We start from the raw sequence: 72,089 nt of genomic DNA on the forward strand, positions 1-72,089 counted from the left end.
ACGGTAGCTAAGGAATTTCAGACATAGAGAAATTGGGATGGATTGATTAGATCTCCTCCTTTGCATATAAGGGAGCAATAATCATGAAATATACACCCACTAAATAAGCTTAATAAGTGTGAAATACATGGAGATATACCCAACTCACTGGTGCCTGCCAAACATTAAGGAATGGAATTAAAGCTTTTTATTTATTAGGATAGAAAATATTAAAAAGTTTCTGCCATAGTTAAGGCTTCCTTAAGAAGAAGCATTCCGGGGCACCTGGGTGGCTCAGTGGGTTAAGCTGCTGCCTTTGGCTCGGGTCATGATCTCAGGGTCCTGGGATTGAGTCCTGCATTGGGCTCTCCGCTCAGCGGGGAGCCTGCTTCCCTCTCTCTCTCTCTGCCTACTTGTGATCTTTCTCTGTCAAATAAATAAATAAAATCTTTAAAAAAAAAAAAAAGCAGCATTTCATTGCCTATTAATTTAAATGTGAAGTTATAACATTTTTTTTTTTTACCATAAGAAAAGGCAGTGAAGGTGGTATAGATGATGGGGATTAAGGAGTTTTTGAGCACAGGATGATGTATGGAAGAGTTGAATCACGAATATTGTACACTTGAAACTAATACAACACTGTTAACTAAGTGGAATTAAAAATGGAAAAAAGTAAGTAAAAAATATTATCAGATAGTCTGCAAGGTGTATTTTTTGTTCTATTGTTAATATACTCAATATTTGGTTCATAAAAATATTTAAAGACTTATTAATAAAAATAATTTTTTAATTCAGAGAGAATTATCTGTACTGTATTTTGAAGTAAAAAATTTAATGCTATTTTTATCCACATTCAAAACTGTATCTTCTTAGATTGATATCATTGTTTGTGACAAGTTTATAGTTAAGCAATGAAAATGTAGATAAATTTTTAAAGAAGGAACATATATACTCCTTAGTTTAGTTTTTTTTTCAAATATTTTATTTGTTTGAGAAAGAGAGAGTGTGAGAGAGAGAGAGCATGAACAGAGGAAGGGAAGAGGGAGAGGGAGAAGCAGACTTCCCACTGAGCGGGAACCTGACTCTGAGGGTTCCATCCCAGGGCCCTGGGATCACTACCCAAACTCAAGGCAGATAGATGCTTAACAGACTAAGCCGCCAAGGACCTCCTCCTTAGTTTTAAAGTTTTGAAAAATGAGATGTGGCTAATGATTAATCATGTAAAAATGCCAAAGATAATTATTCAGAAACAGCATTATAGGAAATTAAGTCAGAATTGATTGAATAAACAAAATAGTAATTCAGTGCCGTTAAGTTTGCAGGAGAACTGGAGACATCCTCCTAGTATTAGTGTGCACATGTCACATTTGCATATCAGGCTTCTAATACCTAAGCAGTTAGATGAACTGAAGATTCCTAAAGCCAATTTTTACTTAGATTCTGCAAAATCCAATTTCCTATTTATTTTTTTTTTTCCAATTTATTTATTTTTAGAAAAACAGTATTCATTATTTTTTCACCACACCCAGTGCTCCATGCAATCCGTGCCCTTTATAATACCCACCACCTGGTACCTATTTATTTTTAAATGGAAATACAGGAAATACATTTGTAAATCACAATGTTGTATTATTTACAATGTAAATTTAAAATCTCCATCAAAAGTCAAAATTAAATGTAAAAATCTTAATGTTAATGAATGTATAGTATTTTAATCTACAGTTGATATTTTTCCTATAACAAATTATACTTTGAGATGATCAAATTCATATTACTTATATTCATATTATATATTCACATGAATATGTTCATATTCATATTATTACTGCTCTAATAAGTTAAGAAACACATTACTATACCTGAGTCAAATATTCCAGTCCAGGTGGACAGTTGGTTATTGTCCCTGGTGCTTGCATACATTGCATCATGGGTAGAAGATTACAAAAAGCCATAACCAAGATTATATAAATACTCAAGCGTGTGGCAGATTGAAGAGATCTCTCTGTATCTATAAAATCTAACACGAAAGAAACAACCTGATTAGAGACAGGACTTCAATTTCAGGTTTATTTTTCTTTATTTTATTGTTTTCAACTAAAATATTAAGAATTTTATTTATAGAGACTGCCTCTCAACTAAAACCAAAGAGGAACCTCAGGAATAAAGAAGCCCCAGCTAATTCCAGTATCATAAACTGTGTTATACACTGTGTTAAACACAGTGGCCCTTGATCTATTGAAATATTCTTGTCTTTAGGTTCAGAATCTTTTGACAATGACTAGATGGACTCTTTCCCTCCAGTGTTGAGACCAATGTTATGGTAGACAAAACATTTTGCTCTGGATAGAGATCAGATAAAAATTTTTATACTGAGGTTTGGGGAAATACGTATCTCTAGTGCCATGATTCTAACAAAGTTAGAACAAATATATATGAAGTCCAAATTTTCTTTTAAGCCCTGATTAAAATCTCATTATTCTCTATATTTTCCTCAGGTTGTGTCAGAATTAAACTTATGAAATAAATGCACAAATCCATGCTTCCAACTCAAAGTTTAGGAGGATAATTCCAAGCGCTTATAAATATATTTAAGGTATTACAGAATTTATTACATTGTTTTGAGGCAAATATTGTAAGATTTACTCTCATTTAGGTACATTAAAATAAAAAAAAGAAACAAGCGATAGCAATATAAATGCAAGAGATAAGCATTAATTATGGTAAGAGAAAGATGTGTTTTGGAAAAATACTTACCACAGAATGCAAGAGTGAGTTTTAAATAGATTGCATTCCAAATAATCAGAAGTGAGAGCTGAGATAAAGAAAAATGAAAAAAGGATGGCAGCAAAAGAGAGGAAAATGCAAACTGAAGAGATTTTTTTTTCTTTTTAGTTTTGCTATTTATTTAAATTTTTGTGATTAAATTTTTAAGGAACTGCAAAATATTTTCCAAAGTGGCCAGTACATTTTACATTACCTCTGGCAATGTATGAGCATTCTAATTTCTCAACATTCTTGCCAACACTTGCTATTGCCTGTTTTTTAATTATAGATACCCTAGTGGGTGTAAAGACATATCTCATTGTGGTTTTGATTTATATTTCCCTAATGGCTAATTCTGAATAATAATTTTTCATGTGTTATTGACCACTTGTATATATTATTTAGAGAACACTGTCTTCAAATCCTTTGCCCATTTTTATCTATGTTATTTGTTTTTTTGATGGTGAATTATGAGAGATTTTATACATTTTAGATTAAGTCCTATTTTAAGACTTGCAGATATTTTTCTCCTATTGTGTGGGTTGTCTTTCCATTTTCTTGATGATGTTCACTAAAACACAAAAGTTTAAAATTTTTGATATAGTCCAATTATCTATTTTTGTTATTTTTGTTTGTGCTGTGTCATATCTAAGAAACTATTCCTTAGTCCAAAGTCACAATGATTTTATTCCTCTGATTTTCCTAATGGTGTTAGTGTTTTAGTTCTTAAATTTAGATCTTTGATTCCTTTCGAGTTAATTTTAGAATATACTGTGAGTTAAGGTCCAACTTTACTCTTGTGTATATGGATATACAGTTGTTCCGCAACCATTTGTTGAAGAGATTGTTTGTTTTTTTCATTGACTTATTTTGGTACCCTTGTTGGAAATCAATTGTGCTTAAATGTAAGGGTATATTTCTGGACTTTCATTCTATTCCATTGATGTATATGTCTTTCTTTCCTAAGTACCGCAGTGTTTTTACTTTGTAGAAGTTTTAAAAGGGAGAAGAGTGAGCCCTCCAACTTTATTTTTTTTTCAAGATCGTTTTGGATTATTTTTGTCCCTTGACTTCCCATATAAATTTTGGAGTCACTTCATCAGTTTCTACAAAAAAGCTGCTTGTGATTCTGATAGAGATTAATTGAATCTGTAAATTACATCACATTAGGAAATATTGCCATCTTAACAGTATTGAGACTTCTAATTCACAAAGATCTATGAAATTTCATTTATTTAGATTTCCTTTAATTTCTTTCAACAATATTTGCTGATTTTCAGAATTTTATGCATCTTGTAAAATTTATTCCTAAGTATTTTATTCTTTTTGACACTGTAATAAAATAATTTTTTTCTTATTATTTTGGAACAGTTCACTGCAAGTTTATAGAAATATAATTGATTTCATTTCATTTATTGTAAATATTGCAACCCTACTGAACTCATTTTTAAAAATTCTGATGTTTTAGTGGAGCCCTTAGGGTTTTCTATATAAGACTATGCCATCTCCAAATAGAAAAAAATTATTTTCCTTTTCCAATTTAGATGATTTTATCTAATTTTCTTGCTTAATTGATGTGGCAAGAGCTTTTAATACAATGTTGAGTATATTTCATTTTATTGTGCTTTGTAAATCTCACATTTTTTACAAATTGAATGTTTGTGGCAACCTTCCAACCAGCAAGTCTATCAATATCATTTTTCTAAGAACATTTGCTCACTTCATGTCTCTGTCACTTTTTGGTAATTCTCACAATATTTCAAACTTTTAAAAATTATTATTACATTTATTATGGTGAAATGTGATTGGTGATCTTTAATGTGACTATTGTAATTGTTTTAGGGTGCTACAAACATTCATTGAGTAATGCTTTTTTGTGTTCTGATTGCTCCACCAACAAACCATTCCCCCCTTTGTCTCCCTCTCTCCTGGTCTCCCTATTCTCTGATCCATAACAATATTGAAATTAGGACAATTAATAACCCTACACTGACCTCTAAGTATTCAAGTGAAAGGAAATTGTTGCATGTCTCTCACTTCAAATCAAAAGCCAGGAATGATTAAGTTTAGTGAAGAAGGCATGTTGAAAACTAGGATAGGCCAGAAGGTAGTCCTCTTGCACCAAATAGCCAAGTTGTGAATGCAAAAGAAAAGTTCTTGAAGGAAATTAAAAGTGCTATTCCAGTGAAAACATGAATAAAAAAATCAAAACAGCCTTATTTCTGAAATGGAGAAAGTTTTAGTGGTCTAGATTGAAGATCAAACTAGATACAAACATTCCCTAAAGCCAGAGCCTAATCCAGAGCAAGGTTCTAACTCTCCTTCATTCTAGGAAGGTTGAAAGAGGTAAGGAAGCTGCAGAAGGAAAACTTATAGCTACAAATATTGGTTTATGAGGTTTAAGGAAAGAAGCTGTCTCCATAATTTAAAGTGATAGTAAGTGCTGATATAGACGCTGCAGCAAATTATCCAGAAGATCTAGCTAAGATAATTAATGAAGGTGACTGCACCAAACAAGAGGTTTTCAATGTAGATGAAACAACCTTCTATTAGAAGAGACACCATCCAGAACTGATAGCTAGAGAGGAGAACAAATGCCTGGCTTCAAAGCTTCAAAAGATAGGATGATTCTCTTGTTAGGGGCTAATGCAGCTGGTGACTTGAAGCTAGTGCTCATAAAGCATTCTGAAAATCTTAGGGACCTTAAGAATTATGTTAAATCTACTCTGTGCTCTATAAATAGGACAGTCAAGCCTGGATGACAGAATATCTGTTTACAACATAGTTTACTGAATATTTTAAGCCAACTGTGGAGATCTATAGCTCAGAAATATAGATTCCTTTCAAAATATTACTGCCTATTGACAAGGCACCTGGTCACCCAAGAGCTCTGATAAAGGCGTACAATAAGATTAATGTCATTTTCATGCTTGCTAACATAACAATCGTCCTGCAGCCCATGGATCAAAGGGGATAATTTTGACTTTCAAGCCTTATTATTTAAGAACTAAACATTTTGTAGAGTTATAGCTGTTGTAGGTAGTGATACCTCTGATGGCTGTGAGAAAAGTAAACTGAAGACCTTCTGAGAAGGAAACACCATTTTAGATGCCATTAAGAACATTTGGGATTCATGGGAAGAAGTCAAAATATAAGCATAAACAAGAGTTTGGGAGAAGTTGGTTCCATCCCTGATGAATGACTTTGAAGGGGTTCACAACTTCAGTGGAGGAAGTAATTGTGATGTGAAAATAACACAAGAAGAGAATTAGAAGTGGACCCTGAAGATGGGACTGAGTTGCTGCAACCTCATGATAAAACTTTAACAGATGAGGAGGTGCCTCTTATGGATGAACAAAGAAAGTGATTTCTTGAAATGGGATCTTCTTGTGGTGAAGATGCTATGAAGATTGTTGAAATGAATATAAAGGATTTAGAATATTACATAAACTTAGTTGATATAGCAACAATAGGGTTTGAATAGATTGAGTCTAATTTTGAAAGTTCTATTATGGATAAAGAGCTGTAAATAGCATCACATACCATAGAGAAATTCACCTTTCATGAAAGAAAGAGTTGGTTGATGCAGCAAACTATTGTCTTAAGAAATCGCCATATCCAGCCATCCCAACCTTCAGCAAGCACCACTCCAATTACTCAGCAGTTGTTAACATTGAGGCAAGACCATCCACCAGCAAAAAGATCATGACTCACTAGAAAGTTTAGAAAATTAGAATTTTTTAGCAATAAGTATTTTTAAATTTAGATATGTACTTTTTTTTAGATCCAATGCTACTATACACTTAATAGACTATAGTATAGTGTAAAGAAAACTTTTATATGTACTGAGAAACCAAAAAACTTATTTGCCTTACTTTATTGTGACATTAGCTTTATTGTGGTCTTCTGAAACTAAACCTGCAATATCTCTAAGGTATGGCGACTATACAGACTCTCCTTTCAACCATTGAGTATTCTTGGCTCCCTTATCAAAAATTAGTTGATCTTATCTGGATTTATTTCTGGGCTCACAATTATTTGTCTATGTGTCATTTTAATGCCAGTACCAAACTCTTTTTTTGAGGTATAATTGGCAAATTAAAATGTAAGCTATTTAAAGTATACAATGTGATTATATATATATATATATATATATATATATATACACACACACACACACACATACATACATATATATATACACAAATACATACATAAAGGATTCCCCCCTTTGAGTTAGTTAACACATCCATCAGCCATATATTTGTTTTTTTTAAATAAGAACGCTTAAGTTCTATTCTTTTATCAAATTAAAATTATATAATGCTATCAACTATAGTCACACATTATACTTTAGATTCTCAGAAATTATTCATCTTATAACAGAAAGTTGATACCTTTTTACCAAACTCTCTATTTTTCCTACTCCAGGGGCCCTGACAATCACTATTTTGCTACCCTCTATGAGTTCTTTTTTTTTTTTTTTAAGATTTCACACACAAGAATACGATGCAATATTTGTATTTCTTTGTCTGGCTTATTTCACTTAGCATAACACCCTCTATGTTTAGGTGTGTTGTCACAAATGTAAGGATTTTCTTCATATTTAAGGCTGAACAGTCTTTTGTATATATATACACCATATTTTCTCGACCCATTCATTCATTGACATATAATTATATTGCTTCTAAACCTTGGCTGTTATGTATAATGCTGGAATTAATGTGGGAGTCTTCAAGATCATGGTTTCATTTCCTTTGCATATATACCCAAAAGGAAGATTGTTGGATCATATGGTAGTCCTATTTTTAATTTTTTGAGGAACTTCCATATTGTGTTTTATACTGCTTGTACAGATTTACCTTCCCACCAAGAGCACACAAAAGTTCTTTTCTCCACATCCTCATCAGCTCTTGTTATCTTTTATTTCATAATACCTATTCTAATAGGTGCGAGGTGGTATCTCATTTTGGTTTTGATTTGTGTTTCCCTGATGATTAGTAATGTTGACCACATTTTCATGTATTTGTTGGCCATTTGTATTTTTTTGGAAAGAAAAATATCTAGTCAATTCCTCTGGCCTTCTTAAAATGGGATTTTCTTTCCTGCTATGGAGTTGTATGAGTTTGTTACATATTTTCATTGTTACCCTTTATCAAATGTGTCATTTTCAAATATTTTCTAGTTTCTATCATTCAGTGGGTTGCTTTTCATTTTGTTGATGGTTTCCTGTGCTGAGCAGAAGCTTTTTAGTTTCACGTAGTCCCACTTGTTGATTTTTTCTTTTATTGCTTTTGCTTTTGTTGTCAAAGCCAAAAAATCATTTCTAAGACCAATGTCAAGAAGTTTAACTCTTTGTTTTCTTTTAGGATTTTATATTTTCAGGTTTTACATTCAAGTCTTTCATCTATTTTGAGTTGATTCTGTGAATGGTGTAGGGTAATGATCCAGTTTCATTTCTTTGCATGTGGCTACCAGTTTTTCCTGGCACCATTTATTGAAAAACTATCATTTCTCATTATACATTCTTGACTTATTTGTTGAAAATTAATTGACCAAATATGCATATATGGATTTATTTCCAAGCTCTCTATTCTGTTCCATCTATGTGTCTGTTTTTATTCCAATACCATACTGTTTTGTTTAGTATGGTTTTATATATAGTTTGAAATCAGGATGCCTCCATTTTTGTTTTTCTCTCTTAGGATTGCTTTGGCTATTGGGGGTCTTTTGTGGTTCAGTTTGGATTTTAGGATTTTGAAAAATTTGTTTCTGAAATATGGTAAATGTTGCATTGAATATGTAGATGCTTTTTGGCATTATGGACATTTAACAATATTAATTCATCTGACCCAAGAACGTGGGATATTTCAATTTATTTTGTCTTCCATATCTTTCATTAATGTCTACATTGTTCAGTGTAAAAGTTTTTCACCCTCTCAGTTAAATTTATTCCTAAGTATTTTATTGTTCTTGATGCCATTGTAAATGAGATTGCTCTCTTCTCTTTCCGATAATTCCTTGTTAGTCTATAGAAACAGAACTGATTTCCGTATGTTGATTTTATATTCTGCAACTTTGCTGAATTTGTTGATTAGTTCTAACAGTTTTTTATGGGAGTCTAAAAAGTTTTCAATATTTAAGATTATGCCATCTACAGAGACAGTTTTACTTGTTTTTTTTTCCAGTATCAATGCCTTTTATTTCTTTTTCTTGCCTAACTACTGTAGTTATTAGTTCAAATATTATGTTGAATAGGGCTGATGAAACTGGACTCCCTTGTCCTATTCCTGCTCTTAGAGGAAAAACTTTTAACTGTTCACTGTTGAGTATGTTAGCCGTGGGCTTGTCATATATGGATTTTAAAATGTTGAAATAGGGGCACCTGGGTGGCTCAGTGGGTTAAGCTGCTGCCTTCGGCTCAGGTCATGATCTCAGGGTCCTGGTATCGAGTCCCGCATTGGGCTCCCTGCTCAGCAGGGAGCCTGCTTCCCTCTCTCTCCCTCTGCCTGCCTCTCTGCCTACTTGTGATCTCTCTCTGTCAAATAAATAAATAAAATCTTTTAAAAATAAATAAATAAATAAATAGAATGTTGAAATACATTCCTTCTATACCCAATTAATTGAGAGTTTTTATCATGAAAGTACATCAGATTTTGTCAGATGCTTTTTCTACATCTGTTGACATGATCATATGGTTTTTCATTTTTATTTTACTAATGTGGTATATCACATTTATTGATTTGCACATGTTGAAACCCCCTTGCATCTCTGGGATGAATTCCATTTGATTATTTTAATATGTTGTTTCATTTGGTTTGCTGTATCTTGTTGAAGATTTTTGAATCTATATTCATCTGGGATATTGACCCATGATTTTCTTCTTTTTTGTAGTGTCCTTGGCCCGGTTTTGGCATCAGGATAATGTTGGCCCTATAAAATGATTTTGGGAGTGTTTCCTGCTTTTCAAATTTTTGGAAGTTTGAGGAGGATTGCCATTAAGTTTTTAAATGTTTGGCAGAATTTACCAGTGAAACCATCTGATTCTGAGATTTCTTTTTTGGAATTTGTCTGATTACTGATTCAATCTCTTTACTAGAAATTGGCTAATTCAAATTTTCTATTTCATCATGATTCAGTCTCAATAGGTGGCATGTTTCTAGGAATTATTCCATTTTAGGTTCTCTGATAGCATATCATAGTTCCTGGTAGTCTATTTTGAGTCTCTGTATTTATGTGGTATCAATTATAATGTTTCCTTCATTTCTGATTTGATGTATTTGTCTTCATTCTTTTTTTTTTTTCTTCTTAGTCTAGCTAAAGTTTTGTTGATTTGTTTATCCTTTCAAAAAATCAGCCCATTTTGTTGATATTTTCTATTGTTTTTCTGGTTTCTATTTCCCTTATTTCTTTCTAATTTTTGTTATTTCTTTTTTTCTTCTAACTTTGGGCTTGGTTTGTTCTTTTTTTTTTATTAATTCCTTTATGTGTACAGTGAGGATGTTTATTTGAGGTTTTTCTTTTTTTCTAATGTAGCTGTTTATTGCTATAAACTTCCTCATAGGACGCTTTTGCTGCATCTCATGAATTTTAGTATGCTATATTTACAATTTCACTTATTTTAAGATTTTTTTAACTCTCTTATTATTTTGACCTTTGGTTATAAAGGAGTGTTTTGTTTAATTTTCATGTATTTGTAAAACTTCTAGTTTTCCTCTTAACTGATTTCTATTTTCATTCTATTGTCATCAGAAAAGATATTTGGTATAGTCTCAGTCTTCCTAAATTTGCTAAGAATTGTTTGTACCTGACATATAATCCATCTTGGAGGATGTTCCATGTGTATTTGCCAAGAATGTGTATTCTGCTGCTGTTGGATGGAATTTTTTGTGTATGTTTGTGAGATACATTTGATTATATTTTTTATTTATTTATTTATTTATTTATTAACAACCTAGATTTGAATTTTGGTTTTGGCTTTTACTAGGTGCACAACTTCTTTTTTTAGATTAAATTTTATTTTTTTAGTGTTCCAAGATTCATTTTTTATGCACCACACCCAGTGCTCCATGCAATACATGCATGCCATCTTATTTTTTCTATTTTATACTTCTCCTCTTGCTATTTCCTTTATGAACTGATGATGTTCTGTAGTGCCATGCTTTGATTCCCTTTCTTTATCTTTTGTATTTCTACTGTAGGTTTTTGCTTTGTTGTTACCAAGAGGCTTACATAAAATATCTTATAGCTATACCAGTCCTTTTAGAACAGTTAACAACTTAACTTCAACTGCATACAAAAACTCCACACTTTCATTTCTCTCCCTGACATTTTATGTTTTTATATTGTGTATTCATTAGCAAATTATAGGTATTTTTCATCCTATTGTCTTGACTTTTATACTTGAGTTATGTGATCAACACACTATTACAGTATGAGAATATTGTGAATTTGATTTTGTAGTTATCTTTTCCATTATGTTTTATATTTTCATAAGTTTTCATATTACTAATTAGTGTCCTTTCATTTCAGTTTGAAGAACTCCTTTCAACATTTCTTGTAAGGCAGGTGTTCTGATGATGAACTCCCTTAGTTTGTATTTTTTGAGAAAGTCTTTATTTCTCCTTCCTTTTTGAAGGATGACTTTTCCAGATAAAATATTCCAGGTTGGCAGGTTTTCCCCCCCTGCATTTTGAATAGATCATCCCATTCTCTCCTAGCTTGCAAAATATCTGCTGAAAAAACTGCTGATGGACTTATGAGGGATTCCTTTGTATGTGAGGGTTTTTTCTCTCTCTCTCTTTTTTTTTATAATTATCTTTAAAAATTTTAGACAGTTTTATTGTGGTGTGTCTTGGTGAAAATATTTGGATTTGAAATTTTGGTGGAACCTATGAGCTTTATGAAGCTTATGTCCAACTCTATCCTTCGATTTGGAAAGTTTTTGACCATTCTTACATTAAGTAAACAGTGTGCACTCTTCTTCCTTTCTTATACTTCTGTCAGCCCAGTTAGGGATTCTGGGACTTTCTCAGACCTTTCCTATGGATGTGCTTGCTTCACATTCCTTGTTCCTTCTTTGTGGTAAACCTTAAGATTATATGCTTCTCTTGATGCTAGAGGCTATATACTGATAGCTTCCTATTTGCTTTCCCTAGGTCAGTGCTGAATGCTCAAGTTTGTGTGATTTCTTTTGTAGTTCCACATAGTTGGGCCTGTTTTCTTTGTGCTCACTAGCTAACTGGAAAAGTTTGCTTTGGCCACTTTTGGGAGTATGCACAGGGAGATGTTCATGAGGAGGGAATGTGTGTGTGTGAGGCAGACAGAGTGTTGTGGGTGCCTATGGGCCAGTTAGGATCTTCCAGGGAGGCATCCCCAGTGGCTTGTGGACGGGTTATAATTGGAGATTATGACAGAGTTGGTAGGATCCATGTCCTTTAATGCCCTTGCATAGCCCTAGATGCAGTTGTCCAAGCTGCCTCCTCATTGTTCTACTCAGTATTCAGGATAGAGAAAGAAGTGGGTCTCTTTTGCACATATGGGGAAGCTGGGCACCCATCTATTCAACTATCTCCTATGCAGAAACCATGAACCAAAATGGTCTTTCTTGGCAGTGAGCTCTGCTGCCTTGGAGGAAGTGTGATGTGGGTAAGGTGAAGCTATTTCTCTTACCCTCTTCAGTGTGTATAATCTCAGAGATTTGTCCTAAACCCAGAAACCCAGGTATCCTCTCCAAAAGGCAGCCAGCTTTTCACATATAACAAAAGAGCAGTAATAAAGCCTCTGCAAATTTTTAGATCCTTTTGCCTAAAGATGATAGTTTCCTAATGTAAGTTTTAAAATCTCCATTAGATAGGCCACAAAGAGGGCCATAGGCCTAAAAAAGGGCAGAAGTAGTTTATGGTGACTGAGAGTTGGAGCACATCATTCTCTGGAAGCTTCATGTGACATGGCTACCTGGTAGGTAAATTAGAAGAGGCTTAATCCTCTATCTGGCCCACATCCACAGCCTCTCAAAGTTGTGAGGAAGAGATAAGATGCCCAAGCAGCCATGGCAAGGAAACATTCCATTTAGAACTTTGAAGTTAATTCATTCTATGAATACTTCCATGGGTATTTGGATATAAAATTAATGATCCTCTGGCAGTCCTGGTCCCTACACTTCCAATATTGGTTTACTTTTTTGCACCTTGTGCAAGGGAATGTTCTTGAGAAGTCCCCCTTTATAAGACTTCATCCAAATTTATACATTGAGAACTTCCCCATTTTCTGAACCAGGAAGGTGCAAATGAGCAATCCCAAGGACTGTACCCTGTTGGCCCTAGTAAACTTGCATCATTTAAATAAGTGATTAAAAGAAACATAGAGATATTATGTCTAACTTAAATTCTAGTATTTCCAGAATTTTGAAAGAGACGTGTTATCACTTCACAAACCTCTTTATTCAAAGTTACCTCTTAATTTCCTTTTCTTTTAGTCATTGAAAACAATAAGCTATGTTTCCTACTCATACAAAATTGTAAGATATATAAAAACCTCAAAAATAAGAATTGTTTAAGGGTTATATTCATACCATGAACTGTATCTTAACTATCTTAAAAACATTAGAGTCTCAATTTTCTTACCTTATATATACTTTCATGTTTCATCTAGTTATTTAAATTTCCAGTTGTGCATATACTCTCAAATACTCCTTTTTGAACACTAAAGGAAATTCAAGTATTTCTCTTTTGGTATGTAGAAATCAATCTGAATTAAAATTATGAGTACACAATTTAAGATAGAACTTTAAGAAAACAAAAATTGGAAAACAAAACTATAGAGTGTGTAAGTTGTTTAGTAAATAAGTACACACACATTTGTAATTATTATTGGAATTATATATCAAAACCTAAATTAGGATGTCACAAATATACACAGTAGTCTAGGAGAGGACTTCTTTCCTCAGTGCAGAAAACACCAGCTATATCCAGTGCTAGGAATGGATAAAATTATTCTTAAAAAAAAATGTCTATCAGAACATTTTTGGCAATATCTGAAAGTCATTTAAAAAAATGCTTGCAGTGTAACATCATTTGAGTTGAGAATTGATGGTGCTTTAACAATAAACATAATAGTAATGGTAGTAAACAATGTTTATCTAATCCTAATAAAACCTTAAACCTTAAAATAAAAACCAATGTTTATCTAATCCTAATAAAACCTTAAACCTTAAAATAAAAACCAATGTTTATCTAATCCTAGTAAAAACCTTAAAAATCTTAATAATTAAATTATTAACTTAAGTATAGAAATACATCAAAGCATAGAGTGGTTCCATTAATATTTTCATCCAGAATCACACAGCTAGAAAATTTAGGAGCTGAAATCAAATCCTGATCATATTTTGATTTGATAAGGAAAATGCTGTAGTTTTACCTATTTCTTACCTGCTCATTTGGTTGAATTTATCTACCAGTTACTCTTAATTCCTTAAGGCTACATGAAGTCAATTACTTAAAAGACTTTTATGAATAGAGTATGTCAACTGATCCTCTAAATATCAACTCCCATAAAACTTTGAAGAGGCACGGAGGTGAACCTGGCACAATTTCTCCAATTGAAAATTTGATCAGTTCCACCCTTCACAGATGGAGACTTGTGACATATCCAATAACACAGAAGAGTGCTAGAAACCATGCATGAAAAAAAAGGAGAGAGAGAGAGAGAGAGATACAGACTACTTCTTACAATGGGTTTTACAGATCTTTGTTACTTTAAGACTGAGCATTGAGTCTTGAGTGGTGTCACCTGAGCTGGGAGCAGTCTCTGATCTTTTGACAAAATTCCAGAAGACTTTGTTCCATAATTTGACCACTAGAGAAGACCTGTGTCATTTTTTGTCTTTAGACTCTATATACATTAACAAAGAATGATAAGACTCAACTCTTTCTCTTAAGTATGTGGTGGTTGTAGTAATGTACATCAACTTTTCAGCAAGATAAGAAAATGTAATAAAATCACTTATCAGTTTAAATCTGTTCCTGTTGGGGCGCCTGGGTGGCTCAGTGGGTTAAGCTGCTGCCTTCGGCTCAGGTCATGATCCCAGGATCCTGGGGTCGAGTCCCGCATCGGGCTCTCTGCTGAGCGGAGAGCCTGCTTTCCTCTCTCTCTCTCTCTCTGGCTGCCTCTCTGCCTACTTGTGATCTCTCTCTGTCAAATAAATAAATAAAATCTTTAAAAAAAAAAAAATCTGTTCCTGTTGCTGGAAACATCCAGTTTTTCCTACTTCAAATCTATATGCCTCCTACATTCAAGAAAAACTTCATAAATATGCCAAGTAAGGTGAAACTAGAGTCAATACCCTCCATATGAGTACCTATGGCCACTCTTAAAAAGAGTGGCAGAGCAAGGTTTTTCAGCGTTATCCTGAGAACACGGGCACAAACTTAAATAAACAAGACTCATTTACAAAATACAAGCTAACTCTGGTTTCGATTGGCATTCTTCTTCCTTAAATTATTACTATGATGCAACTAATACTTATTAAAAATTCAACATCACATAACCTAAAACACTTCATAATTATATTTTTTTCAAAAGGAATACCACTTTTCGAGAAATAATCCCAGAACATCTCATACATGTGAAAACATGTCAAATTACATATGAAAACAAGAAAAAGTGTTTTTTATTTGTTGATTTTTTTTTAATTGGAGATGTACCAAGAAAGGGGAAAATGGGCATAAAGGAGGACATTTAGGGTACTTACTTGTTCTAAATGAGCAGTGAAGACCTATAAGATAAGGACAAGTTGATTAGTTAGTCATTTTGAGAAACTAAAAATCTCGTGTCAATAAAATATTTAAACCATTTTTAAAAAGATTTTAATTTATTTATTTGGCAGAGAGAGTCAAATAAAGAAAGCAGGGGGAGTGGCAGGCAGAGCAAAAGGGAGAAGCAGGCTCCCTACTCAGCAGGGAGCCCAGTGCTCCATCCCAGGACCCTGGGATCATGACCTGAGCCAAAGGCAGACGCTTAACTAACTGAGCCACCCAGGCACCCCAATTTTGATTCATATTAAATGTTAAATATGTGTAGTAAAATGGAAGATAATCAATGAAAGAACACCTTTGTTTCAGGTGCCTTGAAATAATATATTTAAAACACATTCTAATAATGGCAACTTAACAATGGTAGAAGTGTTAAATAAATGTTGGACATTCCAAATATGCATACTTGCACAATCCCTTAATAAGTCTGTCTGACCTTTGGGGCTTGAACTCATGACCCTGAGATCAAGAACTGAGTTGACTGAGACACCTGGGTGCCCCATTTCTCACTTTTAATCATGAGAAAATGCTGATGTTTATAATAAATTGTTGAGATACCTATATTTTATTTATGGATTATTTGCTTCTGAAAAGTAATGCGTAGGTGTGACAACCCTATTGGTAAGTCAGTACAAATAGAGACCTTTGGACCTAATCAGGCCAGCCTGCAGGTGAGGATTTGGCCAGCAATGTAGTTTGCTTGTTTGTTTTTAATTTGAGAAATACTGGGCTGAACTGCACTGCCAATTCCCGACTCCCCTACATTACCTTATTCCCTGATGTCTTATACCTGCAGCCCCATGAATTTATCTTACTTGCCCAGAACTAGCAGGCAATTAAATAACAAGAGGTTCAGTTGACTAGTTAATATGAGTCCTAAAACAAAGCTCTCAAAGTCATAAGCTCATGGACACCTGGGTGCCTCAGTTGGTTGAGCATCTGCTTTCGGCTGGGGTCTTGATCCTGGAGTCCTGGGATGTAGCCCCGTATCGGATTTCCTGCCCAGGAGGAGAGTCTGCTTCTTCCCTTCCCTCTGCCCCTAACTCCTGCTCATTCTCTCTCTCTCAAAAAAATAAATAAAATCTTAAAAAAAAGAAAAAAGAAAAAATCACAAGCTCAGTTGATGGAGTGTTTACCCTTTATTCCTCATCTGGCATGAAGGCTTCTTTGTCCACATGAAGAGTTCCTCTGCGGCAATTTCATTCTATTCACCCTAGATGCCTGAGTGTGGTCTGGCATGCGTAACAATGAACAAGAAAACAAATGGGAATCAGCAGAAGCTGTTTGAACAGTCAGGTCCCCAGGGTATATATTTTCTATTTTGAGTTACAGATTGAAAATGAGTCAATGAACACAACTGATGCAAATCACATTTTTGTTCTTTTGTTTTTGGTGATGGATGAGTCAGTATTTATTAACTAATATTTGTCTTCATCTTTAGTTTCTTTTTTCTGCTTTACTGAGACATAGTTGATAACATTGTGAAGTTAAACATGTGCAATGTGATCACTATGTGTGTGTGTGTGTGTGTGTGTGTGTGTGTGTGATTAGAACAATATGGTTAGTCAACACATCCATCATCTCACAGTTACCATTTTGTCTGTGTGCATGTTTGTGATAACATTTAAGATCTACTCTCAGCAAATTTCAAGTATACAGTGCAGAATTGTTAATTAGAGTCACCGTGATGTACACTGGATCTTCCCCCCATTCTTTTTTAAAGTATTTATACTAATTGAGGCTCCCTGTTCTCCACCCACCAAATCCACAGGTGGCTGAAACTCCTGGTAATTACGGAAAGACAAGGGCAGCAATCTAAATCGAGTCACAGCCTGCTGTGATTGCTCTTATCACAGTCATCAGGAAATACACATTTTTTTTTCCTGGCCTGGGTTTCCCCTTTTGGTAGAACAGACTAGACCGTATGTCCCCATTTATTGGAACAGGCCCAGTCATGCCCTACACAATTTGTTAACCACACTGATTCTGACCTGAGGCAGCAGGGGAAACAAGAGGCTTGAGATCTTTAGAAACCCATGAGCCTGCAAGTCAAGTCACTTTGCATACTTCAAATACTTTCTTTGTCTCTCCCTTAATTTCTGAAACAATTTCCTTCTAAGACGTTCCCCTAGGAGGACACCAATAAGTCCACATGTGGTCTTAGTGCACACAGATTTCCCCTCTTATAATGCCACTGTTAAATAATGTGGTGAGTGCCCCATTGCCAGGGTCAGAGAGAGTGAAGCTTATGTAGATTTAGCATGACTGAGACCTTACCCCAGCATGGCCCGATTCTCACTACAGTCTTAACACTTCTGCAGACATTCTTGGTTCTGTCTCCTTTCTTTTCTTATTCTGCCTAACTCTCTGGCTAATGACTACCCATTTTCAAGTATAATAAACTTAATATTAACTTAGTTTAATTAATTTAATAATCTAACAGTAATTAAATAGATAGCTGTCCCTGCTTTTACACAATAGCAGACTGTATAATCCGTATAGTACCATTTGCATTAATAATACTCTAAAAACTTTACTTATTTTAAAAAAATTACTTATTTAGGTTCTACTTACATGAGGTGTGAATATAAAATAAAAACTATTCTCTAAGTCATAAAAAGCCATCATACGTTAGGTCTATACACCATATACTTCAGCCTCAAAACTTCTACTTTCCATCATTTTTAAATAAAAAGCTGCAATATCCAATGATTTAAAAATATGCACTGTGCATCCTAAAATATTTTACATAAAATTGATAATGTTGGTGTAGGTAACTTTTTAAATGACAAAATTTGACAAACTTCTAGTTTATTTTGACTACCATATTTCTTTCTTACCATGATTAACTTGCTTCCAAAATAAAACCAAGAAAAAACCAAGATAAATAATAGATACCTGGTAAACTACTGGAGACTAATTCATTTTAACAAGACATTACATATCCTGCTGTGGCATGTTCTTCCCCATTGCCTGCTCTATGGCCTATGGTTAAAAGGTGGATATTCAAAGGGGCCAAATCAAAACAATATTCAAGAGAAAATATGCTGTAAAGGAAATTTAAAGGGAATTACTGATATAAAAATAATGAGCATTTTTTCCACATATATATGGATCAGAAGAGGTGGACAAGAAACTGATAAAAAAAAAAAAAAAAACCTATGAAAATTGATTCCAGTAAAGGTAAGTACCAGAAACAAGGGAAGAGATAACAATTTATTGATATTGGAGTGCTTATTTATGTAAAATAAAATTAGGTATCTCTCACACTATACAAAAAATAAAGTTTCAAGTGGATTAGTGACCTATGAAATATAAATCTGCCAAACAAAAATAAACACCTCAAAAATGCAAACCATGAAAAACAATAGATAAATATCGCTATTTAAATTTTTGCACAGGGGTGCCTGGGTGGCTCAGATGGTTAAGCGAATTCCTTCAGCTCAGGTCATGATCTCAGGGTTCTGGGATCAAGCCCTGCTGTCAGCTTTCTGCTCAGTGGGGAGTCTGCTTCTCCCTCTTCCCTGCTCCTCCATCCTCACTTGCTCCGTCTCTCAGGTAAGTAAATAAAATCCTTAAAAAAAAAATTCCTGCACACCCAAAAAAGGACATCACAAATACTGTGAAAGAAATACCACAATCTGGGAGAAAATATTTGCAATGCATAGAACTTACAAAAGATTGGTAATCTGAAAAAGTACTGCAAATCAATAGGAAAAAAGATAAGCAAACCAATAGAAAAAAAAAAAAAGATCCAAGTGTGTAAAAAAATAATTCCTATTACAGGAAATGTGAACATCCAACAAACAAATAAAAATGTGTTCAACCTCACTAGAAATCTCAGAAATGCAAATTAAAACAATGAGATTTCTTTTAAACATATCAGTTGACAAAAACTGACAATATCAAGACGTGGTAGGTATATAAAGCAATAGCAATATTCATACACTACTGTTGAAACAATAAATTAGTATAACTGATTTGGAGAGCAATGTTACAATATCTCATGATAACGAAGGTGCTCATACTTTTAGAACTACAATTCCAATAGCTCCAGAGAACCTCTTCCATATGCATATAAGGAAATATGCATAGAAATATTCTGTTAAGATTGATGATAGAGAATGTTAATGTATTAGAATTCTCTAGAAAAAGAGAATGAGGGAGAGAGATGGCAGAAGGAGAAGGGGAGGGAGGGGAGGAGAGATTTTAAGGAAACTGTCTCACATGATTGTAGACACTGGCAAGTCCAAAATCTGTACGGTAGGCCAACAGAGTGGACACCCAGGGAAAAAATGATGCTGCAGTTTGAGTTTGAAAGGAGTATTTGGCAGAATTCTCTTTTCTTTGAGGGTGGTCAATCATTTTTATTTAAGGTCTTCAACTGATAAGATGTGGCCCACCAACGTTATGGAGGGTAATTGGCTTTAGTCAAAGTCTACTTTAAATGTTAATCTCATCTAAAAAATGATTCTTCACAGAATCATAATTTTTGACCAAATATCTGGGTACCTCAGCCTACCCAAGTTAACATAATATTAACTGTCAGCCCATCCAGGGTAGGATAGGTAAACTCATGGTATTAAAGTCATAAAACAGAATACTATATATTACCATAAAATTGTGCAAACTAGAGATACACATATCAACATGGGCAAGGTATGAAAGAAAAAACAGTGAATGAAAAATTTCAGTTGCTGAAGGTATATATAATATGATGCCATTTATATTGTTTTTAAGCAAATGAAAAGTAATACTCTATGTTATCTATGGATATTTATATGGAAATATGTATGTATAAATATATATATGTATAAATATAAATAAATATATATATATATACATATAATAAATATCCATGCACACAATGGGAAGAATAATGGCCTCACAAAAATATCCATATTCTAAACCCATGTTATGTTACATAGCAAGGGAGAGTTAAGTTGCAGATAGAATTAAAGTTAGTTATCAAGTAAAGTTGAAATAGGGAGTTTATCCCTGATTATCCAGGATGACCCAATGTTATCCCCAGGGTCCTTTAAATGTGGGAGAGAATGCAGAATTGGAGTCAGAGATAGAAATGTTACAATGGAAGCATTTGATAGTTTTCACAATGGAAAGAAGCTATAAGTCAAGGAATATAGGTGGCCTGTAAGATGGAAAAGGCAAGAAAAAGGATTGTACTCTAGTACAATTGTACTCTAGTGCCTCCAGGAAGAATGAAACTCTTTCAATATCTTGATTTTAATTTGGTATATATTTTTTCCAATTTATTTATTTTCAGAAAAACAGTATTCATTATTTTTTCACCACACCCAGTGCTCCATGCAAGCCGTTCCCTCTATAATACCCACCACCTGGTACCCCAACTTCCCACCCCCCCCGCCACTTCAAACCCCTCAGATTGTTTTTCAGAGTCCATAGTCTCTCATGGTTCACCACCCCTTCCAATTTACCCAAAAGCACATACCCTCCCCAATGTCCATAACCCTACCCCCCTTCTCCCAACCCCCCTCCCCCCAGCAACCCACAGTTTGTTTCGTGAGATTAAGAGTCACTTATGGTTTGTCTTCCTCCCTATCCCGTCTTGTTTCATGGATTCTTCTCCTACCCACTTAAGCCCTCATGTTGCATCACCACTTCCTCATATCAGGGAGATCATATGACAGTTGTCTTTCTCCGCTTGACTTATTTCGCTAAGCATGATACGCTCTAGTTCCATCCATGTTGTCGCAAATGGCAAGATTTCGTTTCTTTTGATGGCTGCATAGTATTCCATTGTGTATATATACCATCTGCTTAGGGTACCATAAGAAAATACCACAGATTAGAAGGCTTAAACACAGAAATTAATTTTCTCACAGTCTGCAAATTTGGAAGTTCGAGATCCAGATACCAGCATGACTGGTTTCAAGAGAGCTCCCTTTCTGATTTTTAGATGCCCCTTTTGTATATCCTCGCAAGGTCTTTCCTTGGTTTATGTGCATGAATAGAGGACCCTAATCTTATTAGATCAGGGCCATATCCTTTATGCTCATTTAAACTTAATTAGTTCCTTAGAATGATTAAGTTAACATTGGTGTTAGGGCTTCAACATATGAATTTTGTGGAAACATAAACATTTAATTAATGAGACCTAGTAAGACTTATTTCAGACTTTTGACCTCCAGAACTATAAGATAGTAAATTTGTATTGTTTAAAGCCACTAAGTTTGTTGTAGCAGCAATGATAGACTGATACAAACTTTGGGATCTAGAAATGGGGTAGTACAGCAACAATTCCTAAAAATGTAGAAGTTTTGGGATTTGGAAATGGGTAGAAGCTGGAAGAATTTTGAGGAGCATGATAGAAAAAGCCAAGATTGCCTTAAGTAGACTGTTCACAGAAATATGGATAAAAGTGACTCTGCTGTCAGTACTCAGAAGGAAGTGAAGAACATGGTAGAGAAAAGATGTACTATTTAGAGAACTTATACCTCATCGTGAACAGATTGATGGTAGAAATATGGAATATTTCTATTCAATCTACCCTTTGAATTTATCTGACTTCCTGGAGAATTTCTAAAATCCCTTTTACTTTATCATGTTATCCTTCTACTTTGTGCAATCTACTATTCCAGTGTTTCTACCATATTTTTAAAATGTGGTGTCAAATTTTTCAACATTATTAAAATTTTGTCTCAACAGAACGTTCCTTTTTCTCTACTGTCTTTTCCAGAATTAAATATGCAGCATTCCTTCAAGTCTCATTGAAATTATAAACTGTGTACAAATGTCAAGACACTTGCTGCAAGTCCTGGTGATTTTCTTATTTAAATTTCTAACTTTTCATGTGTGATGATTTTTACTTTATTAAATTTTCATGATAATATATTTTTCTAGTATTTGAACTTAAATGGGTTCTTCAGAAGAGTGTGTGGGTTTCTGTTCAACTCCTCCTTGCATGTCCTTGAAGAAGGAAAAAGTTGTTTAGATCAGTTGTAGTTTTACTTTGCTTAATCAGAGATCCTGAATCCTATGCAAAGAACAGGGAGAAAGAATGGGAGAGCAGAGAAAATCAAAGTAAGATGTAGTTGTCACAGGAATAAGGCCAGCACCTCTAGCCTCATTTGGGGTTGGTTGTGATACCTGACATCTAACTTGGGTAGCCTTCCCTTTCTCCACCAGGCATAAGTAAAGCCACCAGAAAACAGCCATGCAAGTTCCTTCACTTTACCTGGCATGCTGTCTATACCAACTGCAAAGTTAACACCAGTGTTTTGGTTACACCTCATTATTGGAATCTGGCATGGGGGGGCTGCTTGGGCTAATTAAAGGTAGTCACTCTCCCTGTAGCTCCCTTGCCATCCCAGTGTTCTCAACATTAGGAGCTAGTGGTGGTGTTGGAATTCTGCTAAAGATGAATAGGAGTCTTTCCCCCAAGTCCTTGTTTCCTAAAAACACTTTTCCTTTGTATGAGTTAAATTGTAGGTTAGACGTCTCCTCTCACTTGATCCAGTCTTTCCCACAAAATAGAGTACATTCCTTTAAGTTTCTGATAGGTAGATATGTTAGTGTCTCAGCAGGGCCGCTCCCCTGCTGAGCTTGCTCTCCAGCTGCTCCCCTGCCACCTCCCAAGCTCCTTTCCATGCTGCAACCACCAAGGTTGGTCTGTTCCCTCCATAGAGGTCATGAGGACCAAGTGTGGCCTCAGCAAGCTCTGCCCAGACAACTTCTTTGCTTATAAAATCAGCAGTGGAGCCACTAATGTCGTGGGTCCCACCATGTGCTTCGAAAACCTTGTGATCATGAGTCCTGTGAAAAACAACGTGGGCAGAGGCCTGAACTTTGCCCTGGTGAATGGAACCACAGGAGTGGTGCTGACACAGAAATGTTTCGACATGTACTCTGGAGATGTTACGCTCCTGGTAAAGTTCCTTAAAGAAATCCCAGAGGGCACACTGGTGCTAGTGACCTCCTATGATGACCCAGGAACCAAAATGAATGATGAGACCAGAAAGCTCCTCACCAACTTGGGCCATTCCTATGCAAAGCAGCTGGGATTCAGAGATAGCTGGGTCTTCTTAGGGGCCAAAGACCTCAGGGATAAAAGCCCTTTTGAGCAGTTCTTAAAGAACAACCCAGACACAAACAAATAGGAGGGCTGGCCAGAGCTGCTGGAGCTGGAGGGCTGTGTTCCCCAGAAGGTATCTTAGGGCAGCAGCAGGACTGAAGAAGCCCCCTCGCTGTCCTAGAGTCAGCGCCAGCTGCGGCTGCAAGAAGGAAACCAGGTGGCCTGTGGAAAGTTCCCTCTGCGGGGAGAGGGTCTGTGCTCTCTGCACACTTCCCCTTTTCGGAAGCAGCCCAGCCCAGGTGGCCTGCCATCAGGGGTCCTTTCGGAGCCTCTGCAGGAAGAAGCAATGGTGGCCGGCGGTCACTCCCAAGGAAGGACAGACTGCCGCACCTGCGGCCCACGATTAAATTTTATTTTTGCTGATTTTGAAAAAAAAATGGATTTTAATAAAGATCATCTATGCTTTTGCTCCTTTTAAAGGAGATCTGAAAGCAAAAAGGTGGTAAATGTGTAATGTTCAGAATACCACCTAAATTGACTATTCACAGTTTATTTAAAAATAAAAATAAAATATGCAAATATATCAATAATTTTTAAATCAGTTATTTGATTGTTGGTGTAAATAATCCAACAGACCATTACTGAAGTTTCTACTCAGATGAATATATATGTTCTATTTAACATCTGGGTGATCTCATAACTGTTATGCTCTATGAATGATAAAATAAATACAGGAGTTAACCATTCCTTCCATGTGTAAATAATTACTTCAAAAATGATAACATGTTTCAGTTTTATAGAGCCTTTGAATGTGTTCTTCTTTACCACATACCTTTTTCCTTGGAAATCATTAAAACATCAATAATTTATTGTCTTGTTAATATGAAAATCTTTTTATAGTAGTAGATTAACTTATAAAAGAAATTACATATACTGTAATTTGCTGAACAAAAACAAATACACATTTTATGTTCCTCGGTAATGTGAATATTAAGTATTATTTTAACATAGTTGTAAAGGAAATTGAAATTATATCGATTTTTAACTTATGTGATTATATGGTATTTGCAAAGTAACATTAGTTTTTACACATGAGAAGTAAACTGGAACTATATTTAATAAAATGTAACTTTTATATTAAATTACTTTAATAAGGCTTTAGTTAATTTTCTATAAAAATTGAAAATAAAAGAAATTACAGTTCAAAATAATTTACCATGGGAAGTTTCATGATTAAATGTAAAAATTCACATGTCCTTTCTCCAAAATACACAAAGAAAAAGAACATGTATGAAATAAAAGAAAATGCATAAAAACACTTATAAGTAAGTGATATAGAAAATAAACCCATAATTCCAAAAGTCATATATAACAGGAACTTCAGGTATCACAGTATAATTCATGTATGCCATTAGTTATTTCAAGAAAGAAAAAAAAAACAGCTTTTCTTTTACATAGTCCCAATCAATTCACAGACTTCAAACTTTCTGAGGAGATTTTCATTAATTCACATTACCATGCTCCTTTTTATTCGTTGTTTCCACTCCTTTCAAAAAACATGAAATCCTAGATAAGAACAAAAATATGGAAATGAGTTTTCAGCAACAAAGCAGAGATCAGCATCTGGGGAAAGTTGATAGCTTTCCAATACAGTAGCAAGTACATCCTGTAATTCTGTTCATTTACTGGTTGCCTGCATGAATTTAATTTATTCTCTGGTAATGTTTCTAAATTTCACTTTTTCTCATGCCACTCAAAATATTTCTCATTTTGATTTTTCTTTCTTAACTTTTGGTACTCCTTCTCTAGTAATACACCTTTTCTTAAGACTGGAATTCAAAGTATAACATTCAGATTTTTTCAGGAGAATGACAGCCATCTTAGAGGTAGCATGCATCTTAGATTTTTTTTGGCCCAGTTTTATGATTTCTCTTGCAAACTTGTCCACTGTGTTCCCCAACTTGTCTCACTATATCAGTGTCTCTTCCCTATGACTTTTATCAAATCCTATGGATTTTCTGTCACATCTATCATTTTCATTATCTGTTCACAAAGAAATAATTTAATCCTTATCATCATTCACTTGCAACTGCAGTATGATAATTTTACCTCTCCTCAATCCATTTCTTACATAGTCACCAGGATTTATCTTTCTGAGATTTGGATTTATAACTATTTTATTTATACCTGGTTTAAAACCAACCAATTAACTAAATAATTTTCAGTATCTTCCCCACATATAAAAGAAGTTGTCCAACCTTTAAAAGTCCTTTAGAAGAGGCCCAATGTACACCATAGTCATTTCCTAATAACCCCACCACAACTCCTAACCCTGTTTTTCATCTATCCAAACACCTCAGACTGTCCTTTCTTCCTTTTACACCCCATACCTTTGGTTATGGTGTGTGTATGTCTGGTCAAACAATTTCCTAAGGTTAATTTTACTTTTCCCATGAAATAAACAGTGAAAACAGTTTTTAAACTGAACTGTGGTTATATTAAAACTTTATGTAGAAAATATTGGCCCTATCCCAAATTAGATAGAATAGCAAAGTAAAATCTCAATATCCACTCACCAAGCTTTAATAATTATTAACCTGACCAATCTTGGTTCATTAATCACTCTATCCCCTAGATCTCTCTGTCCTCAACTTCATTATTTAAAAGCAAATCTGTGATATCATACCATTTTATACTGAAACACTTCAGTGTATGCCCCTAGAAATTTGTACTCTTTTGTTTTTATATAAGCCTAATATCACTAGCATGTTTTTAAAAAATAATAATCTAGTAATATCATCAAATAGCCAGTTAGTGTTCAAATTTCTCTGAATTCCTTCTAAATGTCTTTTTATATTCATTTGTTCAAATCAGTATCTAAATATGGTCTACAAACTGCAGAAGTTGAGGTCTCTTAAGTTTCTCTCTCTATATATTATTTTTTATCTTTTTATTTTATGGACTCTTATTTGTTGAAGGAACTGGATACTTTTTCTGTATATTCTCTCACTTTTTAGTTTTTTGGGATTGCATCCCCATGTCAGTGTTTAAGATGTTCATCTAGTGGCTCCAAACCCTGCTTGTTTATTGGAGTCACCTGATAGTTCTAAACAGCTTGCAGGCTTGGTCCCACCTCCAGAGATTTTGACCACTATCTGCAGGCAGTCTTGACACAGGGAGTTTGAAAGCCATCCAGGTATTTCTATTGAGCATCTTGGCTTGAAAACTATTGCTCTGTCCCAGGAGCCCTTGATTTTGGCTGCAGAGTCACCTGGAGAGCTATACAAACTTCTAATTCTGAGCCTTTAATTTAGTTAAATTGGGGTACAGCCTGATACTTGGGGTTTTTTAAAGTTCCCTAGCTGATTAAATGTGAAGACAAGTTCAGAATCACTGCACTATCCCACGTAATTCCTCTCAAATGGCAGTTCTACTTAATGGCTCAATGGGATGTTTACTCTTACTGCAGTTTGCACTCCTGTATAAGATGATTTAATTTAATAATGAAAGCTGGGCAAAATCTTGTTTGACTGAGTCTATTCCATGCAAGTCCAAATTCAAACTCCTTTTCACAGCATTGCCTTCAATTTTTAAATAAAAACCCCAAAGACCAGGGCCCCTCCTTTACACATGAGGTCCTTCTGTTACCATATAAAATTTCATAGACTCTCCAGAGAAACTAGTTACCTACGAACCCAGAATACCAGAAGATAATGAAATTTCAGGGCTAGAATTAAATGGGCCCCTTGGAATAATACCTATAAATTTCACAAGGTCATTTAAAAATGTACAGTTTACTCAGTCATTTCAGAATGACTAAAGAAATGAATAGATTTCTCTAGAATGACTAGAGAAACCATCTAAACCCAAGTTTAGCAGAACAGACTTACAATAAGGAAACATGCACCGAGCATCACAGCTTTCATTTTCACATCAAGGTCTAAAGGGAACTGGATACCAAAGTTATCAGCATCTGTAAATGCCTCTCTCACGAGACCAGTCCACTGCTTGGAAATCTTGCCAACCACATTTTCTTCATCAAGAGATTTAATCTAAAGTGAAAAAAAAAAATACAACCTTAAAGAATTCTAGAAAACTGGTAACAAACTAAAAGTTGAAATAAAATGAGATACTCTATCAAAATTATGTGTAATACTTAGCTATGAACATTATATCACTATTAAATGCATATAGATTCTTGTATCTACTTTCAGATGCATGAAAAAAGAAACCTGTTTCTTTGCTACAGAAAACTTACATGAAAGTAGTTTTGCTTAAATATTTAACATTTTCTGTTCTATGTTAAAATAATAATAAATAAGTTGATCTAAAACAAAATTTAAGCAGAAAAAGGTAAAAATATAAAATGTTTCTTTGGTGAAATTTCTAGAAGACCATCAGGTAGATACTAAATGAGTCCTCCATGCTGTAAGAGAAGCACAGAGAGTTTATATAAGCTGAGTGTTTAAATGTGACGGGAGGGTTGGGGCACCTGGGTGGCTCAGTGGGTTAAAGCCCCTGCCTTCGGCTCAGGTCATGATCCCAGGGTTCTGGGATTGAGCCCCATCGGCCTCTCTGCTCAGCAGGGAGCCATCTTCCCCCCCTCTCTCTGCCTGCCTCTGCCTACTTGTCATCTCTGTCTGTCAAATAAATAAATAAAAATCTTTAAAAAAAAGTGATGGGAGGGTTCATTACCACCATTTGTAGAAAAATATGAAATGCAAAGAGCCTGGAAAAGAAGACTGGCAGTTTTGAGTAAAGGAAAATAACCAATAAGTAACTTGATGGGATGCTGCAGGTCAAGGGATGGGTAAGACTGAACAGTGGGGTGGATAGACAGTGAACAACAAAAAGAAGAAGGGTGGATGATAAAAAGGGCTCCAAAGTAAAATTTTTCTAATTTTACAATTCTGCCTGAGGGAAACCCAGGGCCATTATAAAGAGTTGAACATTTTGTGGCTGGACAAATGCACTCACCAAGTAGGTATGTGGGGGGATGAATGTAACCCACACTTACCATGGTATTTGCATGTAGAGTTATGTCAAACCAGGAAAAGAAGTCCTTTTCAAATGTGCACACAGTACCACAGGTGCTAGCAACACCCACTGAAGCCCTATCTCAGGTTGAGAACAGCAAAATAAATATGGGGAAACTAGGTGCCGGGTGGCTCAGTTAAGTGTCTGCCTTTGGCTCAGGCCATGATCCCAGGGGTCCTCAGATGGGAGTCCAGCATCAGGCTCCCTGCTCAGCGGGGAGTCTGCTTCTCCCTCTCCGTCTGTTGCTCCCCCTGCTTGTGCTGTCTCTCTCAGTCAAATAAATAAAATCTTTTTAAAAATGTGGGGAAGCAAAAAATAGCTGACTCATTTTATTTTGGCTTGGGTTGATGGGTTCTTTACAAATCTGAAATAAACTTCTAATATGACTGTGATAGCACAGATTATTGTTCAGCAAATACTCATGCACTACCCTCCCCCACCAATTGTAAGTAAGCCCAGAATATGTCCCTGTACACTGACAGAGTTGCCCATATGACTTACTTGACTAATGGAATGTTAGTAGATGCGACATGAGTAAAGGCCTTAAACATGGTTAAGTTGTTTGCCCTGGCTCTTGCTCTCCAGTGATCAGCTACTAGAAACACAGGATCCAGGTAGCTGCATTTGCTACAGCTCCAGAATGAATATACCTGGAGTGCACCTGAGGGCAATTTACATTCCAAATCAGAGCCATCTAGCTGAGCCTGGGTATACTCCTGGAGACACAACTGACCTGCATATTCATTAGCATGAGAATAAATACCTGTAGTTTTAAGCTACTGAGTTTTAGGGGTTATTTGTTATGCAACATTATTGTGGCTAAACAGACTAAAACAAATTCCTCTTGTTTGTTTTTAAAGATTTATTTATTTATTCGAAAGAGAGAGCATGAGCAGGATGGGTGGAGGGAGAGAGAATCTCAAGCAGACTCCACACTGAGCAGGGAGCCTGACATGGGGCTGGATCCCAGGACCCTGAGATCATGCCCTGAGCTGAAACCAAGAGTCAGATACTTAACCGACTGCACCACCCAGGTGCCTCTGCATACCTGTGTTTTATACATAAATAGCTGTCATTAGCATTTGAAGCTAGTAATAAAACCTTACATTTATTTTTAAATTTAGTCATTAATAATTTCATAATTAATTTCATTATTAAAATATACAAAAGATAATTTATAAGCCACCATAATCCTACCACTAGATTTAACCAATATTGGCTTTTCTCCTTTTAATTCCAATAGGAAGAAATTTAAAAATTTACTAAAATTTATGTAAGTAGAACATGTAACTTTTTATGAAAAGGCTCAGAAATGTGGATAATGATTTATAACTGAAAAATAAATAGGATTAGATAATTTTTAGCTAAATTCTAGGTATTTAAAAATGGAAAATCTATAAATAAAATGATTGTTAACTTCTAGAAATAATAAACTAATATTATATACCTATACATATATACTGAGAATTGATAGTGGTATTGTGAAAAAAATCTATAGGCTCATCTTATAATATAAATATAAATGCAAAAAATTCAAATAGAACATTAGCACATAGAACCTAGGTTAAGTGTCAAAAGAATGCTGAAAATGCATTTTATTTATTTGCTAATTAAGCATTTATACAACATTTAGCATATGCATAACATATAAATGCTTTATAAGTATTAGGTGATTTTTTTCCCCTCACAATATCTTTACAAAATATGTACTATTTTTAATTAATTATTTTTATTGACATATAATGTATTATTTGCCCCAGGGGTACAGGTCTGTGAAACATCAGGCTTACACACTTCACAGCACTCACCATAGCACATCCCCTCCCCGCTGTCCATCACCCAGCCACCCTATCCCTTTCCCCCACTTCCCAGCAACCCTCAGTCTGTTTCATAAGATTAAGATTCTCTTATGGTTTGTCTCCCTCCTGATCCCATCTTGTTTCATTTTTTCCTTCCCTACTCCCCAAATCCCCAATACTGCCTCTCAAATTCCTCATATCAGAGAGATCATATAATTGTCTTTCTCTGATTGACTTCAAAATATGTACTATTATTAACCACAGTTTTCATATAGAAAAACTGAGGCAAGAAGAGTTTAAATAATTTGTCTAAGTTCACACAGATAAGAAGTTGTGGGAAGGATTTCAAACCCAGGCCCTCTGTTCCGGAGTCTATTCTCATGACCATTGTGATACCCTGCTTTTAGACAGTTAGGTGTCAATTCTTAATAAAAATCTACAACAAGGGTCAGCAAACAATGATCAGTGGGCCAAATCTAGCCTACCCGCTTTTTTTTAAAAAAGTCATATTAGGACACAGTTATATGCTGTATTTATATATTGTCTGTAACTATCTTCATGCTACAATGACAGACTTGAAGAGTTGCATACAATGACCATATGGCCCATAAAGTCTAAAATGTTTTCTATCTCATCTTAATTTTTTTTTTTTTTGCTAATTCCTGCTCTCGGTAAAACAAGACTAGAAAAACAACATGAAAAATAACACCCAATGTCTTTCTAAATTGTGAAACATTGCTGCTATTTCAATTGAAGTCATCAACTTGATAGGTATTCTCACAATTGGCATTACTATTCAGTTTTGCTGCTAGAATAGACTAGAAAAGAAAATGAGCTAATTGGTAAATAAACATGAGAAGAGTTAAAATGATTTCACTTTGCTCTGTAATTTTTAAATAGAAAAATTAAGTATAAATAAGCAAAAATGTTTCTTCAGTTAAATACTTAGTCCAGGCAGAAGACTGGATAGAAGGTAAACAAATAGCCTTTTTCAATAAGAATAAGTACCTAATATATCTCTATTCCTTCTTAATAGTGAAAATGCCTCTAAATTACTTAGGAAATTTTTAACAAAAAAAGAAGTTCTATATAAAGAAACCCATATGATCTTATGAAGAATATAAAATTAGATATGAATGAATAAAAAGACATAACACTTCTGGGATGAGACAGGTTTAGCCTCATAAAAATGTTAATTTTTAAAAATGGTATACAGATTTAATACAATACTACTAGGATTCTAACTTCTGAAAAATTGCCTAGATATTCACAGGAAAGGAAAAATCTGATAACAGCAAAAAACACAATAAAGAAGAATAATAAGTGGCTCTTTGGCTATGACTTAATATAGAATACATAATTAAGTTGCTATAATTGAATCATAAGGCACTGTTGTAAGAACAGATAATTAGATCAATGAAATGAAAATCTAAAATAGATCCCATCATTTATAGGAATTTATTTATTTGACAGAGATCTCAAGTAGGGAGGCAGGCAGGCAGAGAGAGAGAGGAGGAAGCAGGCTCCCTGCTGAGCAGAGAGCCTGATGCAGGGCTCGATCCCAGGACATTGGGATCATGACCTGAGCCAAAGACAGAGGCTTTAACACACTGAGCCACCCAGGCGCCCCATTTATGGGAATTTAATGTATAGTATTTCAATTCATTAAGGAATGAATATTTCACTTAATAAATTGTGATGACACAGCTGTTCTAGCCATCTGAAGGAAAAAGATGTTTGATCCTATCTTCTATAAGTAAAATTCCTGGTAAGTTAAAGATTTAAATATAAAAAAGATTAAAAAATGAGTAAATAAAATATAAAGTTGGGGGTAACTTCATAATCAAGACAGGAGAATGGCAAGATATTAAATATGTGTGCCTATATATGATATATATATGTGTGTGTGTATACACACACACACACACACACACATACACATACATAAATATGTAAGTGTCACAAAGGGTAGATTTGTGTAAACTATTTGCAGATCAGAGGACAGGGTTGATATCTTCAACATACAAATTATATTTACATACAAATTACATTTATAAATTGACAAGATAAAAGTAAACAATCTAATAAAAATACAGACAATGGATATGAATATGCAATTCAAAGACCACAAACAAAAGTAGCCAGTAAACTTAGGGTAAATTGTTCATAATTCCTATCAGTCAGGGAATTACATATTAGAGATAACCTTCCCCCTCCCACTTGCTGATTTTAGATTTCCTTTTTAGATTGAAGTTTGCAGTTCAAGTTGTATCTGGGTGTCATTCCTTCTTCTTACTCAGAACTCCGTGTACTTTTTGAGTCTGAGAAACCATGGCATCAAGTCTGCATGATTTTTATTCATTTATCCCTTTGAATATTATCTTGGCACATTATCTGTTTCTGTGACTCCTCTTTGGCACATGCAAGAGTAGTTTATTTTGTTTTCACATTCCTTTAAATTTTTTTGGTCCTTTCAAATTTATCTTTTTCTATTCTCCCATTTACTTTCCTCATATAGATCATCCAGTTCATTGTTTCCCTCTTTACCTGTATCTAATTTTCAGCTCATCCCAATGTGGGATTTCAGCTCCACCCTCCCAATGAGATTTCATCAATGAGTGTTCCTTATTTCTGGAATTTCTATTTGGTTTGTTTTCAGATCCTCCTGCCCTTTTTAAAAATAATAGTCTCATTTTCTCCTTATGACCTTTTTTGTTTCTTCTTTAGCCTCTTTAATGTTTATTTACATATTTCTTATATAATTGATTGCAGACTATTCTATTATATGCAGTTTGTTGGTGGTGAATTCATTCTTAGAACATTATGTAATTTTTTATCTTTTCATGTGAATATCAGCTTTTTCTATAGGAACAGAGAGTGTTTTGGTGATCAGTCTTTGGCAATCTCCTTCTAGTGTGCTTTTGCATTCAGTTATGTCATCCGTATCACCACTCAGGATCAATTTCTATGTTGTGATGTTCCTCATCCATAAGAGTGGTATGAATTCACTTCAGATACATAGAGGGGCCTATAATGTATTAGCAGTTTCATGGTTTTTTTTTCCCGCCTACCAAAAGTCTTGGAAGGAAACAAATTCCCTTATTGCCTCCATGAGATAAAAAGTGTGCTTGTCTTTCTTCTACTCACACTTCAGAGAATCTCATGGCTTCAACTACCATCTATATGCTGAAAACATCCCAAACTTTTTTCCTACACACCAAAAATCCAACATAACTGAAATACAAATTATGAGGTTCTCACAAATTAACTGTTTCTTCTCCAAGATTGTTAACCTGGCTAATGGCATCATTATCCATTCAACAGCTGCTTTTTTTTTTTCTTCTTTTTTGAGAGAGAGAGAGAGAGAGAGGGATTGAAAGATTGGGGGTGGGCAGGTGGTGGCAAAGGGAGATGGAGAGAGAGAATCTTAAGCAGGCTCCATCCCCAGGCTCCATCTGTTAGTCTCACAACCCTGAGATCATGACCTGAGGCCAAATCAAGAGTTGGATGCTTAGCCAACTAAGCCACCCAGGTGCCCTCAGTGAGCTTCTTAAACATCAGATATTAGAACAACATGAATCAGAATCATCTCCAAATTTTCTTTCATGCTCAGCTGACATCAAAGCCATGAATCAGTTCCATTTGGTATACTTAAGAAATGTCTCTGAATTAGTTCTCCCTTTAGAATGGCTCCTGCTCCTGCTGTGTTCAGGCCATTATCTCTTCTCTACTCTGTTTCCATACTATTAATACTAAGATGAAGTCCACATTCTACTGTGGCTCCTTACTGATAATTCCTGCCTTCAAACTTTTCATTATACCTAGCCTACAGAAAATGATTCAAAGGACTACATTCTCAATTCTCTCAAAGATGTTACCTAGTTAGAACCATTCTAGATGCACAGGAGACTAGTTAATTCATTACATATAATAGATGCTTTAAGGCATCCACTGAGAAGGGTTGCTGGGAGATTTCTAAATTCCTTAGCATTAAATATAAAAGTTCCACAATCCAATTTCACTTGTTGCACCAGTATTTTCACTTATTTTCTATAAATAAAGTCTATGTCAGCAAAAATTCTATTAATATTCCCTGAAAGAACAATTACTTCTCAGTCCTCTGGCTCTTTCATAGGAATGATAACCCCTACATAGAGAACTATTATTATACAAAAACTATAAGGTCTTTACACATGCTTAGCATATATCCCCTCAATTCCTCCCTTACACTATGTATATGCCTTTGTAAGAGTCTTTATAAAGTCTCTATTATATTACGTGTTTTCTTAGAAGTGCCTGTCTCTCTCATTTGACTCTGAAGTCACTGAGGGGAAGAAGTCATTTTTATACAACCAGGGTCTAACAAAGGACTTGAAAATCATATGATTAGAGAAGCCAGGAAGATAATATAAAGAATGGAGCTGGAGAGTGGAAAACTGTAGGAAGTCAGGGGACAGTGTCAGACTGCATACACCTTATAAGGCAGCCTTGCTCAGTTTTATATTTTTGCCCCTTTTTGTAGAAATGTTGGCCCAGCTTAACATATTTTATGATTTTCCCAAGAGAATCATGAGATTAATATTAAGTTATAAAATCTCCCTATTTTTAAATATTTGCAATAAATAATTTGGGCTACAAGACTAGGCCATCTATGGAAAAGTTGTTGTAATGAAACTTCTTTGTGTTGTAAATATACAGATAAATTATGGTTTACAGTGATCAAATTTTTTAAAAAAAACATTTTATTTATTTATTTGACAGACAGAGATCACATATAGGCAGAGAGGCAGGCAGAGAGAGAGAGGGGGAAGCAGGCTCCCCACCAAGCAGAAAGCCCAATGTGGGGCTCAATCCCAGGATCCGGGATCATGACCTGAGCCAAAGGCAGAGGCTTTAACCCACTGAGCCACCCAGGCACCCCTACAGTGATCAATTTAACACAAGGATAAAGAGAGGCATAACTGGGAAGTATATGTTCCACTATCTTTCTTAAAACTCTCTTTGCATTAGTGAGCTTTTTGTAGGAACTCAAAGATGTCAGAACTTCTGAAGAGGATCTAGAGCACTGGCAGCCTGTATTTCAGATTAGGGAAGGGTTCATAGGCTTTGGCAATCAGACTTAGATGATGAGGTTCACATTTTATTTTAAATGGATAATATACGGAGCATCCATATAGACACCACCATGTTCAAATGTTGGATGTTTTGCTTATATCTATTTGTTTATTTGACTACAAAGCTCTGCTTCTTTTTTTCCATTTAGTATAATCAACACTGATGCCTGATCACAGTATTAACCACCTTTCTGACCAAAGTTAAATATATAAGCACACTGTCTTCTTCTTGAAATATCAGGACACACACATCTATTTTATTTGTAATATCCTCCCAAATTATATTACCCTTTATGAGGAAATCAAGACATGTAAACATTATCACATCTCTTACCTCAAAATCAACATCTGCACAACAGCTGCATACAACACATGGACCAGTAATTTTTAGTACATCCTCTCTCCTCTCATTTTGAATTGTAAACCTGGGCAGGCACGGATGCCAGTTCTGAATAACATAACCTATAGGTACACCGGGAGGAGCATAGATTGCTATCTACAAAAGCAAAAGAATATATATAAATCATAATAATTATAATGTCTAGTAATCACTCATTTACTGAATACTTTTAAAGTGTAAGACACTGTTTTAAGCACCACTTAATTTTTAACACATCCCTACAAGGTTGGTACTATTATCCATATTATAGAGAAAGTAACTGAGGCACAGAGAGGTGAATTAACTTGTATCAGATTCCCAACCTCAAAGAAGAAAAATGAGGTAAAAACTTGGGCAGGTTGCATGCATCGTTTCCACTCTTAAGCTTTGCTCCACTCGCCTTTGTACATTTTTTATTCTCCATATTTATAAAAATGTCTAAATTGTTAAGGAACTCTTTTCTTAAACTTTTTAAAAAACAGTGTTTAGATGTAGGAACACAGCTCAGAACAGTGAGGTAATTTCTAAATATAAGTAGCAGTGGTGCCAAAATGGAAAGAAAATGAAGCCTGGAACCTTGGCTCTGCTACTTAGCTAGGTGACCTTGAAAGTGCCTTAGTGTGGTCTTTTTTACAATAGTGCATTATATGTTAATATACGCTTTATATTATAGAGCACATTCTATGAAACTCTTAGTTTTTCCTCAGATATTCCTTGATGAATATTACTATATATAACCTAAATGATATGGAAAATAAATAATTCAGCATGAACAACTTCAGTTATCTTTTAAAAATATGTACATATTAGATTTCAAATATTCATGTGTTTGTAACTGTGTCTGTCATGCTCGCACAGCTCCCTCTCTGGAATGACTGAGTGGCCCCAACAGGGCTGGTTTCAGGCCAATGGAAATATATGCAAAAATCAACTTCCCTATAAACTCTCTGTGCCCCAGCATCTCCTCTAAGATCCACATTCTGTATTAGTGGGCTGCCAAGTAAATAAAATGGACACCTGGTCTTTATGGAGTTAAAGGTATTCATAACTACTGTATACCCCTTATGAGGTCTCAAATACATTCACAATTTTTATAGATATATAAAAAAAACAGGCATTGAAATTTTTCAGAGCAGTCCCTTCTGTGAGGTTGGCCCACACTGTGAGATGAACACATATAAGATATTCTAGGATATTCTCTATGGTATCACTGTTCTGGCTTTGGCCAGGCTCTTCATGTTCATTGTAGGTAATGGATTTGACCAAGGTGCCCTACCTTCTCAGCAATCCATGAAGATCAAGAAACCCTGTCTCTGAGATTTCTGATCTCAACCCCATGAGACACACTACTCATGGCCATGGGGCTAATGTTCATTGTTTTTCACTGCCTTTCTTGGACAATTTACTCTCAAGTATACACTAAGAGCTTATGGACCAATTTTCCTTTAAATCTCATTTGATTACATAATCCAATGAAAGGGTAAAAAATCTTGCTGAACTACTTTACAAATGACCCTGGTAATTGCTCACTGACCTCCTGAAGGCAGCAAGGGAAACAACAGCTGTCACACTTTAGTGGTCTCTCCAGAGTTATAACTTCTCGGCCCATATTATCAAGAATTCTCATGGTAAATGGCCTAGAAGCCCCACAGCAATTTCGGGTACAGAAATCCGTATCCTCTGCTGCAAAGTAAATCCTCTGTCCAAAGCTGTTCTTAATTTCATATTTGTTATTAGTTTCAAAACCTGTTAAGACTACAAACATAAAAGGGAAATCATTATGACCATTATGCTAAAAGAATATTGAAACTATCCTAAGATACTATAATGTGCAGTTATGCCATTTTTAGACGATACTTCAAGTAACACAGGGAGAAGAAAAGAAAAGGTGTTTAAAGATGATCTAGATGGAGGATAAATGGGAAAGGGAAAGAAGAAGGAAAAGGTTTTAAGGCATAGAGAAATTAAGAGTCCCTATGTGAGACATGGAAAAGAAAACAAGTCATATATCTTTCTAATTCTGTAGACTCATGTCAGAAAGTCAGACTGCTGCTGAGGGGTGGTACGAAGCTGTAGATGGTCTTAGTTGTGCTAGGTGTATGCAGAAAATATCCACTTGCTTGGTATAATTTCCATATATTCAGTTATGTAGGAGAATGTAGGATGGTTGCTATGTTTATACTCTATGAAATATTCTATCAAATAAATTTTTTTATATATAATATTCATGGTTTATGTTTTTGCACTGTGTGAGGGAAGGTAATGAGAAGGCTTATTCTTAATGCATACACATAGAAAGGGAAGGTGAAAATGGAAGATGAATTAGAACATTGCATTAGACCCAGAGCACCCTTGTTTAACTCAGCAGTAGTTGTTCAGAAATGGGAGATGGGTACTAGACAATGGGAAGAGGTCCTTAGCAACCAAGGCTGCAACTCATAGGCTATCTAGACCATTGGCATCCTAAGTAAGCTCTGTACTCTAGAGGGGGCTATCTCTTCACAGGGAGGCAGAGGTATGCTAAATGCTGATGCCCATGTGATAGCTTAACAATGGGGTTCCCATACTAAACCACACATTGCAAATGTCTCCTTGCTTAGAGCCAGAAAGGAACAATTAATGGTCCCACTAGTCTATAGTCCTTGTTAATGTGTGTCATGGGATGTCAGAGTCACCAAAATAATGAATGATTAAAAGATAAATATGGGACAAAAAACACTCCCTAATGTCTATCTGACTTTTAGTCAGGTAGAGATGTTCTTCATAAATTCTATCACCATGACCTCCCTGTATACCTTTGCTCTGGCTCAAACAGGCTTTGGGCTCTTTCTTTAAAAGAACCACCCTTAACCTCAACATCTGACAGTCACATGTTTTGTGAGAAAAAAATTAAACTGATTCATAACATGGACTCTATTATCTAAGTGTTTCATTAAGTAGTTTAGTTTCAAAATTCTTCAGCTGGTTTATCTGTAAAATGAGGTCAATGGTTTTACACAATCTCTAAGTTACCTTCTAGTTACTAAAAAAAATAAGAATAAAACAAAATAACTATGATTACCATAGCGCTGTTCTAAGAAAGTAGGCCTCCAGGCCTGCTGACCAGCATCCTCCAACACTGCATTAGCCCTGTACCCAAGGTGACAATCCATAGCCCACAGAACAAAGGTTTTACAGGGCTCATATGAACTCCAAAACATACTCATCCAAATTGAAGAAGTTTACTTGCTTTTTAAATGTACTAAGGTAACTGAACTAGTGCATTTGGTTCTGTGTCAATATCAAGATCATCATAGGCTGGGAAGAAAACAGCTGGTCATTTCTAGAGAGAAGTGGGATAAAAGTAAGTTTTGATCAGTTTCCTTCTAAGTCAGGGTCTGTAGCATGAGGACAGATGCTCAGAGTAATAGTATTTTACTAGAAATGAGCTACTGATAATTACCATAATTTCATTATCATGGCGACATTTATAAATAACCAGATTTAACTTTTCCACATCAATGAAAGTGTTACATTTGTGGTTGCTGATATGCCCTTATCTGTATAAATATCTCATTCTAGAAATATCAATACAATGAATACATACCTTCCAGAAGCTCAACTTGCTGATGAACCAGTATCTGATCTATCTATTACAGCAAAAACAAACAATTAAGCTATAAGTATATTGCCATGCTTTTTATACCAACCAAATTAATGTTAGTGCTTTTATATTTTAAGGAATGTATATAATCAATTATCAGTATTTATCCGTATTTAGTAATAGAATATCTAACTTCTAAACTTTCATAATTAAAAAAGTATAAAATTAAAGTTAATATTATCTTTAACTGAAAAACAATCTACTGAATGTGTTCACTATTAATGTGGGCAAATTTGGGTCAAATAAAATCGACTCACACTAGAATTCCTCTAACAATTTCTTTAAAAAATTTCCTTCTTGAAAAGACTTAGGAAATATTAAGACTCTATTTGAAAAGCTTATTTCTGGATCTAAAAAAATTTTTTTTCTAAGTGTGCTTGATACCATCTTTTGGAGCAGGTAATAACTTCCTCTATATATTCTGTAAGGCCTTGATTTTAAAAAGAATCTGTTCAAGGTATTTGTCAGAGAATGTATGAACTACTAAAAGTTCTTACAATACATGCTGCCCGAGTGCACTGTGGGAAATTAGTACATAGAGTACAAGAGAGCCAATTCATTTGCTGAAAACTGGTTGGTTACCACAGGAATATATTTATTTGTTTATTGATCAGACACATAAAATTTCATATTCCTGCTCTACCTACCAGATTTCCAACACTGGGCAAATACTAACCCTCACATTGCTAGGATATGGTATCATGCAGTACACTAAAATCCAGGATTTTTTTTTTTTTTTTTACTGGTGACCTTAATAAAATTGGTTCTTCCAAAGAACAAAGCATCATAAAATACAGTTTTATTACTTATAATAAAAAGTATATCATGTTGTACACAAAATATTAATCCTTTGTTGTTGGTTTCACTTATTGACACTCAACACCAAATTTAGTTTAATGTTTATTTTCACCTTCCAGAAAGTTACTTGGTGCTGAGATTAAAGATACTGAGAGCCAGCACCAAGGTTCCAGAAGTAAGAAGCCATTCCCACTTCCTTAGTGTTTTGGCTCCGAGTCAATTATATAATTTCTCTGGACCTCAGTTTCCTCTTCTGTAAAATGATGATAATTATAGCACCTATATTTCATAAAGCTTCTAAAAGGATTAAGTAAGTCAATACATGTGTTATACTTAAAAACAAAGTCTGGAAATAGTGCTTAATAAAGGTTTGTTATTGGCCATTACCACAGATTATAGTTAAAAATCAAAGAAAACACAATTTCTTAAGACATTTGCACTTTGCTTTAAAAGCAAACTTCACTTGGAAGAAGTATTGTAACTTGTTAGTATAAAATGTTTTATCATTTCAGACTTCTGTGAATTAGTCATTTCTTAATTTCATTAAGTAAACTATAGGTACAGTTTTATTTTTTATGAGTGTTTCATTTATTTGAAATTACCTGACTTAAATATTCCAATCCAGGTGGACAATCTATTGGAGGTGGTGGTGCTGGCATCCATGGTATCCCTGCAGGTCCACCTGGCTGACTGTACACTGGCTGGTGTTGGACAGGAAAGCCTACTGGGCCAGCACCTGAATAACCAGCTGGTGGAATTGAGTAGCCAGGCTGGGGGCCAGGATAGCCAGGTTGGGGGCCAGGGTAGCCAGGTTGGGGGCCAGGGTAGCCAGGCTGGGGGCCAGGGTAGCCAGGCTGGGGGGTAGGGTAGCCAGTGTGCTCTGGAGGTCCTGAAATATAAACAGATGAAATAATTTATAACTGCACAGAAAATGAAACATGAATTCTTTTAGGATTACTCAACTGAAATTTCAGCCCAGAAATCCTATTTCTATGAAGCTTAAAGTTTGTATTTTTATCTTCTATCAATTTTTCAGTGAGATATTTGTGGTTTCATATCCCCTCCCATAGGGCTCGGGACTGTGAATAGAGTTAGCCCAAGCCTTATTCACTGTTCAAAACTCAGTTGAAAATAGTCTTGAAACCTACGAAAGTGATAAAAATCAACAACGATCTAGAGTCACCTACAAAAAGATTCTGGAATGCCTTAATAGAAAAGAGAGATGGCATTGTGTCAAAGGCCCAAAATAAAGGCTTTGAGTTAGCATTACTAAAACCAAAGCACTTTATAGAAATAAGAGTTCTGGAGTTGTAGGAAACAGTACCTCCCTTATGTAAAGAACTACGGGTGGTTTTGCCCCCTCAGGGAATATCTGGCAAAGTCTGGAGACATTTTTGGTTGTTTCGGCTGGAACACAGGGTGATACTGGCATCTGGTAGACAGAGGCCAGTGATGATGCTAAATATTTCCTGAAATAGCAGAACAGTACCCTGAAAATAAAGAATTGTAAATCCCCAAATATTATAGTGCTGCTGTTGAGATACTCTGGTATAGAGGTAAAAACATGTTGTTACTTCCAGTATTGTCCAGGTGCTTATCTGGGTTAACAATTGGCCTGAACTTTAAACCCACATTACATTCCTATCCTAAGACCTCCTACATGAAAAAAAAATCCATTATGATAGGTTACAAATTTAAATTTCAAAATTTACTGCTCTCAGCACTCTAAAAAATACAATTTGAGCACCAAGGAAGGTAAAAAGTTACAACAGGCAATTTATAAATACTTTTAAAAAATCATTGTTAGCAAAATACACCATTACAAAAAGATTTAGAAGAGAGACTAAATCTCATATTAATGCTTTTTAAATATAGTTTTTATAATTTATTCCTTCTTAGAATAAATATTTACCAATGTTCTACAATGTGACTGGCTTTGTTCTAGAATCAGAGGACACAGCTATCAACAAGGTAACCCATCCTCAGGATGATTAAAGGCAACTTTGGGGAAAACAAAAATAAATTATTTTTAAAAGATTTCAGATGGAACTCATGGAGAAAATGCATGGTGGAGAGGGAAAGGTATCAACCAGTTACTTTAGATAGGAAAAAAAAAAAAAAAAAGGTCTGTTGAGATCTAGAATACGAGAAAGGAAAAGCTTTGTATAAAGACCTGGTGAGAAAGGTTCAAAAGGAAGGAAAACCAAACGTAAAAATCTTAGACTTTAAGAATGAATTTGGCATGTTTGAGAAAGAGAGAAACGTCATAAAGAAGAGGAAGAATAGAATCTGTTGTCAGTGAAGAAATAGGAGCAGTTCATCTAGAAAGCCCATTCATAAGAAGTTTCGATTTTATTCCAAGTGTAACTGACAGGACTTTGAGGGTTTTAAACAGACAAGTGAATTCCATAATCTTGATTTATATCTTACAAAGTTTTTAGGAATGCTGAGCACTGGGATTTAAAATGAGAAATGCATATGAAATCCCTGTCCTCATTGCCTAAGGGGAGGATAATCTTATATTTATCCTTTACTCCAGAGATCCGTAAGACTAGTATGATCAATTGATTAACGAGAGTCGAAGGCAAGCTCCTTAAAAGAAGGGACCAGATTTTTATGACTATATATGCCAAAACAAAGTGTTGGGATGGGGAGAGAGAAAAGGAAGGAGTTGGGACATCTTCCCTGAGGACTGCCTTTCAGCTGAGATCTAAAGGATACAAAGGAGTTGAGTAATCAGGGGCACAGGGAAAAAGGTTTCACAGAGAAGCCCTGGGATAGTAACACATCTGTAAAAAGGCATGCTGGTTTGAATAGCTGGGAGTCAGGTTTAAGAGACAGTCAAAGAGAAGGCAGGGGAGTCCCTCAGGTCTAGTGAACCAAATTAAGCATTTTGGCCTCTATCATAAAAGCAACAAGCACCAGCTTGCATATATGAGGAATTTGAAAGGCAACGTCGGGGAGATAAACTATAAGAGACTCTTAATCTCACAAAACAAACTGAGGGTTGGGGCAGGGGGAGGGAGAAGGTTGTTGGGTTATGGACATTGGGGATGATATGTGCTATGGTGAGTGTGTGAAGTGTGTAGGCCTGACGATTCACAGACCTGTACCGTGGGGCTAATAATATATTAAATGTTAATTAAAAAAAAGCAACAAGCCAATGATGTACACATTGAATACAGTCCGTAATATGACCAGATAAGCATTTTTAAAGATCACTGGCTACAGTGCAAAGATCAGACCACAGGCAAACCAAATGGGGATACATGAGTTAATATAGGTTACATTATTAGCATTATTTCAATCTTCTTGAGACTCTTGGAGAGGATAGCTGATTATTTCCCAAATCAATGAATTAAGCATACAGAATTACCTGAAATTTGGGTAATATTTTCATTTGTATGAAGTCCAATTGATTTCATATATTATTAGTATAATAGTCAACTAATATTAAATCACTTACTATTTGTAAATCTTTGTACCAGGTGTTTTACATATACTTTCATTCAATCTCCAAACAAAACTGAATTGGGGAATATTAGACCCAGTTTATAGAGAAGAACTGAGTCTTAGAGGTTTAACAACTTGTTTGAACCACTGCACAACTATGAAGTATAGAAGCCAGAACTTGAAGCCTGAGACAGCCTCTCTGTATCTTTTCCCCACCTGCATAAGGGGGGTGATTAATAACAACCTTATAAGGTTGAGAATTAAATTAGTTACTCCACATTACACAGAGTGAGCTCTCAATTTTAAACCATCACTACTGTTAGCATCATTGTCATATTAAGACCGGCACTATATGTGGTCTTAGGACTTGAGAAATAAAGTTAAGCTATTTTTCTTACAAACTCTTGTCTGATTATAACTGAATTTAATTATGTATCACCTACTTTTAATTAGCTGTGGGGTGGATTAAATAATTCTCCAAGTACCTTGGATACATACTGCAGCTTGTTAATAATTCTTCAAACAATCGCCACATAAGAATTTAGACAGTGGTTCTCAGCCCTGGCTGCACATTAGAATTACCTGGGGAATTAAAGAAATTACTAACTCTGGGTCCCACTACCTGAGCTTCTGCTTTAATTTTCCTGGCATAGTTCACTGGTAGAGTGTTTTTAAGAACTTCCATGTACAATTTAAGTGCAGGCACTCTTGAGAACTATATCTTAGAGATTTTCTAGCTCCCATTCCTAAAACTGCAAACATCTGGATGAGATCCAAGCCCTGCTGGGAAATTTCTGGCTAGACAATTAACCAGGCCATTTAATTCCCAAGCAGATTTATTTGCTCAGAGTAGAAAACAAAACAGATACACCCTTCTGCCCAAACATGATTCCTTTTGATCCTAAATCCCCAGGATGGTCTCTCAAGATGGTAGTAGTCAGACTACTTGCAAATTTGGGTGCACCATGATCTTTGCCATTTAGTAAAGTTCCAATAATTTTGATAACTGTATTTGTCTAACTGATAATCTCTGAAGTCTTCTATTTGTTGGTTCAAAGGGAAAAATGTACTCCCTAGTATGGAGTGATAGGATTCAACTGCTTTTCTTAGGTGCAAAGCATGATTCAAGATGTATACAAAAGCAAAGATTTCATATATGTTGTGAGATGAAAACGAGAATTATCCCCATGCAGCTGCATTTTTAATACTTACAGCTTCCAGTTTTAAGTTCTTTTCTGTGACTCTCACTGTACACAAGTACTCTCAACTAATATCTGACTCAAAAATACCCAAGGATAAATCTCCGAAATGTGATTACATGATGACAATTTTCAGAACAGATGAAGACTCAATTAAATCTCTCACTTTAAATGTATATTTTGGGGTTTAATTTATGTGCAGACTTTATTTGCTAAATGTAACCTCTCTATTTTTTATTGACTCTATATCTTTACTATCCTATATAAGTAAAAATCACTTTGATGATATTTATGATACTACAAAGTCAAGTAAAATAATCAAGAACTAGGCTGCCAATTTTATTATTGCACTTTTAGTAAAAGACACTACTAAAATATACATACAGAGATAGACACATAGATACATACACACTTTGGGGAGTATCAGTTATTGAAAAATGGGGGGGTATTCTTTTTTTTAAAGATTTTATTTATTTATTTGACAGACAGAGATCACAAGTAGGCAGAGAGGCAGGCAGAGAGAGAGGAGGAGGCAGGCTCCCTGCTGAGCAGAGAGCCCAGTGCAGGGCTCCATCCCAGGACCCAGGGAGCATGACCTGAGCTGAAGGCAGAGGCTCAACCCACTGAGTCACTCAGGTGCCCCTGGGGTTTTTATTCTTTAAACAAGTGTCTTACCTTGGAATGCTGCTGAAGGATATTCAGGGGGATGTCCAGGTGGTAAATTTATTCCTGGATAAGGAGCCCTCATTTGCCCATCTACAATTCAGAGAGAGGTAAAACATATACCTTCTTTAATAAAATATATGTCAGAAAGAAAAATATATTGTCCTTAGGCAATTTTCATTTATATGATCCTGTGCTGTACTAAAATTGATAAAGTGAATTCTTCACTTAACTACAACAAGCTATGCTTGCTATCAGACTTAATTTGCAGTAGAATCCTGTTTCAAACAAATTCCTTTTTTGATAAAATGAGATGGCTGGGTTGCTGGGGCTGAATTTCTGGTTCTCAAATATGCTGATGAATGTTCACTTCCATATTTTGATTCCATTAGTCGTAGGAAAACAGTGTTTTAAAACCACATGCAGACAGTGAAAAAAGATGTAGGGATCGTAATGGAAAGATTATGGATGATTTCAAAGATATCTAAATTACTGCTACAATTATTTTTTAAAGATGTAATATAATGCATACATTTTAGTGTTTAAATATCCTTTTTACGCTTATTCTGCAACTCCCCCAATAAGGTTGAACCACAGGAAATTCCTAATATTTGACTGATTATGACCTACGAAAATCACAACTGACTGAATTACAAAAAACTAACATATTAAATCATGTTGAGTATTTTTAATCATTCTTCATATTTATGTTTTCTAGTCACTTATTTAGTAGTGACCCCAATCAGACAAGAAATATTTGTTGAACACCTCCTGTACGGCCTCTGAGTTGACCTCTGAGGCGATACTGCCTCTGTCTTTTTTTTTTTTTTTTAAGATTTTATTTATTTACTTGACAGAGAGAGATCACAAGCAGGCAGAGAAGCAGTCAGAGAGAGAGAGGAGGAAGCAGGCTCCCCGCTGAACAGAGAGCCCGATGTGGGGCTCGATCCCAGGACCCTGGGATCATGACCCGAGCCGAAGGCAGAGGCCTTAACCCACTGAGCCACCCAGGTGCCCCACTGACTCTGTCTTCATGCAACTTATGGTCTAGTAGACACTACACTTATACCATATTTCATTATGGCTTGCTAACTCTAAATTCAAAATAGTTTCTAACCAAATGATGAGGGCATGGCATTAATACAGGTGAAAAAGTAAGTCGAACTTTCAATCTGATATATTTCCTATATCCGTCTTTACCATAGGTCTTCAAAGACCACTCAACTCATATGGTTTCAGTAGGAAAGCTGGATTGTGAGCCACCCTTCTCCATTCAATTGGCTTCATAATAACTTCGGTAGAATGGAGTCCATGGAGACTGTGCAAATTCAGGTAACAAAGAATCCTCTACTTCCATCAGGGCTTTTCCCTGAACAGATAGTGGGACATAACCCAATTTATTATAGATCTCTGAAATACTGCAGGTCTTTCCATCCCAACCATTCCCTTGTTTGTTGGCTTCAAGGGTTGGCCTACCTCCTAGTTCTCTAGCTCTCAAAGCCCTGCCCCCACTCCCAACCTGAGTGAGATCACACTTACCAGATCTCAAGAAAACACACTGCAAGTGTGACTAACAGATCTACTCTTGAATGATATGTCACATTTTGGCACCTCTTAATAGGTAACGCTGTTTGAACAACAGTAAATACATATACATATCTAGGAGCAGAAATTCATATAAAGGGAAAACAAGAAAATGGGGAAGAGGTCAAGTAGACCAAAGGGAATGGATTTCTGCATTTGGGAAATGAAACTTAAAATAACTTACAGATATCATAGGGCTGTCATGTTATCATAAAGAAATTTTATTTTTACTTCTATATATATTTACATATATACATACATACATTTTATTCCTATTATGCACACTTAAACACAAATACAATTACATATATGAAGATGAAGAGTTAAAAGGTGACTATGACCTTGGCCAAAAGAATGCTTCTAAAATGATCTAAAGCATCCTAATGCTGCAGCAGATATGGCAGTGTAATACTGTATCAATTTACATTTAAAAAGCCTTGAGTTTTTGCAAGTAAAATTAAATTAATATAGCAAAAATTAAGAGAAGAAAAGAAACTTCATGAAGGAAAGCTGAGGTTTCTAGTCCTACAGAGTTTTTAATATATCTAGCAAGGTTGACATTGTGGTGAAAGATAAACGTCTCTTTGGTAGATAAACAAAAATAAACAGAATATAAACCTTCTCACAAAACAGGATTTTGTTTTTCATACTTTCCCCCACTCGGGGCTTGATCCCATGACCCTGGATCATGACCTGAGCTGAAATTCAGAGTTGGCTGTTTAACTGACTGAGCCACCCAGGTGCAACCTAGAATTTCCTTGATAGTAAAAAGCCATAACATAATGATTGTTATTTATTTAAACCTGCCCACATGTGTCTGTTATGAAATACAGAGCAAGGATATATAAGGAAACTTTATTACAATAGACTGACATATTAAATCTATTATCTGTTAATTTGAATTGAATAATGTTAATGCATATAAAATGCACATAAAAAGGCAAAAACTGAACTAGATGGAAGATAGTGTAAATTATATAACATATTTCCCAGTAAGACTAAAATTCCTTAGGCTTACCTAAGGTTTTTTTAATATTTTTACAGGAAAAATTAGTGGTAGTGGATATATGTGTACTTTGTCTCTATGTCAAAACAATGAACTAACTAGACTCTGGGTTCTAAAGCATAAACAAAACAAAACAAATTATATCTTTTCAGAAACTGTATAAAACATTATGACAGGAAACTGTATAAAACATTATGACAAAGAACATACTAACAACAGATTTAACATTATAAAATGAAAGTTAACATCTAAACTACTTACTTTGTTTTTCCATGATTTAGAAAGTTCTGAAAAAGAAGACATGATATTATTACATTGTTTACAAATTTATAGGTCAAATATGACAGTTGAAACAAGATATTCTGAAACTAAACATACACATAAGATATTCATCTATTCATGTCATCTACCAGAATGGTCATTTGAACACTTTGGTCTTGATCCCACTCCCCACTGATGCAGTTCTGAGTACAACTTAAGAAATTGTGGGTCACCCCAGGACGGTGGACATTTTCTACAAACCTTCGTGGGGAGAGGGTCTTATAAGTCAGAAAGCCAAAAGGAAAACCACTATGATCTTAGGATCTCATATTGCATCCAAGTTAAACTCCAAAACTGGAGCCTTCCAATCTACGCAAAAGAAATGTGTGATCTAGCACCCAGCCTTAGGGTTGGGCTCTAAACATGCTTCACCAGGACAGGTTAGCTATCAGATTACACTACCGCAAGTATCTCTGGTTTCCAAGTTCTGTGGATACTTTCTGCCCAACTTGAATAGTAAATCTGAAAAGGCCTGACCCTTTTGTTCTATGTTTCAAGATACACTTTTAGCCAGAGAACCCACTCTCAGGGGTTGTCATAGTTATGGCATCACAACAATACAACCAAAATTTTGTGTTTGGTTATTTCTACAGAAAATAAGAATAAGAATAAGAATCAGAATAAGAATAAATACTACAGCAATTCAGCAGCGTGGCAGGATACAAAGTCAATGTGCAGAAATCAGTGGCTTTCTTATACGCTAACAAGGAAAATACAGAAAGGGAAATTAGAGAATCGATTCCATTTACTATAGCACCAAGAACCATAAGATACCTGGGAATAAACCTAACTAAAGAGGTAAAGGATCTATACTTGAGGAACTATAGAACACTCATGAAAGAAATTGAAGAAGACACAAAAAGATGGAAGACCATTCCATGCTCTTGGATCGGAAGAATAAACATCGTTAAAATGTCTATACTGCCTAGAGCAATCTATACTTTTAATGCCATTCCGATCAAAATTCCACCGGCATTCTTCAAAGAGCTGGAGCAAATAATCCAAAAATTTGTATGGAATCAGAAGAGACCCCGAATCGCTAAGGAAACGTTGAAAAACAAAAATAAAGCTGGCGGCATCACCTTACCTGATTTCAAGCTTTATTACAAAGCTGTGATCACCAAGACAGCATGGTACTGGCATAAAAACAGACACATAGACCAGTGGAACAGAGTAGAGAGCCCAGATATGGACCCTCAACTCTATGGTCAATTAATCTTCAACAAAACAGGAAAAAATATACAGTGGAAAAAAGACAGTCTCTTCAATAAATGGTGCTGGGAAAGCTGGACAGCTATATGTAGAAGAATGAAACTCGACCATTCTCTTACACCGTACACAAAGATCAACTCAAAATGGATAAAAGACCTCAACGTGAGACAGGAATCTATCAGAATCTTAGAGGAGAACATAGGCAGTAATCTCTTCGATATCAGCCACAGCAACTTCTTTCAAGATACGTCTCCAAAGGCAAAGGAAACAAAAGCGAAAATAGACTTCTGGGACTTCATCAAAATCAAAAGCTTCTGCACAGCAAAGGAAACAGTCAAAAAAACAAAGAGGCAACCCACGGAATGGGAGAAGATATTTGCAAATGACAGTACAGACAAAAGGTTGATATCCAGGATCTATAATGAACTCCTCAAACTCAACCCACACGAAACAGACAAACACATCAAAAAATGGGCAGAAGATATGAACAGACACTTCTCCAATCAAGAAATACAAATGGCTATCAGACACATGAAAAAATGCTCATCATCATTAGCCCTCAGGGAGATTCAAATTAAAACCACATTGAGATATCACCTTACACCAGTTAGAATGGCCAAAATTAACAAAACAGGAAACAACATGTGTTGGAGAGGATGTGGAGAAAGGGGAACCCTCTTACACTGTTGGTGGGAATGCAAGTTGGTGCAGCCTCTTTGGAGAACAGTGTGGAGATTCCTCAAGAAATTAAAAATAGAGCTTCCCTACGACCCTGCAATTGCACTCCTGGGTATTTACCCCAAAGATACAGATGTCGTGAAAAGAAGGGCCATCTGTACCCCAATGTTTATAGCAGCAATGGCCACAGTCGCCAAACTATGGAAAGAACCAAGATGCCCTTCAACGGATGAATGGATAAGGAAGATGTGGTCCATATACACTATGGAGTATTATGCCTCCATCAGAAAGGACGAATATCCAACTTTTGTAGCAACATGGACGGGACTGGAAGAGATTATGCTGAGTGAAATCAGTCAAGCAGAGAGAGTCAATTATCATATGGTTTCACTCATTTGTGGAGCATAACCAATAGCATGGAGGACAAGGGGCGTTAGAGAGTAGTAGGGAATTTGGGTAAATTGGAAGGGGAGGTGAACCATGAGAGACTATGGACTCTGAAAAACAGTCTGAGGGGTTTGAAGTGGCGGGGGGGTGGGAGGTTGGGGTACCAGGTGGTGGGTATTATAGAGGGCACAGCTTGCATGGAGCACTGGGTGTGGTGAAAAAATAATGAATACTGTTTTTCTGAAAATAAATAAATTGGGAAAAAAAAAGATATATATCAAACTTAAATAAATAAATTAAATGTAAAAAAAAAAGATATATATCAAACTTAAATAAATAAATTAAATGTAAAAAAAAAAAAAAAAAGAATAAATACTACAACACAAGGCACTCAGTACTTCTACCTTCCAGTTCCTTGATTCCCCCTGATCTCTCCACTTAAAATCCCAATCCCCTTTCTGCCTGCTAATTACAATTAATACATAAAGCAAAACCTCCTCTCCAGAGATCCAAGGAAAGGAAAATAATAAACTCTAAAGCAGAACTTATTTGTCTGTATTTGTTCTTTTCTTTCCTACTTGGTTACATTATTTTGAATCTTAAACTACAGATTTGTGAAAATGAGTCCCTGATGGCAAAACTATAGAACAAAATCTGGGTCCACACTATGCTGCAGGTTTTAGAATTTTTGCAATTACACAGTATCTCAAGCATGAAAAATGGTATGTCATAAGTTCAGGTACAAAATGTTAAGTGACAAGTTGTAGCTGTATGTGTGCCAGGTAAAATAAAGAACTTGTGGAACAAGGATGATGCTCATCATGTCACCCTGTCCACTCTTGTTTGCTTTTGATTTTCTCAAACTTAAGGGTCTATTAACAAGAGGTAATGTCACTCAGTTTTGGAAATGACTAAGCTGAGTCCTGAGTGAATTAATTAATTAATTAATACAGTAGCTTTTAAATAATCTCCTTACTACCCTTACTAAGAAACAAATCCTTGAAAAACTTCCAAGAAAAAGAACACCATATTCATCCTGTACTAATAGATATAAAAGTTTCTAAGGAAGTCATATATATTGTACCACTGGAATCTTAATCACCTCAGAACAAATATATAACTTCAAATTATAATCTGATTACTACACACTTCTTCCTAATTCTGTTAAATGAGAGTTTCTGAGAAGATTAGTGCATCATATACTATAGTTATGTAAGTGTATGTATGGTAAAATTATTCTATCAGACACCATAAGACCCACTGGGCTATTTGAAAATTATAAACCATTAGAGAAGAGAAATAATACAAGTGACATCAGTCGTGGCTCCATAACTCCTACTACAGTGAAATCCTTGACCCATATCTTGGAGTCCTGAAATTTCTATCTATCTTATTGCTTTAAAAAATAGTAATGTACAATCTGGAATCCAAGGGAAGCATCCTTAATTTGGAAGATCTAAAACTACTATGCTTATAAAGTAGGCATAAAGTAGATTTGAATTATTTATTCATATTTGCTTCTTAATTGTTTAAGAACAAAGAAGTTAACGTTTTTCTGAGTTCCAAGATGTGGATATATGTTCTGCATTATTTTAGCAAAATGTTACTGCTCTAAGGACAGTGACAGAATTCTATATCCCTAACTTCCTTTGAATCTGAGAGCCAAAGCAAGTCTAATATCAACCAGGCCATGGGTGGGGCTTGGGGAAAAGTGAGGCATTATAGACAGAGAACAGTAGAAGTCCAGTGGCTAGAAGGACCTTTACTCACTTAAGGAAATGAAAGCTTTGTGGGTTACAGAAAAAAGAGAGGAAGAGGTCATCAGACATTAGGATAGAGAAGTGTATGGGGACAGTTCATAGCCTTTAATATCTCTCTACCTGAATTCTATGCTCTCAAAGGCCAGAAGATGGCCTGTCTTGTACAGCACAAGGCACTTCACGGGTGCTTGTTGACTGAACAAGGAGTGTACAGTATTATTTCACTCCTTTTGGTCATAAGGAACAGCTCCCTTACAAATGTGAAGGGTGCTTAGTCTCTGATCCAGCCCCTTATTTTACATGCCACTTTTCTATCCAACTGCAGAAATCGGCTCATTTCCCTTTTCATTTATTCTTCATTCCTTGCGTCTATTCGGTGTTCAAAGCCTCACAGTCATACTCTAGGACATGCTATGAAGAGAGAGTTCTGCGGTTAAGAAAGTTCAACAATGAAAATGGAAATCATGAATCCCTTGACAATTCCACTAAATGACAGTTGTACTCATGTTTCTCACATTGCTAAACTAGGAGAAACAAGGCCTGCCTGTTCCTGAAACTGGGAAGTAGCCATTGTAGGACGTCCGGGAATAGCTGTATAAATAAAACCACATGGAAATCAGATAGTAATCTTGGAGAAGCAGGAATTTTACTATTAAATATATTAAAAGCTAACCCTACTGAGTACTTGGGGCAGTGCTAGCTACAACAATAGCTTTACACTAATATATATCACACTCCAACGCTTCTAACTCCTTTTGGATCTTTACACAATTTCAAAGACAAGGATGAAGGTGAAGACACTGATTCTGAGGCCACAGAAATTAAGTAGTAGAGGCAGGATTCAATCAGACAGGTGGACTCCAGAGCTCAAAGTTTTAGCCTCTAAGCTGCAAACCACCGCTTTCTTTACAATTCATCTGGTGTTCCAGAGTGGCTAGCACACTTTGGGGGGGGGGTCCATCCATACACGTAATTAATACTTACTGTTAAACGACAGCTAAGAGGGTCTATTAATCATCCCTTCTAATTCCACCCGTCCCCCCCCCCCCCCCAGTAGGTGGCGGATACCCAGAGCTCAGGCTCTTGCCGGGTTCCTCAGCGCGGCGGAGAGGTGAAGAGTGCTAAGCGGGCGCTGAGCCTGCAAGGACGTCTGGGCAGGAAACGTCTGACGGGCCAGAGGGGTCCCACGCGAGTCGCCCTTCTGCTTCCGGGGTAGTTCCCTGGGGCCTCCGGGACCCCGACCGCCACTCACCCAGCCGGCACAAACCCAGCCCGCTAGCCCTCGTGCCCCGGCCCCCGCCAGCAGCCCCCCAGCAGCCCCCCAGCGCCCAGCACCCTGCCCGGGAGCCCGCGCGTCTCCCGCGCTCGGTGCGCGCCCACCTGTGGTCGTCCGTGTGTTGAGGCCGCCGCCAGGCGAACTACGGGAACCTCTGAGCGACCTCGGTGCCGAGAAACTCTCCCGGTTTCGTTTCCTGGTTCCTCCCCGCTCCCCGAGCGCCCGCGTGCCTGCTGGAGCGCGTGAGTGCTGCGGGCGCCGGCTGCGGGCGATGCTGCCCCGCCTCCTCTCTAGTTCCCCACAGAGACTTCAAGGTTAGTTCTGCGGCGAACGAACTGGACGTGGACGCCAGCTAGAGCTTAAAAGTCATCATCAGGGATGTGGCCGCCCTCGGGGTGAGGTCGTGGGCACGAAATTCTCGGAAACTTCCGTTTTTCCGGCTTTAACCTCCATCCCTTAGATTTCTATCGCTCTCAAGGCTTGAGAGCGGTGGTGGTTCGGAGTACAACTGAGGCGGGGTCAAGCTTGTTTTTCTTCACGGTGGTTTTTCTCTTCAGCTCTCTTCGTCTTGGTCTCCCTGCTTCTCTGTCACTCGCACTTTCTCATTCTGTCTGTCTTTCCCTCTCCTTCTCCCCCATTCTCCACCAAACGCTGTTAACAACTTCTAAAAGTCAAACTGACTAGACGTGCTTAGAATGTTTAATTTTTCTCACCGGACTGGCAAACACGCTCCGTAAATATTTGTTAGAGCGGACTGAAGGATTCTTTTTTTTTTTTCTTTAAAATATCTTTTTTATGAATGTAACACAGGATCTTCCAACCAATAAAGCTGAATACGGAAAACGCACAATGTGCCTTCTGCACCTCCCCTCCCCTTTTCTTACTATGACACTGGCCACAGTGAAGAAACATGTGAGAGGAAGGAAGAGGGGGTGGGAAGGGAAGAGAATAGAAAATGAAATTGAGAAAGAAGTAAAAAGGGAAGAGGAGGAGGCCAGCCACTTAGGTTTGAATCCCTTCTCATCTCTGTGACTGCAAATTAAAATCCCTGTGCCTCTTTTTTTAATATGTCAAATGAGGGTATATTAGTAGTATCTATCTGATAAAATTAAAGTTAAAATATGTAAAAAGTTTAGAGTGATGTCTGCCATGGAGTAAGCACTCAATAAATATCATTATATATACGCAAATGTATATATACCCTGTACATAGTGTTTCTTTCCATAAAGAAGATTGTTTCACAAGGATGTTCTCTGGTGCATTTTTTTTTTTCTCTTTTAGTATGCATCTTAGAAATCTCCTTACCTCTAATACAGAATGGTCTCATTGATCTGATCATCTGGGTGTAGTTTATTTCCTTTTTAATAATTAGAAATTTTGCTGTAGTCACCATCCTTGCGCATATCCTTGTGTTTACACTGTAGAAAACCCCATCATTCTATTCTGCCAATGAAGTATGAAAATGCTTGTGGTGGTGGATACTCCAGGGGTATTTATTTTTGTTTTCTATCCAGTTTCATATTCAAAATAAGCAAGCTTCTTTCTTGCTTTCCTTTTCTTCATGGTAGTGTGTAGGATTTTTAAATTTTGCACCTTGGTTGTGGCTCTTTGTGATTCAGCCTTCTTATTTAAGCTATTTAAGGTTATTTTTAGCCAAAAGCATTGTATGGCTGAAGATCTTAAATGTATTCTTTCTAAAATTCTCCTCATTGCTCTAAGCTCTGTTTTCTTTTCTAGACTAAGTGCTATAGACATTAGCTCCATGAGGCCTGCAGCCCCAAGGACAACTGATATAGTGGAAGCATCAGGAGAAGGTCCTGACATCTGGGTGCTTCAAGTTTATTTGCATTAGGACAAAACTTTCTGCGTTGAGATATCAACCTTGGCAAAGATTTTTAGTTTTCCAGTTAGATTACCAAACACAAATTCTTTAGTTGTCAACATTGGGCCATACTATTTGGGAGAATGCTGGTGGCATTATCAACCTTCATCTCCAAACTTCAATGACACAACAGAAAGCTTTTTTTTTTTCCTTTTTATATGATGGACCAACCAAATGGAAGTGTTCCCCTTTGGTGCAGTGGGGCCTCTGCTTTATAGGACCCAGGCTAAATGGCGGCACTGGTATCTTTAGTATATAACTTCTGAGATTTTTCTGGGTTTTGATATTGAGTCTGCAGAGAGAAAAAAGGAGAAGTTGGTTGTACCTGGGAAGTCTTTATGGGCCAAGACTGGAATTGACACATATCATTTATGGTAACATTTCCTTGGTTAGAACTTAGTTGAACCGCCACACTGAAATGAAAAACAAGCTGGGAAATGCTATCCGGTGTCTTCCCAGAAAGATAAGGAAATGAATCTGTTACTAAGCAAAAAACTTTTGTATCATTTTGTACAGATTCTTACTAAAGATAAAAACAGCCCAAAAGTTCCTCCTTAACAAACTACATTGCCAGATGTATGGTCACAGCTGTTTACAAAACCTTAAGTTCTATTACCTTACTAACAATATTTTTTATTGAAAAATACAAATATTTTTATTTGTATTGAGAATCACTCCAAATGAGTCAGGTTTGATCATCAATACTCATATTTTCCCAGTCCCACTGAAAAGAGAAATGGGCATTTTAAAGGTAAAAATGTATATGACTGAGTCTATCAAGATTTTCCAAGCAGCTCTTATAACAGGAAAACGGGATATTCACCCAGAAATAAGAGTTCTGTAATGGCCTTCTATACAAAAAGATGTTGCAGCTAGATTTTAAAAGAACAGTAGAAGATACCATGAGAATAAGGCTGGGACATATGCAAAGTGAGGTCATGGTGTCTTTTAGGAGTACAAGTTGTTAAGTACGCTACATTGTAAGAGGGGACAGTTTAGGGAGTTGAGCTCTTGATGTTGATGCAGAGACAATGACCTGTTCATCAAAATTTGCGTTTTCTTTTTCTTGGGATGGAATTGTTGCTGATAAGTGCTCAGCTAACGTGTGGCCATGTGGCAGAACTGCAGCCAATAGCTGTGAGAAGAAACAAGTTTATTACTTCTAAGCCAAGGTTCTTAAGAAGTAGGTGAGCCTTCATCATGCTCTTTCCCTTTCATTGGCTTGATTCTAAAGATGATGAGACTCTGTGAAATGGTGGAGCCACAAAGCAGAAGGATCTTGTGGCCCTGAAACACCACATGAATAAAAGCTTCCCACAGACTAGAAACTCCCACCTTGATAAGTAAGGAAGAAAGAGCCTTGTATTGAGAAAGGTATTGAAATTGGTTAGAGCAGTTATGATTATCTAAACTAATCAATCCTGGGGAAGGTAGGCAGGGACCATAAGTAAAAGCTCATACACTCTGCTAAAGAGATTGGGTTTGGTGTTGGAGAGTGGGTTGATAACACAACTTTAAGTATGAAAAGGACACTGTTAGGTTCTTGTTTTAAAAAAACTAAACTAGGGGCCCCTGGGCGGCTCATTCGTTGGGCGTCTGCCTTCCGCTCAGGTCATGAACCCAAGGTCCTGGGATCGAGCCCCACATCAGGCTCCATACTTGGTGGGAAGCCTGCTTCTCCTTCTCCCACTCCCCTGCTTGTGTCCTCTCTCACTGTGTAAATAAATATTATATTAAAAAAAAAAACTAAACTAGGTGGATTTGTAGGATAGGAGAAACAAGGGTAGCATTTTAGTGACAATTCCAGACATAAAATAATACAATGCTGAGAAATATAGTGAGGTAGTGTTTAGTGAAATTAGAAAAGAGGGAATGCATTCCAGGGATAGAAAGAAGGAAAAAAAAAAAAAGAATAATTTGTGCTTGGTGAGATTTGGGGTAGGGAAAGGGAAAAGAATTATTTTAAGAATGTTTTTGTGGTGCCTGGGTGGCACAGTTGGTTAACTGTCTGACTCTTGGCTTCAGCTCAGATTGTAATCTCAGGGTTGTGAGATCGAGCCTCATGTCCACTTCTGTGCTCAGCATGGAGTCTGCTTAAGGCTCTCTTACCCTCTCCTGCTGCCCTTCTCCTCAGTGCTCCCTCTCTCTTTCTCAAATAACTAAATCTTTTTTTTTTTTAAGCAAGAATGTTTTAATCTTGAACAATAGAATGGACAGTAGTACACACATATATATAGGTATCACAGAATGAGATTAGGATAGAGACCAGTTAAATTAGCTTAGTTTGAGATGCCTATGAGACAAAATGGAGACAACTGATAGATGATTAAGATATCCCTACTTAACTGTGAGAGAAACAGAAATATGCATAGTAATTAAATTATTGAAACCGGTAGATCCATACCATTGAAACTGCAGCGTGAGGAATGAGTCAGGCATGGAGATAAATGACACCAATATTTATAGAGCATGGAGTTTTGATCCTTTCACTGACAAAAGAAAAAAAATGAAAGGGAAGACTAAGAGGGAAAACAGAAGGGTGGTATTTCCAAAACTGAAGTGGAAGAGACTTTTAATGAAGAAATAATCAAAGGTGTCACCAGCTGCAGGAAGGAAAAGAAGTTTCAGTTGTAGTGGCCAAGTGCTATGTGTAAGTCACAAGATAATGCTTTTTGGTTTGTACCCAATGACAAGAAAGAGTGCTTGCTTACACATAGCTTGTGGTTAAACACAATGTCTAATCTATTGTGCCTTCTACCTCCCCAGTTCTAGATGGAGAGGGAGGTCATTAAACAGAAAATATATCCCATCATTTTATGCCACCATCTAAAGCCTAGTTGGTGGATATAACCACAGTAGAAAGAAAATAGGATCTCACCCCATAGTTCCAGGTCCCTCAAATGTAGTAGTTCTCATTCTTTTTTAGGCGGAAAACAGAGAGAGACAGAGACTGGTGTGGGTGGGGATTCTGTGTTTTCAGTGGGCAGAGTGAGCGTGCCCACACTGCAGTATTCAGGTTGCCCTGGAAGGGTCACAGAGCCAAATCTTTTCACAAGATTTACCACTTGTAGCTATGGTTTATTAGTTACCGTCTGATAAGCTTACCTCTCTTAGTATTTCACTTTGCTCACATCAGACAATTTTCACTTACTCAAAATCCAAACGAACAAAACAAAACAAAACAAAAAATGATTGAATTGAAGGCCTAAAGTTTCTACTTGTTTAGCCAATATAAAACAACTGTCTAAAGAGAGGACTTCTTATCAGGTTTAAAAGGGAAAGCCAGAAAATCTAACCGCAAAAATAGGTTTTTTGTTTTGTTTTGGCTTTCAGTTAAAGATTTAATAGTTTTCATAGAGTCTAACATTTAAAAGGCCATTACCATTCTTAGCAAGGGCAACTTCATGGGAATGGTAGAAGTGGAAACCATATCTCAGTGATTTGCAGAGTAAAAGAGAAGACAATAAAATATAAACAATAAGTTTAGGGTTTAAAAAACAAAAACTACAATTACTGTTACCCATGCTTAAAAGTAATTGTGAGCAAATATCAAGATTATTAACTGAGGATGTAATAAGAGACCTAAAGGAGAGTCAGGTTCATTGGACTAAACCTTTGTTAGTTGAAAGCGCAAACTTTCTTGGAGGTATCAGGAGCAGAAACAAGAGAAGAAACTCTAGGAACAATTTGAAACCCTATTAACTGAAGAACTTAATATTCAGATTATAAGCATTCATGCTTATGAAGTACAAATATTTGGTTACTGAGTCAGAGGCTGAACTTGCATGTCATACTTTTTTATGAGTGTCAAATGTAAACAAAACAAAGGAAGACATTACAAATAGAGACCCGCAGAAGGTCAACAGTGCCTTCAACTCTTCAGTAAGTCATTATAATAAGTCTATCCTATGTCAGCCTGAGTTTTGCATATAGATTATATATTACAAAAGTCAATGGGTAAACCTCAATTACTTAATTACACTGCGTCATGTTTGCCTTCTGCTTGGTCTCTCATGTCCCTTTACTACTTATTTGTACCACCTACAATCAAGTTACCAGTGGAATCAACATTGATAACAAGTAGTAACAAGGCAACCACGTATCATGGTTTTTGTTGGAGATTAGTTTTACTTTCCCCAGCTCAGTACTGGCGGTGATTCAACATTTTGACTATATTTTTAAAAGAAGAACACTTTAAACTTGATCTTTCCAAAAATAATATGATGTTATGTCTTTTGTAGAAAAAGGAAGAAATTGTTTGTTATTTGATGTTCAGTGTAGGCTTGTAAATTCAGATGGTGAACTAAATTCAATTGCAAGGTAATGTTTTAAATTCATACCAGAGAAGGAATTACATTTATTTCTTTGATCATATATTCATCTGTAAAGAGATAATAGTGAAGAAAATTTTTCTTAGATATGTGTGATAACTTAAATATAGTGATATTTTAAGGAATGCAATTGTATTTATTAGCCTGGTAAAGAGATTCCAAACCATTCCTTCATTGAGTATTGAATTTCTAATTCATTCTTTAGACTTACAGGGTTAATGCACATTGGAGCATTAAGCAGGTGGGTTTAATCTGGGTTGTGTAGGTGAGGAATTCAAACAAACAAGGATAGATGTTAGATTTTTAAAAGCTAATATTGGAAGGAAATCTTTTAAATGGATTTAAATATTCACTTTTCCTTTTTTTCTTTCAATAATTTTATGAAGCTAAATTATCAAGTAAATTTCAGGGTCAATGAGCTTGATAATTTTAATTCATCAATTAATACATCTTGCTAAAAAACTTTTCAAAAGATTTGTATCAAATTTGCTTCCACCTGAACATTTCTTTGTATTTCTACTTACAGAATGAACTATTTTTTTAAAGAATAGATTTTCTGAGTTAAAACTGATATGCATAGAGTTATTAAGCTTTAAGTTAGATGCTGAAATATAATTTTAATGACATAAGATAGTTTCGATAGGGGCATCTTGGTGGTTCACTTGGTTAAGCATCTGACTCTTGATTTTAGTTCAGGGTCCTAGGATCCAGCTCCATGTTGGGCTCTGTGTTCAGCAGGGAGTCTGCTTATCCCTTTGCCCCTCCCTCAGTTCATGCTCTCTCTCCCTCAAATAAATAAATAAATAAAATCTTTAAAAAAATAAAGAAAAAAAGTTTTGATAAATGTAGCATCCCTATATAATCTTTTAAATAATTAATATAATCAGAAATTATTTCTTATAAACATATATACAAACCTTATTTTGTTATGCCAAATGTTATTATCAGGCAATGATAAAAGCACAAATGTTTTGAAAAGGAAAGTTGCAAACCATTTTATATGGTTGTCATATACATTAGGATATTACTTAAAATAATAGAAGGAAAAATTAAGATAATTTCCCAATGCTTTGTATTCTTGTATTTACTTTAAAAAAAAAGATTTAATTTATTTATTTGAGACAGAGAGAGGGACAGAGTGAGCACAACCCTGGGGGAGGGGCAGAGGGAGAGGGAGAAGCAGACTCCCCACTGAGCTGGAAACGCAGAGATCATGACCTGAGCTTAAGGCAGATGCTTAATCGACTGAACTACCCAGGTGCCCTTTGTTTTTACTGTATTAACTGTCTTCAAAACTTGTGTAGGGGTGGGAGGGAAAACCAGAAATATTTGTTGTGATTTAAGAGATGACATACTTGGTGTTCAGAAAATGCTCATGAGGGATGTATGCAATAGTGACAGGAAGAGAAAAATAGCAAGTGCCAGATCCAAGTGATGATTCTAGGGAGATTTATTACAAACCTAGGGTTTTTTTCAACACATCTTATTCAGATGTTCTTAGAATTTTTGTATTCGAAGAGACGTTAGGCCCTTTGAGTCAGTCCATTTATTTGGAAAATGAAGAAACCAAAGTGCTAAAAGTTTAATTTGGTGAAGTAATATATAGAATTAGTGGCATATGGATATGTAGCAAATCAATGCTACAGATTAATGCTTGCTTTAAAAAAAATCAAATTGTAAATAATATGAATATTTTATAAAATATATAAAAACATGTAAAAATTACTAATAAAAATCAAAGTATAAATAATATAGACATTTTATAAAATATATAAAAACATATATATTACTAATAACTATCACATATTAATGACCACTATAACACAATGTATTTGTCTCCAGTCTTCTCTGTATGTACAAGTATTTTATATTTATAATAAAATTAGACTCAGTTGGTACAATTTAGCATGTCCCTTTCATTTAATATATAGTGATCCTTTAAAAATTTATGGAAGGGTTGCATAATATTTCATGTAATAATTGTACCATAATTTCTTTATTATTAATATATATCATGTTGCGAACAATCTCCTACATCAAACATGTGAGCTTCTAGAATGCTTTGAGTGTTATAATCTTAAATATGAAATTATTAGGTATCAGTGCTATTTGTCCTTGGTAATAAATATGTGTACAAAATGGGTCTAGTCTGCATAGAGAAAAAATATTTGGGCATTTATTTTTACATTATTTAGTTATAGATACAGTGTAGGAGGATATATGCACCACACAACTTTCTGTATTACAGCGGTTAATTGGACAGTAACAACAGTTTTAGGTAAAACATTACATGGAATAACCAGGGCCCATAATCAGTGGTTGTGTGATTGCAGGTTGCTGCTGTAACAAATTGCCACACATTTATCAGCTTAAAATAACATAACTTTGTCATCTCACAGTTCTGCAAGTCAGCATTCTGGGTTGGCTTGTCTTAGTTCTCTGATCTGGGTCTCACAGGTTCAATCAAATCTTTGTCAGCTGGGTTCCTAATTGGAAGAAATCCATTCAAGTTGTTGCCAGAATCCACTGTGGTTGCAGGCAGATTTCAGTTTCCTTGTTGGCTGTCAGCTGGGGGCCTGCCCATGGGGGTCCCTAAACCTCAGAGCTAGTGATTGCCCATTGAATTCTTCTTTTGCTTGAAACCTTTTGGACCTCCATCTCTGCTGTGCCTTTATAACTGCCTCTTCTGTTTTCTTGTGCTTTTTAGGCCCCATGTGATTACCTTGGACCCACCCAGATAATCCAGGAGACTATCCCTATCTTAAGGTTGGTTGATCAGTAGCTTTAATAACTTTCACAGTAGTACCTAGACTCCTGTTTGATCAAGTAAGCGGAAGATGGAAAATTGGGGGGGGGGAATCTTTATAATTCTTTTTTTTTAAGGTTTTATTTATTCATGAGAGACAGAGAGAGAGAGTGAGAGAGAGAGAGTGGAGCAGGGAGCCCCAGGTGGGGCTTGATCCCAGGACCCCAGCATCATGACTGGAGCCGAAGGCAGATGCTTAACCAGCTGAGCCACCCAACATCCAAACTTTAGAATTCTATCCACTACGGGACCTATTCTGATTGCTTGAGTACCATGCCATGCCAGTTATACTTTTGATTTTAATTCCTCAATATAATCTAATGCTGATAGCAAGGAGTTATGTCAGAACCTTGGCTGTTAGCCCTATTCCTCTACTCACTATTACTGGTTGAGGAAGCACCAGTTATTCCCCTGCATGACTGGGTATTGGGTCCAAACCTTGCAGTTATAGCTATTTTATCCTGTGGACCAGTCCTGAGTTCCCCTTGGCACTCTACCAGGGGTTCCATGAGGCTGACTCCCTCTCTCAGAGGACAGCGTCTCAGGGATAAATCAAGTTAAACTTTACCATCTATTGTGCCTATAAAAATAGTTAAAGCTTTGGCGTTTGGGAAAACGCTGCTTGTTTATTTGGTACTTATCCTTGGGCTCATAGATAATAAAAAATACAGGTCTCTTTAGCTCCAAATGAGATAGCAATAGGTCTCAGTATGGTTTGCTATGGAAAGACCTTTTTTTGATTAGAGTGAAAATTCAGAATCTATTCTTCAGAAAAGTTTGAGGCTTCAATAACCATAGAATTGGCTCTGGATGTGGGATACAGAGAGATTTCTGAAAAATAAGAGTATTACCTCTTTCTCCCCCTTCTTCCTCCTTCTCCCCCTCCTCCCCTCCTTCTTTTTAACAGAGAGAGAAGTGCAGGGATGAGGGCAAGGGGCAGAGAGAGAATCTCAGACAGACTCCCTGATGAGCACGGAGCCCAACTCAGGCTCCATCTCACAACCCTGCAACCATGACCTGAGCTGAAATCAAGAGTTGGACACTTAACCGACTTAGACCCCTAGGCATGCCTCTCCATTTATAATTAGAGCTGAGCCATTCTTTGCGAATAATACTTCAAGGACTCTCTCACAAATTGTCTGGAATTATCCTTTGCAGAAGAGATGGATCATTTTATTCAAAAAAGAGTACTCATGACATGTGAAACGGAACACATAGATTCAGGAAACAGGTTCAGTTATCTTTGTCCTCTTCCCTCCCTCCATTCTTGGAAAATGCAAAACACAACCATCCAGATTAGTTTCCTTTGGACAAGAGTAACCTGTTTTTTTTTCCATGCGTCCAAAACCAGTTGCAAATGTTACTTCTCATTCTAATGGCTATTTTTTAAAAAAGATTTTATTTATTTATTTGACAAAGACAGATCACAAGTAGGCAGAGAGGCCGGCAGAGAGAGAGGAGGAAGCAGGCTCCCTGCTGAGCAGAGAGCCCGATGCAGGACTTGATCCCATGACCCTGGGATCATGACCTGAGCTGAAGACAGAGGCTTTAACCCACTGAGCCACCCAGGTGCCCCTTAATGGCTATTTCCTAATAGGATATTCCTATTAGGAATAGGATATTCCATGTTGTTTTCCTAATAGGATATTCAAATTCAACTTTTCCTCACTTGCATCCTCTTTTTCTTTCTCTCCATCCTCTCTGCCTCTTCTTCTCTATTTTCCTTCTCCTTATTTTTTGTTTGTTTAAAATTCCTGAGATTTTTCTCTATTGATCTTTTATAGCCTAACCTAAGTTAAAACTTTTGCTATTGTCTTTTCAGCTGCTGACATTTGCCTCACCATGTTCTTCCTTATAGTTTTCTATTCTTATTTTGTAGATTGTTTTTATGTCTGGGAGGATATTGAATATGGGGTTTGGAGTCTACTTTTTTTCAGCGATGTATCTGTTTTTCCCAAGTTTTGATTTTCTTTTTGTTTGTTTTTATCTCTCTTATCTGGGGCCTTCCTCAAGTATCTGGTGATATATAGATAGCTCACGGACACAGATGCCAGGGGGAGGAAAATAACGGATTTCCGCAGCAGGCCTTGTTGATCGCTTTGCTTTACTGTATGGTAAAGGAGTAGAAAGCTGCATTTTTTTTTCTTTTAGGTGCCCCCCAAATCTAGTTTCTTTTTCTTTCACCCTTCTGTTATTTGACCCTTTGAAAATTTTGTGACCATCTGCATATTGTGAAACAATTACAGCTTTCTTGCATCTGGATGAGAAAGAGTAATTAGAAACCTGAATTTATGTACCATACAAGGGAGAGAGAGTCTGAGAGAGGAAGAAAGGAGGAAATGAAAGAGAAAAGTGCACTTGGATATCCTGTTAGGTGAGGACCACAGGTTTACCTTGTTCATTAGAAGAAGAAATAACCATCGCAACCAGGTTTGGATTCACTGACAGGCTAGGCTGCCTAATTCAGAGGGTTGTATCCTCTTCCATAGACAACAGTTCAAAGTAGCTAAAAACTAACTTCTATGTAGGTTCTGATCATTGAAATCATAGCCAAACAAAGCCACCAAGTAGCACACCCTCAGTAACACAGCACTTCACACTGAGCAGCTAACCACCACTGAATGAAATTCTCCCATTTTCTAGGACAGGTATGTATCTCCAGTATGAGCCTTTATCAAGCATTTCCAGGTCCAAGGTTACCTAAACATGGAAACAGCCATAAATCCTCTCTCCAACATCTGGCTGGCACAGTTGGATTTTCAGAGAGCTGTCCACAAATGCCTTCACTCTGTCCTCATATTCCCAACAAACTTTACTTTGAGTATAAGCAAAACACAGTCTTCTCTTCTCCATTTGAAAGAACTACCTCAGACTCCAGTGCTTAACACAGCTAACTGGAGAGTGAAAGAGATAATGATCTACATCTATAGATTTGTGGAAGGGCAACAATTGAACTACTACTTCTATTAAGACTCCTGTTTCTGCTGCTACTATTTTTATAATGACTATTTCCACTACTACTAACTGGTTTTAATAGGAGTCTAGAGGTTCCTTTTTTTTTTTTTTTTTTAAAGATTTTATTTATTTATTTACTTGACAAAGAGTGAGTGAGAGAGAGAGTATAACCAGGAAGAGCAGAGGGAGAGAGAGAATCAGGCTCCCCCCTGAGCAGAGAGCCTGATGTGTACCCATAGTACCCTGGGATCATGATCTGAGCTGAAAGTAGAGCTAACCTACTGAGCCACCCAGGCGCCCAGGAATCCAGAGGTTCTATCTTAATTACATAATAAAATGAGAAATGTCATCATTTTATCATATTACTGAGAGTAAAAATAGTTATAAGAGCTTCTCATGACAGTCTTGGTCCCTATTCAAATTCAAATTGTTTATTGCAAAATAGATTATGTTGGAGGCTATCTACATTTGGCTTTATGGCAGTTGTTAATAACGAACTGGAGAAGAGTTACCAAAAGTGATATAACTCACTTTATTGGGGTCAGTGAAGATAGCAAAGATAAGAAATGGAGGTGAGCTTTTGTACTTTTCTTCCTTCTATTAGTTATTTGTCAGAATAGGCCTCTAGTCACATTACAGATTTTTTGTTGTCATCTAGAAATATCACCAAATTAGTGAGCGTATATTGATGTAGGTGAGACTTTAGGGTTCAAAGCCTGTGGCCGAGAAAGAATTTCCTGAGATGGTCTTTGGTTCAAGAAGGTGGTTTACTAAAGCACAGCGACAGGACTTATGGGCAGAAAGAGCTGCACTGGGGTCATGGAGAATGTGGCCCATTATGTACTTTCAAGTTGGGAGGGAGCTAGGGATAGTGTAAGCCTCCCATGTATTTTGGAAATAAGGTTTCCAGGATCCTGAGGGGGCTAGCTACTGTTAGGAAAAGGCCATTTATTACTGTTTAGTAGAAACTCAGTCATGAGGCTCTTCAGATGTATATTGGTGGGTCATATGCTTGGAGGATGATTGCCAATATATATTTTAGGGTTAGAGGTAAAGGAAGTTTCCAAAGGAAGTTTTCTATGTTAAAGTAGACTTATAGGATCCTGGAGGTCAGGCTAAGATTGCCTTTTACCCTCAGTGAAGTATTAATATTGAGGTAGCTGAGTTCCTAGAGGAATGTCACTTTGTCTGTTTCAAGGACTTATCAATGGGCTTTATGTACTAAGGAAATGTAATCATTTTTCTTCTACCTTTGTTTCTCACATCACATATCATTTATTCCTCTTCTATGACAGTGTACAATAAATGAATAGAAATAACATTCACTAGTTAAAATTGATTTTTTAAAAATGATATATTGAGGTGTGATTGAAATATAAAAAACTGTACATATTTAATGCATTTAGCTGTATGAGTTTGGGCATAAGTGTACATCCATGAAGCTGTCATCACAATCAATGCCATAAACAAGTCCATCACTTTTTCAAAAGTTTCCTCCTGCCTTCTTTATCACTATTTTTTATAAGAACACATAATATAAGATATACTGTCTTAGCAATTATTTACTATACAATATAGTGTTATTAACTATAGGCACTACAGTATATAGTAGATCTTTATTCATCTTGCATAACTGAAACTTGTACCCTTTACCTAATAACTTCCTATTTTCCCCTTTTCTGCCTCTGGCAACCATGATTCTATTCTCTGTTTCTGTGAGTAATACTTCTTTTTTTTTTTTTAAGATTTTATTTATTTATTTGATAGAGATCACAAGTAGGCAGAGAGGGAGGCAGAGAGAGAGGAGGAAGCAGGCTCCCCGCCAAGCAGAGCAGAGAGCCCAATGCAGGAGTCTATCCCAGGACCCTGAGATCATAACCTGAGCCTAAGGCAGAGGCTTTAACCCACTGAGCCACCCAGGCGCCCCGTGAGTTATATTTCTTTAGATTTCTCATATAAATGGTATCACATAGTATTTATCCATCTGTGTCTGGTTTATTTCACTCACCATTATGCCATGTAGGTTCATCCACACTGTCACTAGTAACAGGAACTCCTCTTTAAGACTGAATAATTTTCCATTGCATGCATAAACCATATTTTCTCTATCAATTTCATCCATCAGTGGACATCTAGGTTTCTTCTGTGTCTTATCTATTGTGGTAAACACTGCATTGAACATGGGAGTACAGATATATCTTTGAGATCCTGATTTCAAGTCCTTTGAGTATATTTCAGATATGGGCTTGCTGGGTCACATTATTTATGTGTGTGTGTGTGTGTGTGTGTGTGTATGTGTATATATATATATATATATATATTTTTTTTTTTTTTTCCCTGAGGATACGACATACTGTTTTCCATTGTGGCTGCACCAATTTACATTTCCACCAACAGTATACAAGGGTTCTATTCTCTCCACATCCTGGCTAACATTTCTTTCTTTTTTTTTTTTTTTCTTTCCCTTTTTGATAGTAGCCATCTTGTTTGGTGTGCGGTGATATCTAATTGTGCTTTTTTTTTTAAATTTATTTATTTATTTTCAGAAAAAACAGTATTCATTATTTTTTCACCACACCCAGTGCTCCATGCAATCCGTGCCCTCTATAATACCCACCACCTGGTACCCCAACCTCCCACCCCCCCGCCACTTCAAACCCCTCAGATTGTTTTTCAGAGTCCATAGTCTCTCATGATTCACCTCCTCTTCCAATTTACCCCAGCTCCCTTCCTCTCTAACACCCCTTGTCCTCCATGATATTTGTTATGCTCCACAAATAAGTGAAACCATATGATAATTGACTCTCTCTGCTTGACTTATTTCACTCAGCATAATCTTTTCCAGTCCCGTCCATGTTGCTACAAAAGTTGGGTATTCATCCTTTCTGATGGAGCATTTGACAAAATCCAGCATCCGTTCCTGATTAAAACGCTTCAAATTATAGGGATAGAGGGAACATTCCTGAACCTCATCAAATCTATCTATGAAAGACCCACAGCAAATATCCTCAATGGGAAAAAGCTTGCAGCCTTCCCGTTGAGATCAGGAACAAGACAAGGATGCCCACTTTCACCACTCTTGTTCAACATAGTATTAGAAGTCCTAGCAACAGCAATCAGACAACAAAGAGAAATAAAAGGTATCCAAATTGGCAATGAAGAAGTCAAAATCTCTCTCTTCGCAGATGACATGATTCTTTATATGGAAAACCCAAAAGACTCCACCCCCAAACTACTAGAACTCATACAGCAATTCAGCAACGTGGCAGGATAAAAGTCAATGTGCAGAAATCAGTGGCTTTCTTATACACTAACGATGAAAATACAGAAAGGGAAATTAGAGAATCGATTCCATTTACTATAGCACCAAGAACCATAAGATACCTGGGAATAAACCTAACCAAAGAGGTAAAGGATCTGTACTTGAGGAACTACAGGACACTCATGAAAGAAATTGAAGACACAAAAAGATGGAAGACCATTCCATGCTCTTGGATAGGAAGAATAAACATTGTTAAAATGTCTATACTGCCTAGAGCAATATATACTTTTCAATTAGCAATAATCGTGCCTCGGATAAACCTCATTGGCTACGATACTGCCACTAATGCCATTCTGATCAAAATTCCACCGGTATTCTTCAAAGAGCTGGAGCAAATAATCCAAAAATTTGTATGGAATCAGAAGAGACCCTGAATCGCTAAGGAAACGTTGAAAAACAAAAATAAAGCTTGGGGGCATCACATTACCTGATTTCAAGCTTTATTACAAAGCTGTGATCACCAAGACAGCATGGTACTGGCATAAAAACAGATACATAGACCAGTGGAACAGAGTAGAGAGCCCAGATATGGACCCTCAACTCTATGGTCAATTAATCTTCGACAAAACAGGAAAAACTATACAGTGGAAAAAAGACAGTCTCTTCAATAAATGGTGCTGGGAAAACTGGACAGCTATATGTAGAACAATGAAACTCGACCATTCTCTTACACTGTACACAAAGATAAACTCAAAATGGATAAAAGACCTCAACGTGAGACAGGAATCCATCAGAATCCTAGAGGAGAACATAGGCAGTAATCTCTTTGATATCAGCCACAGCAACTTCTTTCAAGATATGTCTCCAAAGGCAAAGGAAACAAAAGCGAAAATAAACTTTTGGGACTTCATCAAAATCAAAAGCTTCTGCACAGCAAAGGAAACAGTCAAGAAAACAAAGAGGCAACCCACGGAATGGGAGAAGATATTTGCAAATGACAGTACAGACAAAAAAGGTTGATATCCAGGATCTATAATGAACTCCTCAAACTCAACACACACAAAACAGACAATCATATCAAAAAATGGGCAGAAGATATGAACAGACACTTCTCCAATGAAGATATACAAATGGCTATCAGACACATGAAAAAATGTTCATCATCACTAGCCCCCAGGGAGATTCAAATTAAAACCACATTGAGATATCACCTCACACCAGTTAGAATGGCCAAAATTAACAAAACAGGAAACGACATGTGTTGGAGAGGATGTGGAGAAAGGGGAACCCTCTTCCACTGTCGGTGGGTATGCAAGTTGGTGCAGCCTCTTTGGAGAACAGTGTGGAGATTCCTCAAGAATTAAAACTAGAGCTTCCCTATGACCCTGCAATTGTACTCCTGGGTATTTACCCCAAAGACACAGATGTCGTGAAAAGAAGGGCCATCTGTACCCCAATGTTTATAGCAGCAATGGCCACGGTCACCAAACTATGGAAAGAGCCAAGATGCTCTTCAACGGACGAATGGATAAGGAAGATGTGGTCCATATACACTATGGAGTATTATGCCTCATTGTGCTTTTGATTTACATCTTCCTTACGAATAGTGATGTTGAACATCTTTTCATGTATGTGTTGGCCATTTGTATGTCCTCTGTGGAGAAATGTCTAATTAGTTTCTCTACTCATTTTTTTTTAAAGATTTTATTTATTTATTTGACAGAGAGAGATCACAAGTAGGCAGAGAGGCAGGCAGAGAGAGAGAGAGGAGGAAGCAGGCTCCCTGCTGAGCAGAGAGCCCGATGTGGGACTCAATCCCGGGACCCCGAGATCATGACCTGAGCCGAAGGCAGCGGCTTAACCCACTGAGCCACCCAGGTGCCTCTCTACTCATTTTTAAATTGGATTTTTCCCTACTGAGTTGTATGTGTCCTTTATATATTTTGGATATAACATCTTATCAGATATATGTTTTGCAAATATTTTCTTCTATTCTATAGGCTGTCTTTTCATTTTGTTGATAATTTCCTTTGCTGTATAGAAGCATTGTAGTTTGATGTGTCCCACTTAAATAATTTGCTTTTGTTCTGTATGGTTTTTGATGTCATATATAAGAAATCATTCCTAAGACTAAGCTCAAGAAGATTTTCCCCTGTTTTTCTCTAGGAGGTTTGTGGTTTCAGTCTAACATTTAAGAACTTAATCAATTTTGACTTAATTTTTGTGTATGATATAGGATAAAGGTCCAACTTCATTCTTTGACATATGGCTCTTCAGTTTTCCCAACATCATTTATTAAAGAGACTGTCCTATCCCTTGATATCAGTGTCCATTGCTAGGCCTAAAATATCTTAGGTTATTTTTAAGTCACCCTTAAAATTCACATTTTAATATTGGAAAATGTAATCTATGTAATATTTTTTCTTATAGATTTCAAAAATATTTAGATAGATCATCATAATTCTAACACTTCTAATAGGCATAATATCTGTAACTTCTTGTAAATGTTCTTTGGAGAATGCTGAGCCATTTACCTCATTCATGGTATTTCTTAGATAATAAGAGATTTAAAGGAGAGAATTTCTCTCTGGAACACTGGAAGAGTTGAGACTGTTCAAGGATATTCGAGTACTGATATTGGTCAAACTTACCACCTCAGATATGGCCTTGCTAGTATTGAATTTGGTCCAAAAATTGGGAAAGCTTGATATAGAGAGTCTCTTAAACATGAAAACCTAACATATTAAAATAAATTCTTTCTCAATGGCAATGTAAGCCCAAGTGTAAAAAAGTAGGATATCCTTATTAACCCTGCCATGATTCTGTGTGAATGGAGAGCCTTAAGCAAGTAAATGCTGGGAACCAGAATGGGGGAAGAGACATTAAAAAACATGTGTCTCTATCATCTAGAAATGTCTTTTTCAATTCTGAACTTTT

At 36.2% G+C, this 72,089-nt stretch overlaps 1 protein-coding gene and 2 pseudogenes across 2 annotated transcripts; 1 reads left to right on the forward strand and 2 right to left on the reverse strand.

Annotated features, from left to right (window-relative positions):
• Positions 1-21,275: 21,275 nt before the first annotated feature.
• LOC122908584 lies at positions 21,276-24,372 on the forward strand (annotated as a pseudogene).
• Positions 21,318-54,190, reverse strand: PLSCR1 (phospholipid scramblase 1). 2 transcript variants are annotated; one of them, XM_044251562.1, is made up of 10 exons: positions 54,021-54,190; positions 48,544-48,569; positions 45,705-45,785; positions 40,980-41,266; positions 39,523-39,565; positions 37,471-37,691; positions 35,892-36,053; positions 27,498-27,659; positions 25,124-25,173; positions 21,318-21,349 (listed from the first exon to the last, which is right to left on the reverse strand). In XM_044251562.1, exons 2-9 carry the CDS (start codon positions 48,554-48,556, stop codon positions 25,135-25,137), a joined length of 1,008 nt encoding a protein of 335 aa, XP_044107497.1. In that variant the 5' UTR covers positions 48,557-48,569; positions 54,021-54,190; the 3' UTR covers positions 21,318-21,349; positions 25,124-25,134. The 2 variants fall into 2 exon arrangements, with proteins under 2 accessions (XP_044107497.1, XP_044107496.1); XM_044251561.1 differs by lacking the exon at positions 21,318-21,349 and having other exon boundaries at positions 24,846-25,173.
• A 15,189-nt stretch (positions 54,191-69,379) lies between these two features.
• On the reverse strand, positions 69,380-69,510 carry LOC122910941 (annotated as a pseudogene).
• Positions 69,511-72,089: the final 2,579 nt, after the last annotated feature.

This window comes from Neovison vison, chromosome 6, assembly GCF_020171115.1.
Source record: "Neovison vison isolate M4711 chromosome 6, ASM_NN_V1, whole genome shotgun sequence".
Taxonomy (NCBI): domain Eukaryota; kingdom Metazoa; phylum Chordata; class Mammalia; order Carnivora; family Mustelidae; genus Neogale; species Neogale vison.

Coding starts and splice junctions, on each gene's coding strand:
- PLSCR1 (XM_044251562.1), bottom strand. Junction 41,267..45,704: donor TCCTTCAGCAGCATTCCAAG/GTAAGACACTTG, acceptor TTTATATTTCAG/GACCTCCAGAGCACACTGGC. Junction 37,692..39,522: donor GCAAGTTGAGCTTCTGGAAG/GTATGTATTCAT, acceptor TTATGTTTGTAG/TCTTAACAGGTTTTGAAACT.